Source organism: Ranitomeya imitator, chromosome 2 (assembly GCF_032444005.1).
Source record: "Ranitomeya imitator isolate aRanImi1 chromosome 2, aRanImi1.pri, whole genome shotgun sequence".
Taxonomy (NCBI): domain Eukaryota; kingdom Metazoa; phylum Chordata; class Amphibia; order Anura; family Dendrobatidae; genus Ranitomeya; species Ranitomeya imitator.
Window position 1 is genome coordinate 65,382,955 of NC_091283.1, and position 72,089 is coordinate 65,455,043.

Consider the following 72,089-nt stretch of genomic DNA (forward strand, 5'->3'; position numbering starts at 1 on the left):
CTCCCTCCCAACTCATCTCAGCTGAAGACTTTGCTTCATTTTTCAAGCAGAAGATTGAGAACATCAGAGACAGTTTTAGTCGACAACCCCCAGAGCCCTTCCTCCCAACTACCCAGCCCTCCACCTCCAAAACCAACTTCTCCTCCACCATTACAGAAGGTCAACTCTCCACTCTACTCTCAAGATCGCATCGCACCACCTGTGCACTTGACTCAATCCATTCCCACTTCATCCCAAACCTCGCGACAGTATTCTTCCCAACCCTAACCCATCTCTTCGACCTATCACTAACAACTGGTGTTTTCCCCTCAAGCTTTAAACATGCCTCAATCACACCTATCCTCAAAAAGCCCTCTCTTGACCCGTCCTCTGTATCTAGCTATCGCCCTTTATCACTTCTCCCATATGCCTCAAAACTACTGGAACAACAAGTCCATCTTGAACTGTCCTCCCTCGATCTTCCCGCTCCCTCTTTGACCTCTTACAATCAGGCTTCTGGTCACACCACTCCACTGAAACTGCCCTAACTAAGGTAACCAATGACCTATTAACTGCCAAGAGCAAGCGACACTACTCTATCCTCCTCCTCCTGGACCTGTCCTCTGCAATAGACACAGTGGACCATTCTCTGTTGCTGCAGACCTTCTCATTGCTTGGCATCACAGACTTGGCCCTATCCTGGATCTCGTCATACCTAACAGACCGGACATTCAGGTTCTCCCACTCACCCACCACCTCCTCACCTCGTCCCCTATCTGTCAGAGTATGGCAAGGTTCAGTTCTAGGGCCCTGCTCTTCTCCATTTACACTTTTGGCCTGGGACAGCTCGTAGAATCTCACGGTTTTCAGTATCATCTCTATGCTGACGACACACAGATCTACACCTCTGGACCAGATTTCCCCACCCTACTTACCAGAATCCCTCAATGTCTATCCACTATTTCATCCTTCTTCTCTGCTAGATTTCTAAAACTTAACATGGACAAAGCAGAATTCTTCATCTTTCCCCCATCTCTCTCGACCCCCCCAACGAACCTATCCATTACAGTAAATGGCTGCCCACTCTCCCCAGTCTTACAAGCTCGCTGTCTCGGGGTAATCCTTGACACTGATCTCTCCTTCAAACCACATATCCAAACCCTTTCCACTTCCTGCCGCCTTCAACTCAAAAATATTTCACGGATCCGTACATTCCTATACCAAGAATCTGCAAAAACCCTAGTTCATGCCCTCATCATCTCCCGCCTCGACTACTGTAACCTCCTGCTATGTGGCCTACCCTCTAACACTCTCGCACACCTCCAATCTATTCTAAGCTCAGCTGCCCTACTAATCCACCTGTCCCCCGCTATTTCCCGGTCTCTTCCTTCTGTCAATCCATTCACTGGCTCCCGATTACCCAGAGACTCCAGTACAAAAGCCTAACCATAACATACAAAGCCATCCACAACCTGTCTCCTCCATACATATGTGACCTCGTCTCCTGGTACTTTCCAGCACGCAACCTCCGATCCACACAAGACCTCCTTCTCTACTCCCCTCTTATCTCCTCTTCCCACAATCGCATGCAAGATTTCTCTCGCGCATCACCCCTACTCTCGAACTCTCTACCACAACATATCAGGCTCTCACCTACCATTGAAACCTTCAAAAAAAACTGAAGACCCACCTCTTCCGACAAGCCTACAACCTGCAGTAACCTCCGATCGACCAAACCACTGCACGATCAGCTCTATCCTCACCTACTGTATCCTCACCCATCCCTTGTAGATTGTGAGCCCTCGCGGGCAGGGTACTCTCTCCTCCTGTACCAGTTATGACTTGTATTGTTCAAGATTATTGTACTTGTTTTTATTATGTACAGTTAGGGCCAGAAATATTTGGACAGTGACACAAGTTTTGTTATTTTAGCTGTTTACAAAAACATGTTCAGAAATACAATTATATATATAATATGGGCTGAAAGTGCACACTCCCAGCTGCAATATGATAGTTTCCACATCCAAATCGGAGAAAGGGTTTAGGAATCATAGCTCTGTAATGCATGGCGTCCTCTTTTTCAAGGGACCAAAAGTAATTGGACAATGGACTCTAAGGGCTGCAATTAACTCTGAAGGCGTCTCCCTCGTTAACCTGTAATCAATGAAGTAGTTAAAAGGTCAGGGGTGGATTCCAGGTGTGTGGTTTTGCATTTGGAAGCTGTTGCTGTGAGCAGACAACATGCGGTCAAAGGAACTCTCAATTGAGGTGAAGCAGAACATCCTGAGGCTGAAAAAAAAGAAAAAATCCATCAGAGAGATAGCAGACATGCTTGGAGTAGCAAAATCAACAGTTGGGTACATTCTGAGAAAAAAAGGAATTGACTGGTGAGCTTGGGAACTCAAAAAGGCCTGGGCGTCCACGGATGACAACAGTGGTGGATGATCGCCGCATACTTAATTTGGTGAAGAAGAACCCGTTCACAACATCAACTGAAGTCCAGAACACTCTCAGTGAAGTAGGTGTATCTGTCTCTAAGTCAACAGTAAAGAGAAGACTCCATGACAGTAAATACAAAGGGTTCACATCTAGATGCAAACCATTCATCAATACCAAAAATGGACAGGCCAGAGTTAAATTTGCAGAAAAACACCTCAAGAAGCCAGCTCAGTTCTGGAAAAGTATTCTATGGACAGATGAGACAAAGATCAACCTGTACCAGAATGATGGGAAGAAAAAAGTTTGGAGAAGAAAGGGAATGGCACATGATCCAAGGCACACCACATCCTCTGTAAAACATGGTGGAGGCAACGTGATGGCATGGGCATGCATGGCTTTCAATGGCACTGGGTCACTTGTGTTTATTGATGACATAAGAGCAGACAAGAGTAGCCAGATGAATTCTGAAGTGTACCGGGATATACTTTCAGCCCAGATTCAGCCAAATGCTGCAAAGTTGACTGGACGGCGCTTCATAGTACAGATGGACAATGACCCCAAGCATACAGCCAAAGCTACCCAGGAGTTCATGAGTGCCAAAAAGTGGAACATTCTGCAATGGCCAAGTCAATCTCCAGATCTAAACCCAATTGAGCATGCATTTCACTTGCTCAAATCCAGACTTAAGACGGAAAGACCCACAAACAAGCAAGACCTGAAGGCTGCGGCTGTAAAGGCCTGGCAAAGCATTAAGAAGGAGGAAACCCAGCGTTTGGTGATGTCCATGGGTTCCAGGCTTAAGGCAGTGATTGCCTCCAAAGGATTTGCAACAAAATATTGAAAATAAAAATATTTTGTTTGGGTTATGTTTATTTGTCCAATTACTTTTGACCTCCTAAAATGTGGAGTGTTTGTAAAGAAATGTGTACAATTCCTACATTTTCTATCAGATATTTTTGTTCAACCCTTCAAATTAAACGTTACAATCTGCACTTGAATTCTGTTGTAGAGGTTTCATTTCAAATCCAATGTGGTGGCATGCAGAGCCCAACTCGCGAAAATTGTGTCACTGTCCAAATATTTCTGGCCCTAACTGTATACCCCTCCTCACATGTAAAGTGCCATGGAATAAATGGCGCTATAATAATAATAAATAATAATAATAATAAAAAAGCCAGGTGGAGAATTGGTCAGTGAAGGAAGTGGCTGAACCCAGTGGTCGGTATATGACAGCCATTAGGAGATTAGAGGAAGAGTAGATACAGACAGAGTGAACCTCGAAAGGAGCAGTTTTTTGAAAGAAGGAAACCCACTCCCCCGCCATGTCTGTTGAAAGAGCGAGGATTATGGGTAAATTGGAGGCCACAGTAACTCAGTGCAGCAGGGGAGACCGTGTCAGAGGGCATCAGCCAGGTCTCAGTGAGGGCCAGGAACAGGAAGGAAAGGTTGCAGGAAGTAAAGAGATCATGGATCATGTGGAGCTTGTTGCAGATGGAGTGGGCATTCCAAAGTGCCCCAGAGAGAGGAAGCAGGGGGGTGGGGGTCAGTGGCACAGATTTTAAGTGTGAGGGATTGCGGTAGTTTCTCTTAGTGTAAGAAGGATAGTGGTGAGGATTAGTGGGATGTATGAGGCGGGGGGGGGGGCCAGGGGATATGTCGCCAGTAGGGTTGAGCGAAACGGGTCGTTCATTTTCAAAAGTCGCCGACTTTTGGCAAAGTCGGGTTTCATGAAACCCGATCCGACCCCTGTGCGGGGTCGGCCATGCAGTACGCGACTTTCGCGCCAAAGTCGCGTTTCAATGACGCGAAAAGCGCCATTTCTCAGCCAATGAAGGTAAACGCAGAGTGTGGGCAGCGTGATGACATAGGTCCTGGTCCCCACCATCTTAGAGAAGGGCATTGCAGTGATTGGCTTGCTGTCCGCGGCGTCACAGGGGCTATAAAGGGGCGTTCCCGCCGACCGCCATGTTACTGCTGCTGATCTGAGCTTAGGGAGAGGTTGCTGCCGCTTCGTCAGAAGCAGGGATAGCATTAGGCAGGGTCCATTAACCACCAAACCGCTTGTGCTGTAGCGATTTCCACAGCCCAACACCACCTTCGGTGTGCAGGGACAGTGGAAGCTACATTTTTTTTTTTTCCTCAGCGCTGTAGCTCATTGGGCTGCCCTAGAAGGCTCCCTGATAGCTGCATTGCTGTGTGTACGCCGCTGTGAAAACCAACTGCTTTTTTCAAAGCACAAATCCTTTTGTTCCTTCCTTTCTGCACAGCTATCTTGTTTGTTTGTCCACACTTTTTATTTAATTTGTGCATCAGTCCACTCCTTATTGCTGCCTGCCATACCTGGCTGAGATTACTGCAGGGAGATAGTAATTGAAGGACAGTTCCTTTTTTTTTTGTGGGAGATTAAGATTGGCATTTCTGCTAGAGTGCCATCCCTGTCTGTGTCATCTCTCACTCAGTGGGCCATAGAAAGCCTATTTATTTTTTTGCTTGATTTGGGTTCTAAAATCTACCTGAAAAAATCACTACATCAATCAGTGGGAGAAAAATATTGGCCTCAGGGCTTGTGTGCCACTCCTGACTCCTGTGTGCATCATCACTCACTCAGTGGGCCATAGAAAGCCTATTAATTTTTTTGCTTGATTTGGATTCTAAATTCTACCTGAAAACATCAATAAATCAATCAGTGGGAGATTAATATTGGCCTTTGGGCTTGTGTGCCAGTCCTTAGCGTGCCATCTCTCTCTCTCAGATAGTGGGCCATAGAAAGCCTATTTATTATTTTTTTTATTGGGTTTATAAATTTTCCCTGGAAAAAAAAAAAAAAAGTGGGAGATTAATATTGGCCTCTGGGCTTGTGTGCCAGTCCTGAGTGTGCCATCTCTCTCACAAATAGTGGGCCATAGAAAGCCTATTTATTTTTTTGGTTGATTTGGGTTCTAAATTCTACCTGAAAAAATCAATAAATCAATCAGTGGGAGATTAATATTGGCCTTTGGGCTTGTGTGCCAGTCCTAAGCGTGCCATCTCTCTCTCTCAGATAGTGGGCCATAGAAAGCCTATTTATTATTTTTTTTATTGGGTTTATAAATTTTCCCTGGAAAAAAAAAAAAAAGTGGGAGATTAATATTGGCCTCTGGGCTTGTGTGCCAGTCCTGAGCGTGCCATCTCTCTCACAAATAGTGGGCCATAGAAAGCCTATTTATTTTTTTGGTTGATTTGGGTTCTAAATTCTACCTGAAAAAATCACTAAATCAATCAGTGGAAGATAAATATTGGCCTCTGGGCTTGTGTGCCACTCCTGACTCCTGTGTGCGTCATCTCTCACTCAGTGGGCCCTAGAAAGCCTATTTTTTGTTTTATTTGTTTTCTAAATTCTCACTGAAAAAATCATTTTATTTTATTTGGTTTCTAAATTATTCCTGAAAAAATCATTTTTTTTGTATTTTTTTTTCTAAAGTCTCCCTGAAAAAAAAGAAAAAAAATCAAATCAGTGGGAGATTAATATTGCTCTTTCTGCTTGTGTGCCAGTCTTGACTCCTGGGTGTGCCATCTCTCTCTCTCCAATTGTGGGCCATAGAAAGCCTATTTATTTTTTTGCTTGATTTGGGTTCCAAAATCTACCTGAAAAAATCACTAAATCAATCAGTGGGAGATAAATATTGGCCTCTGGGCTTGTGTGCCACTCCTGACTCCTGTGTGCGTCATCTCTCACTCAGTGGGCCCTAGAAAGCCTATTTTTTGTCTTATTTGTTTTCTAAATTCTCCCTGAAAAAATCATTTTATTTTATTTGGTTTCTAAATTATTCCTGAAAAAATCATTTTTTTTGTATTTTTTTTTTCTAAAGTCTCCCTGAAAAAAAAGAAAAAAAATCAAATCAGTGGGAGATTAATATTGCCCTTTCTGCTTGTGTGCCAGTCTTGACTCCTGGGTGTGCCATCTCTCTCTCTCTCTCCAATTGTGGGCCATAGAAAGCCTATTTATTTTTTTGCTTGATTTGGGTTCCAAAATCTACCTGAAAAAATCACTAAATCAATCAGTGGGAGATAAATATTGGCCTCTGGGCTTGTGTGCCACTCCTGACTCCTGTGTGCATCATCTCTCACTCAGTGGGCCCTAGAAAGCCTATTTTTTGTTTTATTTGTTTTCTAAATTCTCCCTGAAAAAATCATTTTATTTTATTTGGCTTCTAAATTATTCCTGAAAAAATCATTTTTTTTGTATTTTTTTTTTCTAAAGTCTCCCTGAAAAAAAAAAAATAATCAAATCAGTGGGAGATTAATATTGCCCTTTCTGCTTGTGTGCCAGTCTTGACTCCTGGGTGTGCCATCTCTCTCTCTCTCTCCAATTGTGGGCCATAGAAAGCCTATTTATTTTTTTGCTTGATTTGGGTTCCAAAATCTACCTGAAAAAATCACTAAATCAATCAGTGGGAGATAAATATTGGCCTCTGGGCTTGTGTGCCACTCCTGACTCCTGTGTGCGTCCTCTCTCACTCAGTGGGCCATAGAAAGCCTATTTTTTTTTTTATTTGTTTTCTAAATTCTCCCTGAAACAATCATTTCATTTTATTTGGTTTATAAATTCTTCCTTAAAAAATCATTTTTTTTTATTATTTTTTGTTTTCTAAAGTCTCCCTTTTAAAAAAAAAAAAAAATCAGTGGGAGATTAATATTTACATTTGCGCTTCAGTGACAGTCCTGCGTGTGTGGCATCTCACTCATTTGTTGCCACCAACAACAGAGTGTGTAACATTGTGCCTGATTTTCGTTGTGGTCTCACCCACCTGTAAAGGGGTAGCTAAATCATACTGAAGTTATAGCTCACCGTGTAAGTTGTGTGACAGCAACAAATACCGTTAGTTTGGTAACGTTTTTAAAACAATGAGGAAGTCTGGTGGAAGAGGTCGTGGCCGGGGGCGTTCATTGTCAGCTGGTAATGAGGGTAGTGGTAGTGGTGGAGCATCAGGTGGTCGTGGGAAAAAAAATATTGCACCTAAGTCTGGAGCTGTGGAGCCAGGTTCGTCGTCTGGCTACACAAGGCCTCGAACGCTCCCTTTTCTGGGAGTAGGAAAACCGCTTTTAAAGCCGGAGCAGCAAGAGCAAGTTTTGGCTTATCTTGCTGACTCAGCCTCTAGCTCTTTTGCCTCCTCTCGTGAAACTGGTAAAAGTAAAAGCAGCGCGTCGTTAGTGGATGTTCACGGTCAGGGACAAGTCGCTTCCTTGTCCTCTTCAGCAAAAACAACAACAGAGAAGAATGCAGCAGGCGACACAACGGGTTACTCCATGGAGCTCTTTACACATACCGTCCCTGGCTTAGAAAGTGAAGCAGTTAACAGTCCATGCCCATTACAAGTTGAATCTGACATGGAGTGCACTGATGCACAGCCACAGCCAGACTACTATGCTGGTCCTTTGACTCAGACCACAACATTGCCCTCGCAGGGTGCTGATCAAGAATCAGACCCTGATGAGACTATGTTGCCCCATCACGAACGCTATACCACCGACCGACACGGTGACACAGACGAAGTTGCACACGAGCTACAAGAAGAGGTAATAGATGACCCAGTTCTTGACCCCGATTGGCAGCCATTGGGGGAACAGGGTGCAGGCGGCAGCAGTTCTGAAGCAGAGGAGGAGGGGCCGCAGCAGGCATCAACATCGCAATAGGTTCCATCTGCCAGGCCCGTATCTTGCCCAAAACGCGTGGCAAAGTCAAAACCTGTTGGAGGACAGCGTGGCCATCCGGTTAAAGCTCAGTCTGCAATGCCTGAAAAGGTATCCGATGCTAGAAAGAGTGCAGTCTGGCATTTTTTTAAACAACATCTAATTGATCAGCGCAAAGTCATCTGTCAAAAATGTTCAACTACCTTAAGCAGAGGGCAGAATCTGAAAAGTCTCAATACAAGTTGCATGCATAGACATTTAACCACCATGCATTTGCAAGCTTGGACTAACTACCAAACGTCCCTTAAGGTTGTAGCACCCTCGGCCAATGAAGCTAGTCATCAACGCAACATCCCTTCTGGCAGTGTAGGGCCACCATTTTCTGCACCACCTGCAGTATCTGTGCAGGTTTCTTTGCCAGGCCAAAGCAGTCAGGGTCAGGGAATCACCAGTTTCGTAGTAGGAAACACTGCATCTAGGGCACCGGCGGCAACAATACCATCTCCCACCGTCTCTCAGTCTGCCATGTCCACCGGCACCCCCGCTAGTTCCACGATCTCCAGCTCTCCAGTCCAGCTCACCCTACATGAGACTATGGTTAGAAAAAGGAAGTACTTAGCCTCGCATCCGCGTACACAGGGTTTGAACGCCCACATAGCTAGACTAATCTCGTTAGAGATGATGCCCTACCGGTTAGTTGAAAGCGAAGCTTTCAAAGCCCTGATGGACTACGCTGTACCACGCTACAAGCTACCCAGTCGACACTTTTTTCCAGAAAAGCCATCCCAGCCCTCCACCAGCATGTTAAAGAGCGCATCGTCCATGCACTCAGGCAATCTGTGAGCACAAAGGTGCACCTGATAACAGATGCATGGACCAGTAGGCATGGCCAGGGACGTTACGTGTCCATCACGGCACACTGGGTAAATGTGGTGGATGCAGGGTCCACAGGGGACAGCAAGTTTGGGACAGTTCTGCCTAGCCCACGGTCTAGGAAACAGTTGGCTGTAGCCGTTCGCACCCCCTCCTCCTCCTCCTCGTCCTCCTGCAGAAGCGAGACCTCGTCCACAGACCGCAGTCGCACAACCACTCCATCCGCAGCTGCCACTGTTGCACACCAGGTCTCCCATTATGGGGCAGCTACTGGCAAACGTCAGCAGGCTGTATTGGCTATGAAGTGTTTGGGCGACAACAGACACACCGCTGAAGTTCTGTCTGAGTTCTTGCAGAAAGAAACGCAGTCGTGGCTGGGCACTGTAGATCTTGAGGCAGGCAAGGTAGTGAGTGATAACGAATGGAATTTCATGGCTGCCATCTCCCTTTCCCAACTGAAACACATTCCTTGCCTGGCTCACACCTTAAACCTGGTGGTGCAGTGCTTCCTGAAAAGTTATCCGGGGTTATCCGACCTGCTCCTCAAAGTGCGTGGACTTTGCTCACATATCCGCCGTTCGCCCGTACACTCCAGCCGTATGCAGACCTATCAGCGTTCTTTGAACCTTCCCCAGCATCGCCTAATCATAGACGTTGCAACAAGGTGGAACTCAACACTGCACATGCTTCAGAGACTGTGTGAACAGAGGCGGGCTGTTATGTTTTTGTGGGAGGATACACATACACGGGCAGGCAGTAGGATGGCAGACATGGAGTTGTCAGGTGTGCAGTGGTCGAAGATTCAAGACATGTGTCAAGTCCTTCAGTGTTTTGAGGAATGCACACGGCTGGTTAGTGCAGACAACGCCATAATAAGCATGAGCATCCCTCTAATGCGTCTGCTGATGCAAAGTTTGACGCACATAAAGGATCAGGCGTCTGCAGCTGAGGAAGAGGAAAGCCTTGATGACAGTCAGCCATTGTCTGGCCAGGGCAGTGTACAGGACGAGGTAGCGGGCGAACAGGAGGAGGAGGACGAGGAGGATGGGGATGATTATATTTTTAATGAGGAAGCTTTTCCGGGGCCAGTGGAAATTGTTGGCACGGCAAGTCCGGGTTCTGGTTTTTGGAGGGACACAAGTGACGTGGATTTGCCTGAAACTGCCCCTCAACCAAGCACAACCACAGATTTGAGAACTGGAACTTTGGGCCACATGGCGGATTATGCCTTACGTATCCTCAAAAGGGACACACGCATAACAAAAATGATGAACGATGACGATTACTGGTTGGCCTGCCTCCTTGATCCTCGCTATAAAGGCAAATTGCAAAATATAATGCCACATGAGAACTTGGAACTAATATTAGCAACCAAACAATCAACTCTTGTTGACCGTTTGCTTCCGGCATTCCCTGCACACAGCGCCCGTGATCGTTCTAACACGAGCTGCAGGGGCCAGCAGACCAGAGGTGTTAGAGGGGCAGAAATCAGAAGTGGCGTTGGCCAGAGGGGTTTTCTGACCAGGTTGTGGAGTGATTTTGCTATGACCGCAGACAGGACAGGTACTGCAGCATCAATTCAAAGTGACAGGAGACAACATTTGTCCAGTATGGTTACTAACTATTTTTCATCCCTTATCGACGTTCTCCCTCAACCGTCATTCCCATTTGATTACTGGGCATCAAAATTAGACACCTGGCAGAATATGCATTGCAGGAGCTTGCTTGCCCGGCAGCTAGTGTCCTATCAGAAAGAGTATTCAGTGCTGCAGGTTCAATACTAACAGAAAAAAGGACTCGTCTGGCTACCCAAAATGTAGATGATCTAACCTTCATTAAAATGAACCACAACTGGATTTCGAAATCTTTTGCCCCGCCTTGCCCGGCTGACACCTAGCTTTCCTATGTAAAGGTCTTGCCTGTGGACTATTCTGAACGACTTTTCCAATCTCGTAATTTGCAGCACCTGATTGTCCAGCATCCGACATGTTAACACCTCCCTAAATGGCCAAAGTCCCCACACGGGGCCGTGGTATCGCCACTTGGCGCCAGCACCTGTGAGAGTACAGTTTGTCTGAGGAGGTGGGTGTGCCCGCTTTTGGTCGACGGCACTGTCACTAGGTCCCTCATAGTACAATAAAGTGTCTGGCGGTGGTGGTGCGCACCCAACGTCAGACACACCGTTGTAATATGAGGGGCCCTGGGCCTGTACCGCCGGCCACAAGACAGTCCCCCCCCCAGCTCAAACAGTGCTCTACCACTTGCAAAATTTTCTCTCACAGCTCCACCAATGTTTAGTCTATGCGCTGACATCCTTCAATGTCTGGCACTGTCAATACCATTGTATTGACATTTTTCTTATGTTAGGCCTTCGAAGCCTGTCTGCGGTCACTCCTTCCACTAGGCCTCCACTGACCTGTCTACTGCTGCCCGTGTTCCCCTGGAACCAATTTTAAATTGCCTACAGCCCAATTTTTGTTATGTTAGGCCTTCGAAGCCTGTCTGCGGCCCGTTCTTTCCACTACTACTACACTGACCAGGCCACTGCTGCCCGTGTTCCCCTGGAACCAATTTTAAATTGCCTACAGCCAGCCCAATTTATTATGTTAGGCCTTCGAAGCCTGTCTGCGGTCCCTCCTTCCACTAGGCCTCCACTGACCTGTCTACTGCTGCCCGTGTTCCCCTGGAACCAATTTTAAATTGCCTACAGCCCAATTTTTGTTATGTTAGGCCTTCGAAGCCTGTCTGCGGCCCGTTCTTTCCACTACTACTACACTGACCTGGCTACTGCCGCCCGTGTTCCCCTGGAACCAATTTAAAATTGCCGACAGCAAGCCCAATTTATTATGTTAGGCCTTCGAAGCCTGTCTGCGGTCCCTCCTTCCACTAGGCCTCCACTGACCTGTCTACTGCTGCCCGTGTTCCCCTGGAACCAATTTTAAATTGCCTACAGCCCAATTTTTGTTATGTTAGGCCTTCGAAACCTGTCTGCGGCCCGTTCTTTCCACTACTACTACACTGACCTGGCTACTGCCGCCCGTGTTCCCCTGGAACCAATTTAAAATTGCCGACAGCAAGCCCAATTTATTATGTTAGGCCTTCGAAGCCTGTCTGCGGTCCCTCCTTCCACTAGGCCTCCACTGACCTGTCTACTGCTGCCCGTGTTCCCCTGGAACCAATTGTAAATTGCCTACATCCCAATTTTTGTTATGTTAGGCCTTCGAAGCCTGTCTGCGGCCCGTTCTTTCCACTACTACTACACAGACCAGTCCACTGCTGCCCGTGTTCCCCTGGAACAAATTTTAAATTGCCTACAGCCAGCCCAATTTATTATGTTAGGCCTTCGAAGACTGTCTGCGGTCCCTCCTTCCACTAGGCCTCCACTGACCTGTCTACTGCTGCCCGTGTACCCCTTGAACCAACATCAGAAAATATAAAAATAAGTATTTTGCTTATAAAAAAGAAAATACTGGAGAGATATCAAATGCAGACATTTTAACATTAAAAACAAACATATACAACAAAAATCTGGTACAGTACTAAAAATGGCCACCAGCTACAATAACTTTCTCCTGCAAGTAGTTAACTGAAAGTTTTTTTCAATTTAAAACACAGATATGGCATCCACCGAGTGTTGTCCTGTCGCGTCTTCTTTATATTATTGCCAAGAAGATGCAAAACAATGAAAATAATAAAATCATTATTTACCAAAAAAATAGAGTAAGTCAAAACCACATTGCAAATAAACATTCATTACAAATAAAGAAGCAGGGCGCGTCCGAGGGTGAGTATATACCTAATAAGAATATAATCACCCTCGGACGCGCCCTGCTTCTTTCCGACAGCCTTCCTTCCTAAGAATCAGCCCTTCCGTGGTGTAGAGAGAGGGTGTGTTACACTCCAAGGTGTTCCCCAGGTTGCCTTTCCTGAGCTCCGATCTTCATGCTCTCGTTTAGTAGTTGTCGGAAAGTAGGCTGCATTAAGCCTACAAATTGGGTATGGGGTGGAGAGAGATGGTGTGTTACACTCCAAGGTGTTCCCCAGGTTTCCTTGCCATTGCTTCGGTCTTCCGACTCTCGTTTAGTAGTTGTACAAAACTACACTGCATTAGGCCTACAAAATGGGTATCGGGTGGAGAGAGATGGTGTGTTACACTCCAAGGTGTTCCCCAGGTTTCCTTGCCATTGCTTCGGTCTTCCGACTCTCGTTTAGTAGTTGTAGAAAACTACACTGCATTAGGCCTACAAAATGGGTATCGGGTGGAGAGAGATGGTGTGTTACACTCCAAGGTGTTCCCCAGGTTTCCTTGCCATTGCTTCGGTCTTCCGACTCTCGTTTAGTAGTTGTAGAAAACTACACTGCATTAGGCCTACAAAATGGGTATCGGGTGGAGAGAGATGGTGTGTTACACTCCAAGGTGTTCCCCAGGTTTCCTTGCCATTGCTTCGGTCTTCCGACTCTCGTTCAGTAGTTGTAGAAAACTACACTGCATTAGGCCTACAAAATGGGTATCGGGTGGAGAGAGATGGTGTGTTACACTCCAAGGTGTTCTCCAGGTTGCCTTTCCAGAGCTTCGATCTTAATGCTCTCGTTTAGTAGTTGTTGGAAACTACACTGCATTAGGCCTCCAAATTGGCTATGGGGTGGAGAGAGATGGTGTGTTACACTCCAAGGAGTTCCCCAGGTTTCCTTGCCATTGCTTCGGTCTTCCGACTCTCGTTTAGTAGTTGTAGAAAACTACACTGCATTAGGCCTACAAAATGGGTATGGGGTGGAGAGAGATGGTGTGTTCCACTCCAAGGTGTTCTCCAGGTTGCCTTTCCTGAGCTTCTATCTTCAGGCTCTCGTTAAATTGTGGTTAAATGGAACAACTGCATTTGGCGTACTAGTTGGTTTGGGGCCTACTAACAGTGTCTGCCGCTCCTTGCTGTTCTCCTGGTTTCCTGTCCTGAAATTCCGTTTTCAGGCGCTCGTTAAGTAGTTGTTAATGTTAGACTGCATTTGGCCTACTAGTTGGGTTGGGGCCTACTATCGGTGTCTGCCACTCCTTGCTGTTCTCCTCCACTGAACAAAGCTGTGCCGCCTGTTTACTACGGTTGCCAATTTTGAACTGCATTTCGACTACTTACTGATTTGGGCCTACTCTCTGTGTCAGCCTCTCATTCCAGTTGTCCTCCACTGCAATGCCCCCTGGTTAGTCCTGTGTTACCAATTTTGAACTGCATTTAGCCAACTTTATTCTTTGGGCCTATATCTGTGTTTCCTCCTCATCCTGCCCATTGCCCAGCCAGTGATAGATGAGTCTGCTGGTACATTGACCCATAACGCAACATTCCCCATGCACGCTACACAACAACATTGTGACCCTGCTGAAAGTCAGGTTGCTCTTCCCGCATACCATACCACCTTACACGGGGACAAAGAGGAAGGTGCAGATGAAAGTGCAGGTTCCTTCATCAGGTGGGGGGAGGAATACTAGTTGGCGACGTCACTGGCACAGGGCCTCTCATAGTACGCAAAAGTGTTGCTGCCGGTGGGAGGCGCCCCCGCCGTGCAAACACACCGCTGTACTTTGAGGGGCCCTGTGCCAGTGCCAATGCCAACGAGTGGGCCCCCCCTGCTTGCTCAGGTTCACAGCACTTGCAAAGTTGAAATACTTACCTCTCCCTGCTCCACTGCCGTGACGTGGTCCAGATTTCTTGGGCCCACTAATTACTTGAACCAGCCCTACCCACCACAACTTTAGCCAAATGACCCCCAATTTCAAATGCCTTCCAATTATTATAAGGTAAATTACGCTTGACAAGCTTCATTAAGAAGAATGGATGGTTTTGACATTAAAATGGGCACTCTAGGTGTTTTCCTGGCCCCCACTCACTGCCGACTATGCTGCCCCATTGACTTGCATTGGGTTTCGTGTTTCGGTCGATCCCGACTTTACGTCATAATCAGCCGATTTCACTCGACCCGACTTTTGAGATAGTCGGGTTTCGCGAAACCCGGCTCGACTCTAAAAAGGTCGAGGTCGCTCAACTCTAGTCGCCAGCAGTGAGAATGAGCAGAGAAAGGGAAAGCAGGTGGGTGAAGGAGAGTGATCGGCTTATATTATATTTTGGTAGGAGAGGTCTGAGGTTAAAGAGCAGGTCTGCAGATGAAGCGAGGTAGGGGGGTAAGAGAGAGAGGGAGAGATAGTTATGTGGTTTTAGGGTGCAAGTGTTTGGGGTTAGCGAAGGAGAATGAAGATTAGTAAAGCAAAAACGGTGGGGGCAAATATGAGCATGGTTAAAGAGCAGGGGAGGAAAAGAAAGGCAAGTCAAATTAGAAGACAATTATTAGTCTTACCGTCTGTCCGATTTCTGGACTATTTCTGGTATATTTCTGATGATCCACTTAAAAGTTGGCACTTTAAATTATGTCACATCTGACCGAGGTCATATCTGACTGCTCCATTCAACTTATACCATTCAAGTGTCCATGAAATGGAGCCAGGTGAGGGAGAGAGGGAGGAGGAGGAAGGGACTGGGGGACAGTTCACAGCAGGGAACAATTAACATATTGCTGATTGAATGTATTTTTACCTCGGCAGAGTGGGCACAGGTCTGCCTAAATACCTGCAGCACTTGGGCCTCTTTCCAGTGTAGCGCCAGTGTGTTCCATTATTGTTCTATAATTAACATATTGCAGTTAAAAGAACATTTGACTACCTTCAAAGCTGAAGAAAGACAGAATAAGATCATAGTAAAATCATGTTTAGTATAATTGCTGTGATGTATGGTCAACTTCTCTGTCCTTGGCGGGCCATCATGTTGTAGGCATTAGAGACGGCGGCCGGATCAGGCAAATTTCAAATTCACCCATTTGCGTGGATTTTCCAAGGGAAATTCGATTTGCAGTGAAGTTATTCTCCACAAATTAAATGTCCCTTATTATGTTCTGGAGTATTTTTAGACCTCAGAGCATATAAAACATAGGAAACATACAAAATATTTGTATTCACTTTAATGGTCACATCTCGGTCTTCTCCACTCCTCATTGTCACCCGCCATGTCCTCGTCGTATATTCAATCCCCAGGTGTCTTTACGCTGGGCCAGGACTTCCAGTTCTTTTTAGATCTGGGATGGTTCTATGCAAGTGTACATAAGGTCATAATATTGCGACCTTGTGTCTTGCCACCAAGGTAACATATTGTTATTTTCGCTCTCACACCCACCATACAATGCCCTACTCGACACAGCTATCCACCTCTCTCTGGCATAACATCTACTCAAGCCACTGGCCTTTATTTGCATACAAACACTGCATCCATACCAGCTGCTGGCTCTCAATACCAAGCTTCTCATTATCCCCTGGGTGGTTTTTCATGCTGTGCTACAGCCCTGCCCTGCAACATTTTTTCTAACAGAGTCTGACACTGCCAGTACGCAAGCACAAGGCAGATCAGCCCTTCACATTACCCTGTGGTACAAGCTCCGGCCATGTCATCTTCAGGTGACGTCACTACCAGGGACATGACTTACATGCACTTCCGCTCCGGCAGTCCTCGGCTCACACTACTTTAAGCCCGCTCTCCAAGCTAGCAGCATGCCGCAGCATAGAGTGAAGGTGCAGGAGTGCCGAATTTCATTCGCACCACAATGTGATGGAGCCCCATGGCCTCCCTATAAGTTTTAATACTCCACAGTTGTCATTGCCTTCTCCTCCATTTTTATTGCCCTCTTTTCTGCCTGCCTCACTGTATTACATGACTGCTACGCAGTCACCTCTAACTCCTTGTAAATCTCTATATTCCTAATGAATATTTTTATACTACAGGTTTCCCATGTACCTCACACCTATGGTACACCATTCTAACTCCTACAACAATTCCCTCAAGGGATAATGTGGTCTCTATTCTATATACATCCGCAGTCAGTTATACTCCATATTAAGATGCCATTACCCAATATGCCACATTCTCCATAACCATGGTAGCTTACTGTGACAGTGTTACCATGCAAATACCTATAGCCCTATACAGCTCTTCTCAACAAATATATTATGCCCTTGATCTTTATTATCATTTCATTGTTGATTTCGTGCTTTATATGTTGATAATGATAATAACCCATTATTTTAATTTTTTTTATATTTACCCTAGATTATTTATTTCATTGCACTTCTCTGGTTTTTGTACTTTTTTTAAAATTTGCTATTTGTATCTCATGTTTTGTTTCTCCGCAGCGACTATAGGAATAAGACCCTGGCAGGGTCGAAACGTTATTTTGTCGCTTGCCACCTGTAAATATTTCCTGTACATAGTGTGAGGCAGTGACCGGTGTCATAAGCGAGGGTCGCTATGTGTCCCCCAGGATGTGCTTAGAAGCATATTAGATCCGCTGGAGTGCCCTGTGAGACACAGCAGGCAACAGCAGGTTGCCTGTGAGACACAGGGAAGAATAAAAGTAAGTGTGAACTGGGTCAAGTTATTTGTCCCAGAATTTATTCAGGAAAACCTGGTATGGGCTTTTATTTTGAAACGGACTGCAGGATGGTAGTGGGGCCGGTCCGTTTCCTCCAGCCCAGATCTTATAGTGGCCCATGGCCATAGAATCTGGAGGATAGAAAAAAAAACCCCAGCAAGAGAGTTTGGGTGTGTCAGTCTGGTCTGGGAGTCAGACCTTGCAGGAGGCTTGTGCAAAGCTCCTTCCGTGTGGAGAAACACGGGCCAGGCAGAGCCTGAAAAGCCAGACACCTCAGCATACACGGGGGTGTAATACGCTCACGGCAGCGGACTATGGACTGTTGTTTTATTTTTTTCCCCGGCTGCATACTGAAGGACTTGTTTGCTTTCGTTTCCGGTTTGTGAGTATGCTGTGTAATAAACAAGACTTTGTTTGAACTTTATATGGGTCACTGCCTATTCACTGCACAGCAAGGACATCGCTACATCACAATAGTAACATAGTAACATAGTTAGTAAGGCCGAAAAAATACATTTGTCCATCCAGTTCAGCCTATATTCCATCATAATAAATCCCCAGATCTACGTCCTTCTACAGAACCTAATAATTGTATGATACAATATTGTTCTGCTCCAGGAAGACATCCAGGCCTCTCTTGAACCCCTCGACTGAGTTCGCCATCACCACCTCCTCAGGCAAGCAATTCCAGATTCTCACTGCCCTAACAGTAAAGAATCCTCTTCTATGTTGGTGGAAAAACCTTCTCTCCTCCAGATGCAAAGAATGCCCCCTTGTGCCCGTCACCTTCCTTGGTATAAACAGATCCTCAGTGAGATATTTGTATTGTCCCCTTATATACTTATACATGGTTATTAGATCGCCCCTCAGTCGTCTTTTTTCTAGACTAAATAATCCTAATTTTGCTAATCTATCTGGGTATTGTAGTTCTCCCATCCCCTTTATTAATTTTGTTGCCCTCCTTTGTACTCTCTCTAGTTCCATTATATCCTTCCTGAGCACCGGTGCCCAAAACTGGACACAGTACTCCATGTGCGGTCTAACTAGGGATTTGTACAGAGGCAGTATAATGCTCTCATCATGTGTATCCAGACCTCTTTTAATGCACCCCATGATCCTGTTTGCCTTGGCAGCTGCTGCCTGGCACTGGCTGCTCCAGGTAAGTTTATCATTAACTAGGATCCCCAAGTCCTTCTCCCTGTCAGATTTACCCAGTGGTTTCCCATTCAGTGTGTAATGGTGATATTGATTCCTTCTTCCCATGTGTATAACCTTACATTTATCATTGTTAAACCTCATCTGCCACCTTTCAGCCCAAGTTTCCAACTTATCCAGATCCATCTGTAGCAGAATACTATCTTCTCTTGTATTAACTGCTTTACATAGTTTTGTATCATCTGCTAATATCGATATTTTACTGTGTAAACCTTCTACCAGATCATTAATGAATATGTTGAAGAGAACAGGTCCCAATACCGACCCCTGCGGTACCCCACTGGTCACAGCGACCCAGTTAGAGACTATACCATTTATAACCACCCTCTGCTTTCTATCACTAAGCCAGTTACTAACCCATTTACACACATTTTCCCCGAGACCAAGCATTCTCATTTTGTGTACCAACCTGTTGAACCTTCACCATATATTTCTACTTTCTAGTTCATTGTGCGTGAAACAAATTTACTGCTATAAATTCATCTAGACTAGTGTGCGGTGATCATACACACTACTTGTGTGCACATGCCTGGAAGTGTCCCAGGCCATATCAGAGCCAGAAGTTTTGTCCCAGTGTGAAGGCGCTCGGGGATTCAGCGCGAGCAGCAGTGGTAAGAAGATGTGATGAAGACTGGATGTCGAGGTGCGAAGGGGTTAGAGAGGCGAGCGGTAAGGTGTGTAGAAGTTCTTTTTTAACTTCTATGTTTCAAGTTTGCTGAATCTGCGCGGAAGCGAATTATAAAAAATTCAGCTCGTTAGCGAATGTGGATTTTTGTAACATTCAGGTAAAATTCAATTCCACTCGAATATATTCGCTTATCTCTAGTAGCTATGGATATTGTTGGGATAATTATTGCAATTCAAGATCTGGAAAATATGTGTGACTGGTGATAATACAAAATGCATATGTTACTAAATAGAACACTTACACCTGCGGAGTCTGATGTATTTTCTTTGAAAATCCATATCAGAATGACTGTAAAGTACTTTTTGAAATCCCACCTGCCTAGCTTGATTGATAGCTCCTCAGCATCCCTCATGCTGCTGAGATCTAACACTACTCAGTACAAGCTGCATCTATCACTCAGGTTGGGGAAACTGGAGACTGATGAGTGGCATCTCATGAGAAAAATCACTTTCTACTGGGTGCTTCACTTTCAATATGGTGGCTAGGCAATTTTTTCATGCTATTGAACCTGCAGATTAGCCCTATATCGATAGTTACCAACTTTAGCAAATCCCTTAAAAAAATATGCAGTCGGATTGAGCATCATGAATAAGGTGACATATTCTCTTTACACTTTCAGTATGCAGCTGTTCTGTGATATGGGGATGCAGCATTTTTTAAATCTTTTTCATTTTCATCACTTTCTCGGGAAAGTCATTCTGGGAGCATTTAGCATTTCTATTCATGTTGCCTCGTGATGTTCTTTTATTGGGCCGAGTTGTAGTTCGTAAATCACTCCATTTAGAAGAACATATGACGCCCTGAAAACTTCTATGCATTTTTTTTATGGAGGAATGAAAAAAAAGTAAAACAGCAATTTTGGATTTTTCTGCCTGTTTTTTTTTTTTTTTTTTGTTCCACGACTTTTGAGGGTATACTTGCACACTGTCTTATTCAGGCAGATTCCATCTGGAACCAATCTGGAAAAAAATAGCAAAATTGCCACTAAAAATGAACATACTAAACAGCAGTGTAAAAAAGACAGTATGATGCAAATTTTCAGTATTTTGTTACTTCTTTTAATTACATTGGGGTTCAGAAATTATGAAATGTTTAAAATAGGTGGAATGTTCATTCTTTGGGGTATTCTGCAATAAAGTTTCATGCTAGTTATAGTTTCAATAACTGAGAAAAAAAATTATGACACAGGTGGAGCCTCCGAAAAAAAAAAAAAAAAACAGACAAAAGCACCAACGAAGCTGCGTCAGGAAAAATACTGAAGCCTTTTTCCTGAAGTGGCTTCATCTATGAAAACCTTGGTGGGTGCACTGGCATCTTAAAGACATCTAGCGCACATGCGCGTATGGTGTAAATGATGTTTTTTTTCATTCTAAGGCTAGGGTCACACAACCGTTTCTTCTTCATCTGCGAAAATTAGTCTGATTATGCTAATCACATAAAAAGACAAATTTTAAAAACATTGAAGCCGAAGTAAAAAAAAAAATAAAATATGATCTGTTTATTTTATGTTGAATTCATGTAGCTGCACTACTCAGGGTCAATTGTATGTTTCTCTGGTTTTACTGAATTCCTAAAATAGTTTCTTCTTCCTAGGGCCCTTATCAGTGATATATCTCCTAGCTATAAATCTTGTGCTGGTATCATCAGCTGTCTTTAAAAATATGCAATATGCCTAGAAAGCTTACAATGCTCCTCATAGCTGAGAACAATAAAATGAGTGTTTGCAGAATTATGTCTCTTGTTAAAGCCAGGGGTTACAATACAACGACACCTCCATGGTGTTCAGAGCACAACAGCTCAGATAATCAGTCAAAATTGGAATAAAATGTTTTTTATATTTTAGAGAAGAAAATTATATATCTAGATTTTCATTACATTTACAGTAAAAACAGGGAAAAACAAATGCCAGCAATAAGAAATAGACAAGGCAACCAAGGGCACAGTGTTAAATCATATCGACAGCGACTATGAGTAAAAACAGACTAGTAAAAACAGACTAGCAAAAACAGACTAGTAATAACAGACTAGTAAAAACAGAGTAGTAGAAACAATGCTCCCTCCTTGCAACTAGCAAGTAAGACCCCAGTGGATTAAGCAGATTTGAAGGAATATATGATGGAGGAAGGGCAATTAAGTAACAGCCCAGATCTGATGCACAGATAAGCTGCAACATATATCTTAACCCCTTTACCAACTTGAGTTTTTCCATTTTTCCATTTTCGTTTTTTGCTCCCCTTCATCCCAAGACCATCGCTTTTTAATTTGTCCTTCAATATGGCCATGTGAGGGCTTGTTTTTTGCAGGAAGAGTTGTACTTTTGAACAACACCATTAATTTTACCAAATAGTGTACTGGAAAACAGGAAAAAAAATTCCAAGTGCGGTGAAATTGCAAAAAAAAAAGTGCAATTCCACAATTGTTTTTTTTTTTTTTTTTACCTTGTTGACTAAATGCTAAAACTGTCCTGCCAATATGATTTTCCATGTCATTGCGAGTGTGTAGATAGTAAACCTGTATAGGTTTTTTTTATTTCAATGGTAAAAAAAATCCAAAGTTTGTTAAAAAAAAAAAGCATCAATTTGCGAGAAGCATAGAGTTTCCACTTTCTTGGATCTGGGGCCAGGTGAGGGCTTATTTTTTGCGTACTGAGCTTACAGTTTTATTGATACTATTTGGGGATAGATGCAATGTTTTCATCACCTGTTATTGCATTTTATTGCAATGTTGCAGTAAGCAAAAAAAACGTAATTCTTGCATTTTTTTTTCTCGTTACACAGTTTACCGATTTAAAAAATTATTTTCATATTTTGATTTTTACGTTTCTGAATATGGCAATACCAAATATGTTTATTTTTTTAATTGTTTTATTTTGAATGGAGCAAAAGTGAGGTGATTTTAACTTTTATATTTTACAATTTTTTAAAATTGTTTTATAAAGCTTTAAAAAAAAAAAAAACTTTTTACATGGTTCAATAGTCTCCTTAGGAGCCTTGTGCTACACATAGCAAGGCTACAGCAAAAATGCTCTTCCGCTATGAACATTGGCCACGGGGCGGCACTCATAGAAGTTCGGCAATGACAACCACACGGGTATATTGCAGATCCTGGGTTGTCATGGCAAACCATTGGCACCCCGCGGTCATGTGACAGGGGTGCTGATGGGTGGAGCTAATAACATATATCTGGTTTACTTGAGTTAAATGCCTTTTTCACATTTTATGGAATTTGAATCTTGTCAGATTTGTCAGAATCTAGTTAACAATAGAGATGAAGGAACCTTTCAAACTTCGGTTTGGATCGGTGAATGTACTGATGTTTGCCGAACATGTTCGACGAGCATACCTGAAACCCATTGACTTCAATGGGAGGCAAACCAAACACATACAACACCTTCAGGGGCACCAAAAAGCTGTCAAAACAGCTAAAATTAGGGACAGACAGCAGGAAAGGTGGCATAGATTGACCCATAAATTGCTCTATAAATAAATAACTAAAAAAAAATTGATGTGGGGTTCCCCTGTATTTTTGATAGCCAGTCAGCTTCAGCAAGGCTGGTTATCAACAATAGAGGGGTCACTACACCGTATTTTTTAATTATTTAAATACATCATTTAAAAAAACAGCATGGGGTCCCTCCCATTTTTGACAACCAGCCAATCTAAAGCTGACAGCTGGGGTCTGGTATTCTCAGGCTGGTAAGGGGCCATGAATATTGGCCCCATCCTAAAAATAGCAGCCCACAGCCCCCCCAATAAGTAAAGAGGAATATTGTGGTTTATTTAATTCTGTTACAGGAGAGATTGGCTTCTGTGGACTGGGCAATGACATTAGTATGGTTTAATTTAGATTCATTAAAGGAGTTTGCGTCATTCTTTCAATTAAAAGACTTTATTCTGGGTGTGTCTTTATTTACAATATAACTATAGGGTTATTCCAACATGCATTCGGATTCTCAAACAAAATGTCATCAGAAAGGAACTAGAGAAAAAAATAGAAAAGCAGTTAGATAGTGTAGTTAGGGAAGGATAGGTAACTTTTATGTAAGTATAATAAGAAACAGGTTTGATCATGAGTCATAACAATAAATAGATATGGATTGAGTTTGAAAATTGCTTTGCCTTCAGACCACCCCTTTAAGTGTAAATGCACATTAAAGGGAACCTGTCACCTGAATTTGGCGGAACCGGTTTTTGGTCATATGGGCGGAGTTTTCAGGTGTTTGATTCACCCTTTCCTTACCTGCTGGCTGCATGCTGGCCGCAATATTGGATTGAAGTTCATTCTCTGTCCTCCGTAGTACACGCCTGCGCAAGGCAATCTTGCCTTGTAAAGGCGTGCACTATGGAGGACAGAGAATGAACTTCAATACAATATTGCGGCCAGCATGCAGCCAGCAGGTAAGGAAAGGGTGAATCAAACACCTGAAAACTCCGCTCATATGACCGAAATCCGGTCCCGCCAAATTCAGGTGACAGGTTCCCTTTAATATTAGGAATTGTGGTTCTGTGTTCCCATCTGGGAATGGATTTGGTCTGGTGCTATGCTACTCTGGTCACAAGCATTGCTAGTGTACTGAACCTGAAAGGTGGAGCTTCCACATGCACAGGGAAACCATTCCAGTCTTATGGAGTGTTGTGTTCTGGAGTAGTAGGGTGTATAGGGATGCAAGACACCATATCTCCCATGGATTTCACTGCCCAGAGAACATGGGATGCTGTGTTCCCCGTTTGCCAGTCAGTGCAGGACCCTCCTGTGCCTGGTACTATGAAGTGGTGGGATTGTGTCCATTCTGCACTGTAGGTTAGCAGAGAGTGGTTGTCTGGGGATGATTGGGTGATATTCATCACCTGATCATTTCCTTCAGCATCAGACAGACTATTTAACCCTGTGCTCAGCATTGGTCTTTGTTGTTTATTGCAGTTCCTATGTATTGTGCTGCTGAGTGGTGCCTTTAGTCTTGGTTGCTCTCTTTAAGGATTGGTCTTAGGGTGTGTTTCCCTTTCTCTTTGTGCTACACTCCCGTGCTGTCTCGCAGAGGTATCTACCTGATCTGGACTAGGCTCCGGATGACAGTGGGCCTGGGAAAGGCTCTGCCAGATTCCTCCTCCCATTTCCTGGAAGGTGGGTGAAGAGTATCCCGGCCTTTTAAGGCTCCATTAGCTGGGGCAGCTTGCGCTAAGTGCATCTGTGGCTGCACCTTTGCTGACTTGGTGCCAGTCTTGCCAGGTCTCTCTACGATTGTGCATAACACTTATGTCAGGAACACCGCACTGCACTTGCTAACTGATCCAGTGCGAGTGTTCTGAGTAAACAAACTGTGCCCAAAGATACCTGTGGAGCAGGGCAGCAGAGATGAAGATGTGTGCTTCAGACAAACAGGACCTGTAGCACCTGACTTCTGGAGGCGTGGCCTAACTCTCAGAGCTAGGAGGAGAAGGAAAACTCCTAGAAGATTAACCCTAGACCTACCTTTTCCCACAAGCTAGGCAAAACATGACAACTTAACTCTTTAATGCTGTTAACCTTGGTGGTCTAGGATAGGCAACAGGATTATGCTAACATTTATAGTGCTCTAGGATCGAAAGGTTAATAATATCCAAAGTCGTATGGGATTTGTATTATATATTTGTCCTTCCCTGATCATAGAGATTAGAACAAGGTGTGAAAGAGGGGGCTGAAAAGCTGCGATATGATGGATTCATAACCACTTTGTTAGCTCACGAAGGGGAAAGCACAGGAAGCAGATCGAACATGCTAGGCAGCGCTAATTTCTGTAGAAGCTAGAATAGCAGTCATACCGATTGTAACCCACCTTATTAAAACCACATATTTACAAAATGTCTTCATACAATTTAAAAGATTTCACAACTCAGAGATTGAAATTCACAGATGATTTTTGGTGGATTGGTAAAATATCTGCACTTGACTCTGTGTTAATATAACAGAACCGGGACTGTCATCTGCCGACATTTCTTAGTGCATTTTTCATCTTCACTGATGCCTTTATTTAGGCCTGTGCTTCAGATTTAGGTTGCTGAGTCCTCAAGGATGCTTCAATCCAAGTGTCTGGATTTCGTTACGAGAAAGAACTGAGAAAACCCACAGTGCATGAACCTGAAATTTTTATGCTCTGTGACTTGTCGCATCTGATGTATTTTCCCAGACATGGCTTCGGTAAAGTCATATAAGTGCAGGATGTCTTACTGCAAATGTATTAACAGTAATACTGACTGTAATAGATGGGATAAGCTATGTCACATCACACAATTCAAGAGGATCAAAATGTGATTTGTGCAGGCACAAATGCCCGGTAAACTATACAAGCCTTCTTGAGCAAGTGAATTAGGGAAATTCTTAACCTGTTTACTATTGACCCATGGCACTTATACTGGAAGCAATTTAAAAATTACATTTCAGAACTCGGCCTCTGATGTTTTAAGTGACTGATCTAATTGTCGCTCATGTAAAACTTCGAAAATTCAAGGAGAGCAGACAGTAGAGCACATCTCTAGGAGGCGGCAGTCATATGCCACAAACTAAACTAATTAAATCTCAGTAATCTACATAAATCTCCTGGGATGTGAGCATATATCATAATTAGTGATGAGCGAATATACTCGTTACTCGAGATTTCCTGAGCACGCTCGGGTGTCCGAGTATTTTTTAGTGCTCGGAAATTTAGTTTTTATTGCCGCAGCTGAATGATTTACATCTGTTAGCAGCATAAGTACATGTGGGGGTTGCCTGGTTGCTAGGGAATCCCCACATGAATTTATGCTGGCTAACAGATGTAAATCATTCAGCTGCGGCAATAAAAACTAAATTTCCGAGCACTAATTCTCGAGTAACGAGTATATTCGCTCATCACTAATCATAATATTAACCAGGGACAAAACAGAGCTGATCAACTTCACACACTAGCAAGAACTCTTAGTTAAGCATGAGGTTTACGGAGTAGAAAGACAGATATTAGTTTATAAAATATTTATTATGATGAAATTCTAATTTTTATCAGAAAAAAAGTCATAGTTGATAAATTTGATTATTTTACTGTGACATATTACAGGTAAGGATGAACATGAGATTCTTAGGGGGCGATTTATTCTTAGGGGGTGATTCTCTCACTGGCCATGATAAAGTGGCATTTTAGAACTGATGCACAAGCTCCACTAAGAGGAGTGATGAGTGAAGTTGTGGTTGCTCAAGTTTGCCAGGTTCAACGAAGCTACAGTGAAAAGTTCAGTTCGGAAAAGAACTTGACCACAAACTGAATAGAAATCAGTGGGAACTCAAACTTCGGTGCTGTAAAATGGTCATAGTAAAGGTTAGAAGTCTGCAAAAGTAAGCCAATTGGTTGTAAGAGCAGGACAATTGCCTTGCTGAGCATCTGTCTTACATCTCATCCCCTTGCAAATCAGTGAGGAGTCTGAGCCCCAAGTCATGCAGCAGTCGCTTCTGCTTTTTGATGACTCTGCTGGCTGTGGTTCCATGGCCCATCCACCTGCCCCTGCCCCACAATTCAAAAAGATTGAGTGCACAGATGCCCAACCACTGCAAGACATCTCTCATGATGCTGATGACAAAACACAGGTGCCAATTGCTGCAGTTGCTGTGTGTATTCCAGCAAGGATGGCAGGGGTGGAGCATCATGTTGGGGATTATTATTTATTTTTAGAGCACCCTTAATTCTATGGTGCTGTACATGAGGAGTGGTTAGGTTACATACAAAACACAAATAGAAATTACAATGAGCAAACTAGTGATAGACAGGTACAGTGGGGAGAGGACCCTACCCTTGCGGCCTTACATTCTAGAGCAGGGGTGTCAAACTGCATTCCTCGAGGGCCGCAAACCATGCGTGTTTTCAAGATTTCCTTAGCTTTGCACAAGGTGCTGTAATCATTATGTGTTTAGGTGATTAAATTATCACCTGTGCAGTACAAGGAAATCCTGAAAACATGACCTGGTTGCAGCCCTCGAGTAATGCAGTTTGACACCCTGTTCTAGAGGGTAATGTGGAAAAGAACAATAGGCTCAGAGGTTTCAGCAGCGATTGTGTTGGTGAGGTGGCATTTTGGCGCATGTCCTACCCACCACCAAGGAATGCTGGATGCTTCTCTGTCCATGTTGCCCACTCTTCCTTCATCGCCTCCTCATCCAATCAATGTAACACCTGCACGACCAACTTCAGCACATCCAAGGGGAAGCAGAAGTCTATTTTGAAAATCATATGTTTGGGTGAAGCATCCCACACCACACAGGAGCTGTGAATAGGGATCAAAATACAGACATATGTGTGGTTGGTGCCGATAAACCTCAAGCCGGGCCTGGTGGTGTGCAATTATGGGAGAAATCTCATACCAGCTCTGGGCCTAGCCAATTTGATGCACATCCCTTGCTTGGTGCATGTGCTGAATTTGATCGTGAAGAACTTGCTTAAAAAATACACAGATATGTCAGAGCTGCTGCTAAAAGTGCGGGCAGTCTGTACGCACTTTTGGCATTCTCACTCTCATGCTGCTTGCCTGTCTGCGCTGCAGCTTTACTTCAGCCTTTCCGCTCACTGCCTCATATGCGATATACCCACAAGAGGAAAGTATACCTTCCATATGCTGGAAAGACTGTGTGAGCAGCAGCACATGATAGTGGAGTTTGAGCTGCAGCACACAGTCGCTCTGCGGAACGACACCACTTCAAGACCAATGAGTGGGCCTCCATGCAGGATGTTTGTGTTGGGAGGAGCTGCTTTGAGTACTCCATGAGTATGCCCAGCGCTGATGATGCCATCATCAGCGTTATTATTCCACTTCTATGCCTACTAGAAAAACGAAGCTTCAGGCGATGATAGATGATGTGGTGGCAAAGGAGGAAGAGGAGGAGGAGGAACAGGAAATATTCACACCATTGTCAGGTCACACATAGAATCATAGTGCGGCGCCCCAGTATCCTGGTCGTCACAGTAGTGTTGCATTCATCCCGGGGAGGATGAGGAACTACCATGTTCATAGCAGAGTGTCACTCAAACCAGCTCACGGGCATCACTGGGACATGGCTGGGAGGATACAGAGGATACAGAAGACCCGAACAATATACCTTTCACCGAAGAAAGCTTATAATTGCCTCTGGATAGCATGGCACACAAAACATGCTGCTGTGCCTGCACATCAACCACCGAGTTGCCCGATTTTTTACAAGATATTGATTACCGGGAGGCCACCCTGCTGGATCCCCGCTACAAGCACAACGTGCCATCCTTACTTTCGGCACTAGAGCGACATCATAAAATGCGGGAATACAAGTGCACGCTGGTAGATGCACTACTGATGGCTTCCTCAACAGACTGTGAGTGCTCAGTGGAAGTGCAAGGCAGAGGAGCATGAAGTTGCCAATGTACCTGGGGCACTGACAGCACCTCAGAAGGGATGGTTTGCATGTCAGAAATGTGGAAAACCTAACTCAGCACATGACAAACTCTAGCACCACCATATGATATGGTGCCTATTTTTGTACAGTACAAAACATGTTTTTTGTTACAGTACAAACAGAGGCTATGTGGCCCTGTACTACCAGAGGCTTTTTGGTATAGTAGAAACAAAGGTTTTTTGGCACAGTACACACAGAGGCTTTTTGCTAAAATTAGAAACAGAGGCTTTTTGACACAGTACTCATAGAGACTTTTTAGTAAAGTATAAACGGAGGCTTTTTGGCTCACAAATTGGAAAAACATGGCTGCTTACTAGAATTTTTTTTTAGACGCTCACAAAAAGCCGGCTGCAGAGTAGAACATATTTTTTAGAATCACTGCTCGTGTAGACACAGCAGCACAATAAAATAATTTTGTAGGCCACAAATAGGAAAGACACAGCTGCATAGTAAAAAGAAATTTAATTACATTACTCACAAAATGACAAATGCAGAGTATAAAACATATTTAACAATACTGCTTGTATACACACAGCACTACAATAAAACATTTTTTTCGGCCCACAAATGGGAAAGAGATACCTGCAAAGTAGAGTTTTTAAAAGAAATACTACTCCTAAAAACACAGCTGCAGAATAGAAAAATGTATCAGAAAAAACTACTCATATAGACAGCACAGTATAGTAAAATGATTTGTCTGGCCTACAAATAGCAAAGAGATGGGTGCAGAGATTTATTTATTTGCCACACTACTAGAAAAGACAGTGGTACAAAAAAATTATTTGTTGGCCTTCAAATGGCAAAGAGATGTCTGCTGATATTTATCTATTTGCCACACTAATAGAAAAGACACAATGGTACAGAAAAAATATTTGTTTGGACTACAAATGGCAAAGAGATATTGTTAGGGTTGGCGGAACGCACCGAATATATTAAGTAGGATTGGTGCGTTCGCCACCCGGGATCCACCGTGCAGGAAAGAACCTGCTGCTAAGTGAATGGCGGCACTATATGGCGGTACAATGTGATTACACACATGGGTTAACTACACCCTGTGTGAAGGAAGAGATCCCTGTTAAGTCACAGGGTCGCGGTACCGCACAGAGAGCGCAAGCAAGGAACCACAGAACTCTATCCCAGGACACAGGATTAGAGTTAGTGTAGCCCTCTTACGATCGACACCACAATTGGGGTATCAGAGGTAACTATTATGCACAGAAGCGCATGCTGTGCCACACTAGCGGACGCCACTAACCACCCAGACTTGGGTAAGGTAAGCGCTCTAATAGCGCACGGCACTACACTGGCGGTCACAGCAGTTAGACGCTGCTTCGTGTGTTAAAGCTGTGAGTTCAGCCGGGCGCTAGATTACAGCCATACACCTTACGCGAACAGTCATACACAAGGGATGGGTTTTTTAAGGAACGACTTGCACTCATCAACACACACACGATAACAATTGTATACTAGCGCATGGCTGTGCGGTCATGCGAAGCTTATATAGCTGCAGCACGTTCAGGACCCTTCAAAGAAGGACCAATGGATTTGCAGCAGTACCTGAGCATGTGACCCTAGATCTCCATTGAGAGATCTTGCCCTGGGCATGCTCAGTGTGTGCAAAGCAGGACTTAGTCCCAGAAAAGCCTGCTCGCTGCAGATCAGTGCTGGGTACAACAGAAGAGCCAGGAGAGGCAGTAGTAACCCTTTGCACATTACCAGTCTCAGCGAGACGCTGGGAGCGACGTCTCCGCTGAGCAGGCTCCACTGCGGCCGATGCAGAATGGGAGACCGCAGCAGACACGGATCGAGATTCCCCCTGTGCAGCAGAGGAAACTCGACTCCTAACATTACCCCCCCCTCCTAGGGCCCCCCTCCTTGAGCCTCACTACGCTCAAAAGCTGCAATGAGCAGCGGAGCCCGAATGTGCTCCACAGGCTCCCAGGTTCTATCCTCTGGGCTGTGACCCTTCCAGTCCACCAGAAAAAATTTCTTGCCACATACCACCTTGCACCCCATGATAGCATTCACCTCAAACTCATCCGTGGATGAACCCGATGTCCCGGCAGATGACTCAGAAAACCGGGACAAATGAACGGGCTTTAAGAGGGAAACGTGAAAAGTATCGGTGATACCAAGGCGTGGAGGAATAGCCAAACGGTAGACCACAGGGTTGACCTGTTCCAGAACCTTGAACGGGCCAATGTAGCGAGGCGCAAACTTAGTGGACTCAACTCGCAGGCCTGATGTTACGGGTGGAGAGCCACACTAAGTCACCAGGAGCAAAAGTCGGAGCGGGGCGCCGGTGTGTATCAGCCGAAACCCTCATTCTCTCCTTGGAAGCCCGGATGGCATCCTGAGTGCGGTCCCAGATGTCACATGCCTCCACCGCCCAGTCTGCTACCCTAGAATCGGTGGATGACACGAGCATGGGCACAGGGACACGCGGATGCTGGCCGTAATTAAGGAGAAAAGGGGTCTGACCAGTGGAATTGGCTACGGCATTGTTCAATGCAAATTCCGCCCAAGGTAGCAAAGATGCCCAGTCATCCTGCCTAGCAGAGACAAAATGTCGCAAGTATGTCACCAGAGTCTGGTTGGTTCTCTCTACCAACCCATTCGTCTCGGGATGATATGCAGAGGAGAGACTCAGCTCTATGCTGAGTAAACATCAGAGCTCTCTCCAAAACCGAGATGCAAACTGGGGACCCCGGTCACTGACAATTTTATCAGGCATTCCAAGTAAGCGGAAAATATGGTTTATGAACAACACAGCCAAGGCCCGTGCAGAAGTTAACCGTGCAAGTGGCACCAAATGCACCATCTTAGAAAAATGATCGGTGACTACCCAGATAATGGTGCAGCTACGAGACTTGGGTAAGCCCACCACAAAGTCCATCCCGACCATCTCACAGGGCCTGTCTGCCACCGGCATGGGGTGAAGTAACGTCACGGGCCATATGCGGCCTCCAGTACGTCATCGCCAAAAGCTCAGATGTCCTCTTGGTCCCAAAATGTCCACCCACTCTGGACAAGTGAGACAAGAGACACAAATTCGCTGGTACGAAAGTCTTGCCCGGGGGCACGGACTCTTGCAAAACCGGAGCCACAGTTCTCAGGCTCTCTGAAGGGGCAATAAGCCGAGGCTCCTCCTCCTCCTCAGATGACACTACGGAGTGGGAGAGAGCATCGGCACGAATGTTCTTCTCCCCGGAGAGAAAATGGAGACTAAAATGGAACCGGGAGAAGAACAGGAACCATCTAGCCAGGCGAGAATTCAGCCGCTGGGCCGTCTGTATATATACCAAGTTCTTGTGGTCAGTGAACACTTGGAAGGGAAAGCAAGCTCCCTCCAAGAGATGTCTCCACTCAGAAAAAGCCAACTTCATGGCTAGCAACTCTCTGTCCCCGATGGAATAATTCCTCTCCGCTGGTGTGAAGGTCTTGGAGAAGAAGAAGCAAGGATGCTTCCGACCTTGAGCATCCTTTTGCTTATTTTTCCCCCCCTACAACCTTCCCCCTCCCTACCCTCTCCTTTTTACTTTAATTGTGTATACTTTTGGTAACTTATGATTTTTCTGTCTGATGGGTCTCTGTTAGTTTACTACGCCAAAGAAAGCAAGACATATTATGATCCATTTGGATCTCTCTGGGAACTAGCCACGGCTATGTCCCCTCTAGCCATCTAGGTAACTATGCAGTGGGTGTCCTTTTGACTTGAGTGGGTGACACCGCTGGATCTAGAATGAGCTCCTGTTCTTTTTCTTTTGTCATGTGCATCCAATTTTATATACACTTCACCTATTTGTCATATGGTATATTGTGACAGCCTTTATTTTAGCAAGATGTTCACTACACCTATTGATGTGATAGTGTGAGTCTCTAACCCTCCTCCCCCCTGTTTTGGGTTCATAAGTTATTGCCGCCTATCTGCTTACTTATCATATATGTGTACCTCATATGTGCAGATCTAAGTCTCTTTAAGAACTTGATATGTGCAGATCTAGGTTTCCTTAAGAACTCTGCTACACCTCGGAACGCCCCCCTTTAAACTTGCGCTACCCGGCGGCTCGTTGTTATGGACGAGTGAGTCGGCTTGCATCTCAATGCTGAAACGCACTCACCTAGGCAACATGTAAGCGCCGAACAGGATGTGACGCGTACAAGATGGCGCCGCAACTTCCGGTGTTCGCGTCCACCATGTGTTATTGTTTACAGTCCGGTAACCATACAGACACACATGGTGAGTGTTATGTTCGCACGACTTTTCTGTGACAGTGCTCCATTCATATCTGTGGGGGTCTGTATTGGTATTAATCATACCCCTCACTAATGTTCCAGCATGACTGATATTTTTTGAGCGTAACCACTGTATGACGCTTCTGGCCGCGCTATGTATCTCTGGATATGGGAGTGTGCATCTTTGTTATACCCATGAAGATGTCGGCGTACTTCATATATCTCTCTTAGCGCTTGTCTTGCATAAGTACTTTTGGCAGCACTATATGTTTGTATATAGGGGGGTGCGCATCTCGCACACTTCTCATTAATGCATAGGCATTTTTAATATCTCTTGGGCGCAATTATCAACTTCGATCATGCTTTGTATCTATGCATTGATGGCACATTATTTACTAGGTGGCCTGATCCGCTCCGAGTTTTCCCAAACTCCTAAACACCGCTGATTAGGGGGAGGGGCTTTAGATATATAGAGAGGCTCTGCTGAGATGGGCTGTATTCTACCAGAGACTGTGGACACAGACGGTCACCTCCCGCCTGGGATGCCTAGCCACTGCAGGCCCCATATTCTGTACGGACTTAAACTTATAATTTCTGTGCCCGTTGGCACTTCCTTCTATGTGACTCCCGTGATGATTCTCCATGACCGGAGTTGAAACGCGTAGGGAGGAGGAAACTATATTTCAAGAGGATTTGGGACTCTGCCTTCATATACATTGGGTGTGTTGGTCCCCTATAGTGAGGTCCATTTGGGGCCTGTCCTTGTCAGGACAGGAGTTACACAGGGGCTACAGGGTAGATATGTGAATTTCAGCCCTGCCTCCTTTCACAAACCTGGATCTCTACTGTGTCGTGCGGAAGCATACAGTGTCCGGCAGCTTGGGTGAGATCAAACCATTACATTTTATATTGAGCACTGGTTCACCTGAGCACTTTATATTTTCTTTTTGTTTGTGTCTTGTTGGGTGTGCATATTTTAGTATTTATCATTAAAGGTTATGTTTTATTAGTGGATATCCTCCACAGCTGATTCTGTCTTGAGCCAGAGAGTATATGTATGGTGTGATTATCACACACTATTGCTTCTCTTGTTGTTGATTTTTCTTGCTATGGCTGGGTTTCTGGCAGCAGGCCCGGATACAGAACTATGGCTTACTGAGGCCAAAGACATCTTTTCAGAGAAGGCTTTCTCTCAAAAGAAATACATACCTACTTATGCTTCTGTTTTTAAAGATCTGAACAGAGTGTATAAGGAACAAATAGTCTCTTGGTGGGAACTTCAGAGCCTCGAGAACTATATTAAAAACGGTATAGTTCCAAGAGGACTACGTATTTCCCTTACCCCAGCAGCACGGTGCAGAAACCCCCAGTTGATGAGACTCTGGGAGAAAGAAGCAACCTGCAGTTCTCTGAGATTTATGCAGATTTTAGTCAACGAGGAAAAGATCAATTTGGGGGAGATTTTGGAGAACATTAAACTCAAAGAACAGATAGAGATTACCAAAAAATGTAAATCTGAGAACAATTTTACTGTGAAAGAGACTGAGTTACAAAACTCCATTGAGAAGTTTCAGTATAATCTCAAGGAAAGAAAGCATAAACAATATCTCAGGGACCTGCAGGACTTCAAAGACAACAAAATATATCAAGTGGTGGTGGATAGACCTGACAGAGGAGATAGAGAGACAGACCTGTCGTCTACTGAGACAGACCTGTCAGACACAGAAAGTAGAAGGCCCACCCTTAAATGCCGGCATTATCGAAAAGGAGATAGATTTCAGTCCTCTATTCCTAGGACCGGTTTTTTAGATCGACCATACCAACTCCGCAGTCACAGGTTTTGAATTTATCGGATAGACAGCTTACGGAGGTCGAAATGTCGGTCTTATCGAAGGGTCTATCGTTTATACCTAGTTCTGATTTTGTTCCCTTTGATATGGTTAAGGATTTGAATTTGTTTATTAGAAAACTTAAGTGGCATAAATTTTTTAAACAGAAAGACAAAAGAACCTGTCATGAATTGGGCATTTCTCCTGATATGCTACCTGACATACAACTTCTGGCAGGTTTGGATACCATACCAGCCACAAATGAAGGAACTGGTCCCTTCACTCAACTCAAAAATCCTAGTAAAAAGATGGCACCGGTTGGTGGAGATCTTTCCGCTATTGATATCTTCTTGAATTTGAGTACTTGTGACATCAAGAAATTAGCACATTGCCAATCCCGCCATAACCTTAGTAGAGTACAGATGGAGGCTTTCCGGGGTTTGGAAAATGATAAATCCCTTATTTTCAAGCCATCTGACAAGGGTGGCAATGTGGTGGTTATGGGGATTGACAACTACAGGGATATGTGTTTGTCTTTACTTAATGACCAGACCACCTATGCCCGTGTAACAACAAATTCAACTACTAAATGTCTGTCAGAACTCAGGGTCATTTTACTTAAAGCTAAAAATGAGAAGCTGATTAATGAAGATGAGTTCTCCTTTTTGTTGCCCCTCCACCCGGTTATGCCCATGTTCTATGCCCTTCCAAAGATCCACAAGGGCCTGGATCCGTTAAAGGGCAGACCCATTGTTTCTGTGATAGGAGGTGTTGGACAAAACGTGGGCATCTACATGGATAATGTCTTAAGACCTTTTGTGACCTCACTTCCATCGTATGTTAGGGATACCATGGATCTGCTTCGTAGACTTGAAGTTATTTCCCTTGAACCTGTCACCCTCCTGGCCAGTATTGATGTTGAGGCCCTGTAGTCCTCAATACCACATCATTGTGGGATTCGGGGGGTGCAATACTTTTTGAATACAAGGGGGTGCCAGTTCAGGGCCCACAATGAATTTAGCATTTCCCTCCTTGAATTTGTACTCAACAACAATTTTTTCTGCTTTGATGGCAGGATCCTCCACCAGCTCAGAGGCACCGCCATGGGCAGCCCATGTGCGCCCACCTACGCAAACTTGTTCCTGGGCTGGTGAGAGGACAGTATTGCATTTTCTGAGACTCATGAGAATTTTCTGGCCCTTGTGGATCTTTGGGTCAGGTATATAGATGATATTTTTATACTGTGGAGGGGCACCAGGGAGGCCTTTGGTAACTTTGTGGCATCCCTTAATGATAATGAAGTTGGCCTCAGCTTCACTTTTGAAATACAGGAGGAGAGACTACCGTTTCTGGACATCCTCATCTCAAAGTCCAGGGGAGGAGAGTGCCTTGAAACAACCGTGTACAGGAAGCCGACTGCAACCAACTCCTTATTGAGGTGGGATAGCCATCATCCCTTTTCCCTGAAAAGGGGAATCCCCAAGGGCCAGTACCTTAGGCTGCGCCGCAATTGCTCTAACCAAAGGGATTTTAAAACGAAAGCGGATGATCTTCGGCAGAGGTTTCTGGCCAGGGGTTATCCGGATTGGATCCTCAGGGAAGCATTTCGCCATGCGAATGCACGCGAGAGGGGGACTTTGCTAATACACTTGAATAGAGAGGAAGAGACCCCCAGAGAGACTAGGGTGATCTGCACCTATAACAATGGGGCAGGACCTGTTAGGGACATTTTGAAAAAACATTGGGGAATTCTGGGGATGGACGAGGATTTAAGAGACATTATTGGCAAGGAACCAAATATAACCTATCGGAGAGGCAGGACTCTAGGTGATAGACTCATGCATAGTCACTTTACCACACCTAGAAAGGAGACATGGCTTCCTCAAAGACCGGTAGGATGTTTCAAGTGTGGAACTTGTATGGCATGTGACTTCATCCTTACTGGAAAGGAATTCCATGATGAGAATACACAGCAGTCTTACACCATCAGGGACTTTATTAATTGTAGAACGACAGGAATCATATATAGGGTGAGCTGTGCCTGTGGCATCACCTATATTGGTAAAACCATCAGGGAATTCAGACGACGAGTGGGGGAACACTTGGGGGATGTACGAAATAAGAGGGACACCCCGATCGCTAAACATGTTCATGATATGCATGGGGGTGACCCTAAGGTCCTGCGATTTATGGGGATTGACAAGGTGCATCCCCCACCCAGGGGGGGTGTGTTATGACCTGGTGGTTAGGAGCACCAGGAATGACCTGATAGTTAAACCTCAAACAGGACAAGCTCTGGGATGTGGGAGCTCTGCTGACCGCAATCCCTAATCCTATCACACACACTAGAAATAGCCGTGGAGCGCTCCTGACGCTCCCTAGGCGCCTCGTCACAGCCTAAGAACTAGCTAGCCCTAGAGAAAGAAAGTAAAGCCTACCTTGCCTCAGAGAAATTCCCCAAAGGAAAAGGCAGCCCCCACATATATTAACTGTGAGTTAAGATGAAAGTCACAAACACAGAAATGAAACAGGTTTTAGCACAGGGAGGCCAGACTAACTAAATAGACAGAGGATAGGAAAGGTATCTTTGCGGTCAGCACAAAAACTACAAAAGACCACGCAGAGTGTGCAAAAAGACCCCCGCACCGACTCACGGTGCGGAGGCGCCACCCTGCATCCCAGAGCTTCCAGCTAGCAAGACAAAATAATGAAAGCAAGCTGGACCAGAAAACCATGAACAGAAAATAACAAACGGGGACTTAGCTTCTTGCAGGAAGAGACAGGTCTCAGAAAGATCCAAGAGCGAACTGAAGCAATGCAGAAACATTGACAGCTGGCATGGAGTAACGATCTAAGTGGAGTTAAATAGAGCAGCAAACCAAAGGATAAACCCCGTCACCTGTGTAAGGAACCTCAGAAGCAGCAGCTCCACTCACAGCCACCAGAGGGAGCCCACGGACAGAACTCACCAAAGTACCATTCATGACCACAGGAGGGAGCTCGACAACAGAATTCACAACAGTACCCCCCCTTGAGGAGGGGTCACCGAACCCTCACCAGAGCCCCCAGGCCGATCAGGATGAGCCAAATGAAAGGCACGAACTAGATCGGCAGCATGAACATCAGAGGCAAAAACCCAGGAATTATCCTCCTGACCATAACCCTTCCACTTGACCAGGTACTGGAGTTTCCGTCTTGAAACACGAGAATCCAAAATCTTCTCCACCACATACTCCAACTCCCCCTCGACCAACACCGGGGCAGGAGGATCAACGGAGGGAACCATAGGCGCCACGTATCTCCACAACAACGACCTATGGAACACATTATGGATGGCAAAAGAAGCTGGAAGGTCCAAACGAAATGACACAGGATTAAGAATTTCGGAAATCTTATATGGCCCAATGAAACGAGGCTTAAACTTAGGAGAGGAAACCTTCATAGGAACATGACGAGATGACAACCAAACCAAATCCCCAACCCGAAGTCGGGGACCAACACAGCGCCGGCGGTTAGCGAAACGTTGAGCCTTCTACTGGGACAATGTCAAATTGCCCACCACATGAGTCCAAATCTGCTGCAACCTGTCCACCACAGTATCCACACCAGGACAGTCCGAAGGCTCAACTTGCCCTGAAGTGAAACGAGGATGGAAACCAGAATTGCAGAAAAAAAGAGAAACCAAAGTAGCCGAGCTGGCCCGATTATTAAGGGCGAACTCAGCCAAAGGCAAGAAGGACACCCAATCATCCTGATCAGCAGAAACAAAGCATTTCAGATATGTTTTCAAAGTCTGATTAGTTCGTTCGGTTTGGCCATTAGTCTGAGGATGGAAAGCCGAAGAAAAAGACAAATCAATGCCCATCTTGGCACAAAAGGACCGCCAAAACCTTGAAACAAACTGGGAACCTCTGTCCGAGTCGATGTTCTCCGGAATGCCATGCAAACGAACCACATGCTGGAAAAACAATGGCACCAAATCAGAGGAGGAAGGTAATTTAGACAAGGGTACCAAATGGACCATCTTAGAGAAGCGATCACAAACCACCCAAATGACCGACATCCTTTGAGAAACAGGGAGATCAGAAATAAAATCCATGGAAATATGCATCCAGGGCCTCTTCGGGACCGGCAAGGGCAAAAGCAACCCACTGGCACGAGAACAGCAGGGCTTAGCCCGAGCACAAGTCCCACAGGACTGCACAAAAGAACGCACATCCCGTGACAAAGAAGGCCACCAAAAGGATTTAGCCACCAAATCTCTGGTACCAAAGATTCCAGGATGACCAGCCAACACCGAACAATGAACCTCAGAGATAACTCTACTAGTCCATCTATCAGGGACAAACAGTTTCTCCGTTGGACAACGGTCAGGTCTATCAGCCTGAAACTTCTGCAGCATGCGCCGCAAATCAGGGGAGATGGCAGACAAAATTACCCCCTCTTTAAGAATACCCGCAGGCTCCGGAACACCCGGAGAGTCAGGCACAAAACTCCTTGACAGGGCATCAGCCTTCACATTCTTAGATCCCGGAAGGTATGAAACCACAAAATCAAAACGGGAGAAAAAGAGCGACCATCGAGCCTGTCTAGGATTCAACCGTTTGGCAGACTCGAGATAAGTCAAATTCTTGTGATCCGTCAAGACCACCACGCGATGTTTAGCTCCTTCAAGCCAATGTCGCCACTCCTCGAATGCCCACTTCATGGCCAACAACTCTCGATTGCCAACATCATAATTGCGCTCAGCAGGCGAGAATTTTCTAGAAAAGAAGGCACAAGTTTTCATCACCGAGCCATCAGAACTTCTTTGCGACAAAACAGCCCCTGCTCCAATCTCAGAAGCATCAACCTCGACCTGAAATGGGAGCGAAACATCTGGCTGGCACAGCACAGGGGCAGAAGAAAAACGACGCTTCAACTCCTGAAAAGCCTCTACAGCCGCAGAGGACCAATTGACCACATCAGCACCTTTCTTGGTCAAATCAGTCAACTGTTTAGCAACACTAGAAAAATTAGCGATGAAGCGACGGTAAAAATTTGCAAAGCCCAGGAACTTCTGTAGGCTCTTCACCGATGTCGGCTGAGTCCAATCATAAATGGCCTGGACCTTAACAGGGTCCATCTCGATAGTAGAAGGGGAAAAAATGAAACCCAAAAACGAAACCTTCTGAACTCCAAAGAGACACTTAGACCCCTTCACAAACAAGGAATTCGCACGAAGGACCTGGAACACCATTCTGACCTGCTTCACATGAGACTCCCAATCATCCGAAAAGACCAAAATGTCATCCAAATATACAATCATGAATCTATCCAGGTACTCTCGGAAGATGTCATGCATAAAGGACTGAAACACAGATGGAGCATTAGAAAGCCCGACTGGCATAACCAGGTACTCAAAATGGCCCTCGGGCGTATTAAATGCTGTTTTCCATTCATCGCCCTGTTTAATTCGCACAAGATTATACGCCCCTCGAAGATCTATCTTGGTGAACCAACTAGCCCCCTTAATCCGAGCAAACAGATCAGACATCAGCGGCAAAGGATACTGAAATTTGACTGATCTTATTAAGAAGGCGGTAATCAATACAAGGTCTTAAAGAGCCATCCTTCTTGGCCACAAAAAAGAACCCTGCTCCCAATGGTGACGACTAGAGTTGAGCGACCTTGACCTTTTTAGAGTCGAGCCGTGTTTCGCGAAACCCGACTATCTCAAAAGTCGAGTGGAATCGGCCGATTATCGCGAAAAGTCGGGGATCGACCGAAACACGAAACCCAATGCAAGTCAATGGGGGAGCATAGTCGGCAGTGAGTGGAGGCTAGGAAAACACCTACACTGCCCATTTTAACGGCAAAAACATCCATTCTTGTTACAGAAGCTTGTCAATCGTAATTTAGCTTATAATAATTGGAAGGCATTTGAAATTGGGGATAATTTGGCTAAAGTTGTGGCCGGTAGGGTTGGTTCAAGTAATTAGTGTGCCCAGTAAATCTGGACCACGTCACGGCAGTGGAGCAGGGAGAGGTAAGTATTTCAACTTTGCAAGTGCTGTGATCCTGAGCAAGCAGGGGGGGCCCACTCGTTGGCATTGGCACTGGCACAGGGCCCCTCAAAGTACAGCGGTGTGTTTGCACGGCGGGGGTGCCTCCCACCGGCAGCAACACTTTTGCATACTATGAGGGGCCCTGTGCCAGTGACGTCGCCAGCAACGAGTATTCCTCCCCCCACCTGATGAAGGAACCTGCACCTTCATCTGCACCTTCCTCTTTGTCCCCGTGTAAGGTGGTATGGTATGCGGGAAGGGGGACCTGACTTTCAGCAGGGTCACAATCTTGCAGTGTAGTGTGCACGGGGAATGTTGCATTATGGGTCAATGTACCAGCAGACTCATCTATCACTGGCTGGGCAATGGGCAGGATGAGGGGGAAACAGATATGGCCCCAAAGAATAAAGTGGGCTAAATGCAGTTCAAAATTGGTAACAGGACTAACCAGGGGGCATTGTTTTGTTCAGTGGAGGACAACTGGAATGAGAGGCTGACACAGAGAGTAGGCCCAAATCAGTAAGTATTCTAAATGCAGTTCAAAATTGGCAACAGTAGTAAACCGGCGGCACAGCTTTGTTCACTGTAGGAGAACAGCAAGGAGCGGTAGACACAGATAGAAGGCCCCAACCCAACTAGTAGGCCTACTGCAGTGTTGTTTTCAACAACGACTAAACGAGAGCCAGAAGATCGAAGCAATGGAGAGGAAACCTGGGGAACACCTTGGAGTGGAACATACCGTCTCTACACCCCATACCCAATTTGTAGGCCTAATGCAGTGTAGTTTTCAACAACTACTAAACGAGAGTCGGAAGATCAAAGCAATGAAGAGGAAACCTGGGGAACACCTTGGAGTGGAACACACCGTCTCTACACCCCATACCCAATTTGTAGGCCTAATGCAGTGTAGTTTTCAACAACTACTAAACGAGAGTCGGAAGATCGAAGCAATGGAGAGGAAACCTGGGGAACACCTTGAAGTGGAAGACACCGTCTCTACACCCCAGACCTAACTTGTAGGCCGAATGCAGTGTTGTTTTCAACAACTACTAAACGAGAGTCGGAAGACCCAAGCAATGGAGAGGAAACCTGGGGAACAACTTGGAGTGGAACATACCGTCTCTACACCCCATATACCCAATTTGTAGGCCTAATGCAGTGTAGTTTTCAACAACTACTAAACGAGAGTCGGAAGACCGAAGCAATGGAGAGGAAACCTGGGGAACACCTTGGAGTGGAACACACCGTCTCTACACCCCAGACCCAACTTGTAGGCCGAATGCAGTGTTGTTTTCAACAACTACTAAACGAGAGTCGGAAGACCCAAGCAATGGAGAGGAAACCTGGGGAACACCTTGGAGTGGAACATACCGTCTCTACACCCCATATACCCAATTTGTAGGCCTAATGCAGTGTAGTTTTCAACAACTACTAAACGAGAGTCGGAAGACCGAAGCAATGGAGAGGAAACCTGGGGAACACCTTGGAGTGGAACACACCGTCTCTACACCCCATACCCAATTTGTAGGCCTAATGCAGTGTAATTTTCAACAACTACTAAACGAGAGTCGGAAGACCTAAGCAATGGAGAGGAAACCTGGGGAACACCTTGAAGTGGAACACACCGTCTCTCTACACCCCATATGCCCAATTTGTAGGCCTAATGCAGTGTAGTTTTCAACAACTACTAAACGAGAGTCGGAAGATCGAAGCAATGGAGAGGAAACCTGGGGAACACCTTGGAGTGGAACACACCGTCTCTACACCCCAGACCCAACTTGTAGGCCGAATGCAGTGTTGTTTTCAACAACTACTAAACGAGAGTCGGAAGACCCAAGCAATGGAGAGGAAACCTGGGGAACACCTTGGAGTGGAACATACCGTCTCTACACCCCATATACCCAATTTGTAGGCCTAATGCAGTGTAGTTTTCAACAACTACTAAACGAGAGTCGGAAGACCCAAGCAATGGAGAGGAAACCTGGGGAACACATTGGAGTGGAACACACCGTCTCTACACCCCATACCCAATCTGTAGGCCTAATGCAGTGTAGTTTTCAACAACTGCTAAACGAGAGTCGGAAGACCGAAGCAATGGAGAGGAAACCTGGGGAACACCTTGGAGTGGAACATACCGTCTCTACACCCCATATACCCAATTTGTAGGCCGAATGCAGTGTTGTTTTCAACAACTACTAAACGAGAGTCGGAAGATCGAAGCAATGGAGAGGAAACCTGGGGAACACCTTGGAGTGGAACACACCGTCTCTCTACACCCCATACCCAATTTGTAGGCCTAATGCAGTGTAGTTTTCAACAACTACTAAACGAGAGTCGGAAGATCGAAGCAATGAAGAGGAAACCTGGGGCACACCTTGGAGCGGCAGACACCGTTAGTAGGCCCTACCAAAGTAGTAGCCCCAATGCAGTTTTCAAATTCCTAGAGGCTGAAAACAAGACTATTGACGCTCTGCTTTTTTGCAAAGGAGGACAGCTGTATTGAGTGGCGCAGACAGACACAGGTAGTAGGCCTTAAACCAAAAATGTGGCTCACTGCAGTTTAAAAAAGGTTACAGGGGTACACAGGCAGCATTGCTCTGGTCAGTGGAGGACAATTTCAATAGTGGACCGCAGACAGACTTTGTACGCCTACTATTAAAAAAAGGATGCTCTATGCAATTAAAAATAGGTTCCAGGGGTCCACGGGCAGCAGTGGTGTGGTCAGTGGACGAGTATTGGAAGGAGGGACCGCAGAGAGGCCTAGTAGGCCTATCATAACAAAATTAGGTTGTAGGCACTTTAAAATTGGTTCCAGGGATACACGTGCAGCAGTGGTGGGGTCAGCGAAGGACAATTTGAATTAGGGACTGCAGACAGACTTTGTAGGCTGTCCCCTGTGGACCATGCATCCAACACGTTAACCCAGTGCGCCTTAATGGACACGTAACTTTTTGTGGACAAGCCTACTGGTCCATGCGTCTCTTGTCAGGTGCACCTTTCTACTGTTTGATTGCCTGAGTGCTATGACAATGCAGACTTTTTCATGCCAGTGGAGGGCTGGGATGGCTTTTCTCGCAAAAGAAATGTCAACTGGGTAGCTTGAACCGTGGTACAGTGTAGTTCATCTGGGCTTTCTAAATATAAAACAAAGAAAAAAAGGAGACTCCATGCACTTTCAGCTGCATTCCAGGGGTACACGGCCAGCATTGGTCTGCTCAGTGGAGAACTATTGGAAGGAGGGACCGCAGACAGGCTTCGAAGGCCTAACATAATAAAATATGGCTGTAGGCACTTTAGAATTGGTTCCAGGGGTACACGGGCATCAGTAGACAGGTCAGTGGAGGCCTAGTGGAAGGAGGGATCGCAGACAGGCTTCGAAGGCCTAACATAATAAAATTAGGCTGTAGGCACATTAACATTGGTTCCAGGGGAACACGGGCAGCAGTAGACAGGTCAGTGGAGGCCTAGTGGAAGGAGGGACCGCAGACAGGCTTCAAAGGCCTAACATAATAAATTAGGGCTGTAGGCACTTTAACATTGGTTCCAGGGGAACACGGGCAGCAGTACACAGGTCAGTGGAGGCCTAGTGGAAGGAGGGACCGCAGACAGGCTTCGAAGGCCTAACATAATAAGTTAGGGCTGTAGGCACTTTAACATTGGTTCCAGGGGAACACGGGCAGCAGTAGACAGGTCAGTGGAGGCCTAGTGGAAGGAGGGACCGCAGACAGGCTTCGAAGGCCTAACATAATAATATTAGGCTGTAGGCACTTTAAATTTGGTTCCAGGGGAACACGGGCAGCAGTAGACAGGTCAGTGGAGGCCTAGTGGAAGGAGCGACCGCAGACAGGCTTCGAAGGCCTAACATAATAAAATTAGGCTGTAGGCACTTTAACATTGGTTCCAGGGGAACACGGGCAGCAGTAGACAGGTCAGTGGAGGCCTAGTGGAAGGAGGGACCGCAGACAGGCTTCGAAGGCCTAACATAATAAATTAGGGCTGTAGGCACTTTAACATTGGTTCCAGGGGAACACGGGCAGCAGTAGACAGGTCAGTGGAGGCCTAGTGGAAGGAGGGACCGCAGACAGGCTTCGAAGGCCTAACATAATAAATTAGGGCTGTAGGCACTTTAACATTGGTTCCAGGGGAACACGGGCAGCAGTAGACAGGTCAGTGGAGGCCTAGTGGAAGGAGGGACCGCAGACAGGCTTCGAAGGCCTAACATAATAAAATTAGGCTGTAGGCACTTTAAATTTGGTTCCAGGGGAACACGGGCAGCAGTAAACAGGTCAGTTGTGGCCTAGTGGAAGGAGGGACCGCAGACAGGCTTCGAAGGCCTAACATAATAAATTAGGGCTGTAGGCACTTTAACATTGGTTCCAGGGGAACACGGGCAGCAGTAGACAGGTCAGTGGAGGCCTAGTGGAAGGAGGGACCGCAGACAGGCTTCGAAGGCCTAAAATAATAAATTAGGGCTGTAGGCACTTTAACATTGGTTCCAGGGGAACACGGGCAGCAGTAGACAGGTCAGTGGAGGCCTAGTGGAAGGAGAGACCGCAGACAGGCTTCGAAGGCCTAACATAATAAAATTAGGCTGTAGGCACTTTAAATTTGGTTCCAGGGGAACACGGGCAGCAGTAGACAGGTCAGTGGAGACCTAGTGGAAGGAGGGACCGCAGACAGGCTTCGAAGGCCTAACATAATAAATTAGGGCTGTAGGCACTTTAACATTGGTTCCAGGGGAACACGGGCAGCAGTAGACAGGTCAGTGGAGGCCTAGTGGAAGGAGGGACCGCAGACAGGCTTCGAAGGCCTAATATAATAAATTAGGGCTGTAGGCACTTTAACATTGGTTCCAGGGGAACACGGGCAGCAGTAGACAGGTCAGTGGAGACCTAGTGGAAGGAGGGACCACAGACAGGCTTCGAAGGCCTAACATAATAAAATTAGGCTGTAGGCACTTTAAATTTGGTTCCAGGGGAACACGGGCAGCAGTAGACAGGTCAGTGGAGGCCTAGTGGAAGGAGGGACCGCAGACAGGCTTCGAAGGCCTAACATAATAAATTAGGGCTGTAGGCACTTTAACATTGGTTCCAGGGGAACACGGGCAGCAGTAGACAGGTCAGTGGAGGCCTAGTGGAAGGAGGGACCGCAGACAGGCTTCGAAGGCCTAACATAATAAATTAGGGCTGTAGGCACTTTAACATTGGTTCCAGGGGAACACGGGCATCAGTAGACAGGTCAGTGGAGGCCTAGTGGAAGGAGGGACCATAGACAGGCTTCGAAGGCCTAACATAATAAAATTAGGCTGTAGGCATTTTAAATTTGGTTCCAGGGGAACACGGGCAGCAGTAGACAGGTCAGTGGAGACCTAGTGGAAGGAGGGACCGCAGACAGGCTTCGAAGGCCTAACATAATAAATTAGGGCTGTAGGCACTTTAACATTGGTTCCAGGGGAACACGGGCAGCAGTAGACAGGTCAGTGGAGGCCTAGTGGAAGGAGGGACCGCAGACAGGCTTCGAAGGCCTAACATAATAAATTAGGGCTGTAGGCACTTTAACATTGGTTCCAGGGGAACACGGGCAGCAGTAGACAGGTCAGTGGAGGCCTAGTGGAAGGAGGGACCGCAGACAGGCTTTGAAGGCCTAACATAATAAAATTAGGCTGTAGGCACTTTAAATTTGGTTCCAGGGGAACACGGGCAGCAGTAGACAGGTCAGTGGAGGCCTAGTGGAAGGAGGGACCGCAGACAGGCTTCGAAGGCCTAACATAATAAAATTAGGGCTGTAGGCACTTTAACATTGGTTCCAGGGGAACACGGGCAGCAGTAGACAGGTCAGTGGAGGCCTAGTGGAAGGAGGGACCGCAGACAGGCTTCGAAGGCCTAACATAATAAATTAGGGCTGTGGGCACTTTAACATTGGTTCCAGGGGAACACGGGCAGCAGTAGACAGGTCAGTGGAGGCCTAGTGGAAGGAGGGACCGCAGACAGGCTTCGAAGGCCTAACATAATAAAATTATGCTGTAGGCACTTTAAATTTGGTTCCAGGGGAACACGGGCAGCAGTAGACAGGTCAGTGGAGGCCTAGTGGAAGGAGGGACCGCAGACAGGCTTTGAAGGCCTAACATAATAAATTAGGGCTGTAGGCACTTTAACATTGTTTCCAGGGGAACACGGGCAGCAGTAGACAGGTCAGTGGAGGCCTAGTGGAAGGAGGGACCGCAGACAGGCTTCGAAGGCCTAACATAATAAATTAGGGCTGTAGGCACTTTAACATTGGTTCCAGGGGAACACGAGCAGCAGTAGACAGGTCAGTGGAGGCCTAGTGGAAGGAGGGACCGCAGACAGGCTTCGAAGGCCTAACATAATAAATTAGGGCTGTAGGCACTTTAACATTGGTTCCAGGGGAACACGGGCAGCAGTAGACAGGTCAGTGGAGGCCTAGTGGAAGGAGGGACCGCAGACAGGCTTCGAAGGCCTAACATAATAAATTAGGGCTGTAGGCACTTTAACATTGGTTCCAGGGGAACACGGGCAGCAGTAGACAGGTCAGTGGAGGCCTAGTGGAAGGAGGGACCGCAGACAGGCTTCAAAGGCCTAACATAATAAAATTAGGCTGTAGGCACTTTAAATTTTGTTCCAGGGGAACACGGGCAGCAGTAGACAGGTCAGTGGAGGCCCAGTGGAAGGAGGGACCGCAGACAGGCTTCGAAGGCCTAACATAATAAAATTAGGGCTGTAGGCACTTTAACATTGGTTCCAGGGGAACACGGGCAGCAGTACACAGGTCAGTGGAGGCCTAGTGGAAGGAGGGACCGCAGACAGGCTTCGAAGGCCTAACATAATAAATTAGGGCTGTGGGCACTTTAACATTGGTTCCAGGGGAACACGGGCAGCAGTAGACAGGTCAGTGGAGGCCTAGTGGAAGGAGGGACCGCAGACAGGCTTCGAAGGCCTAACATAAGAAAATTAGGCTGTAGGCACTTTAAATTTGGTTCCAGGGGAACACGGGCAGCAGTAGACAGGTCAGTGGAGGCCTAGTGTAAGGAGGGACCGCAGACAGGCTTCGAAGGCCTAACATAATAAATTAGGGCTGTAGGCACTTTAACATTGGTTCCAGGGGAACACGGGCAGCAGTAGACAGGTCAATGAAGGCCTAGTGGAAGGAGGGACCGCAGACAGGCTTCGAAGGCCTAACATAATAAATTAGGGCTGTAGGCACTTTAACATTGGTTCCAGGGGAACACGAGCAGCAGTAGACAGGTCAGTGGAGGCCTAGTGGAAGGAGGGACCGCAGACAAGCTTCGAAGGCCTAACATAATAAATTAGGGCTGTAGGCACTTTAACATTGGTTCCAGGGGAACACGGGCAGCAGTAGACAGGTCAGTGGAGGCCTAGTGGAAGGAGGGACCGCAGACAGGCTTCGAAGGCCTACCATAATAAAATTGGGCTGTAGGCACTTTGAATTCTCTTGCAGGGGTACACAGGCAGTGGGCACCATTGGTGTTGTCAGCGGCGGCCGATTGTAATGAGTGACTGCCAGTTAGTAGTCCCAAAAAATAAATACATGTTAATGTCTCGCATTACAACAAAAAGAAAAACCAAAAGGGTGCAATCATTAGGTACAGGGGTGGGCTCCTCTGCGTAGTTTCAGACCTAGTAATTTGGCACAAAGTATTTACTTGGGTAAATATAGGACACTGCCCCTGACTATGTTAAGTACCATCATACATGTCAACACAATGGTATTGTCAGTGGCAGGAATTTACGGATGTCAGCGCATAGACTAAACATAGGTGGAACTGTGAGAGATAATTGTGCAAGTGGTGGAGCAATGTTTGAGCTGGGGGTGGGGGAACTCTCTTGTGGCCGGCGGTACAGGCCCAGGACCCCTCATGTTACAACAGTGTGTCTGACGTTGGGTGCGCACCACCACCGCCAGAGACACTTTATTGTACTATGAGGGACCCAGTGGCAGTGCCGTAGACCAAAAGCGGGCACACCCACCTCTTCAGACAAACAGCACTCTCACGGGTGCTTGCGCCAAGTGGCGATACCACGGCCCCGTGTGGGGAGTTTGGCCATTTAGGGAGGTGTAAACATGTCGTATGCTGGACAATCAGCTGCAGCAAATTACGAGATTGGTAAAGTCATTCAGAGTAGTCCACAGGCAATACCTTTTCATAGGAAAGCTAGGTGTCGGCCGGGCAAGGTGGGGCAAAAGAATTCGAAATCCAGTTGTGGTTCATTTTAATGAAGGTTAGATCATCAACATTTTGGGTGGCCAGACGAGTCATTTTTTCGGTTAATATTGAACCTGCAGCACTGAATACTCTTTCTGATAGGACACTAGCTGCCGGGCAAGCAAGCTCATGCAATGCATATTCTGCCAATTCTGGCCAGGTGTCTAATTTGGATGCCCAGTAATCAAATGGGAATGACGGTTGAGGTAGAACATCGATAAGGGATGAAAAATAGTTAGTAACCATACTGGACAAATGTTGTCTCCTGTCACTTTGAATTGATGCAGCAGTACCTGTCCTGTCTGCGGTCATAGCAAAATCACTCCACAACCTGGTCAGAAAACCCCTCTGTCCAACGCCACTTCGGATTTCTGCACCTCTAACACTTCTGGTCTGCTGCCTCCTGGAGCTCGTGTGAGAACGATCACGGGCGCTGTGTGCTGGGAATGCCTAAAGCAAACGGTCAACAAGAGTTGATTGTTTGGTTGCTAATATTAGTTCCAAGTTGTCATGTGGCATAATATTTTGCAATTTGCCTTTATAGCGAGGATCAAGGAGGCAGGCCAACCAGTAATCGCCATCATTCATCATTTTCGTCATGCGTGTGTCCCTTTTGAGGATACGTAAGGCATAATCCGCCATGTGTGCCAAAGTTCCAGTTGTCAAATCTGCGGATGTGCTTGGTTGAGGGGCAGTTTCAGGCACATATACGTCACTTGTGTCCCTCAGAAACCCAGAACCCGGCCTTGCCACGCCACCAATTTCCAGTGGCCCCGGAGAAGCTTCCTCATTAAAAAAATACTCATCCCCATCATCCTCCTCGTCCTCCTCCTCCTGTTCGCCCGCTACCTCGTCCTGTACACTGCCCTGACCAGACAATGGCTGACTGTCGTCAAGGCTTTCCTCTTCCTCGGCTGCAGATGCTTGCTCCTTTATGTGCGTCAAACTTTGCATCAGCAGACGCATTAGGGGGATGCTCATGTTTATTATGGCGTTGTCTGCACTAACCAGCCGTGTGCATTCCTCAAAACACTGAAGGACTTGACACATGTCTTGTATCTTCGACCACTGCTCACCTGACAACTAAATGTCTGCCATCCTACTGCCTGCCCGTGTATGTGTATCCTCCCACAAAAACATAACAGCCCGCCTCTGTTCGCACAGTCTCTGAAGCATGTGCAGTGTTGAGTTCCACCTTGTTGCAACGTCTATGATTAGGCGATGCTGGGGAAGGTTCAAAGACCGCTGATAGGTCTGCATACGGCTGGAGTGTACGGGCGAACGGCGGATATGTGAGCAAAGTCCGCGCACTTTGAGGAGCAGGCCGGATAGCCCCGGATAACTTTTCAGGAAGCACTGCACCACCAGGTTTAAGGTGTGAGCCAGGCAAGGAATGTGTTTCAGTTGGGAAAGGGAGATGGCAGCCATGAAATTCCTTCCGTTATCACTCACTACCTTGCCTGCCTCAAGATCTACTGTGCCCAGCCACGACTGCGTTTCTGTCTGCAAGAACTCGGACAGAACTTCCGCGGTGTGTCTGTTGTCGCCCAAACACTTCATAGCCAATACAGCCTGCTGATGCTTGCCAGTAGCTGCCCCATAATGTGACAACTGGTGTGCAACAGTGCCAGCTGCGGATGGAGTGGTTTGGCGACTGCGGTCTGTGGACGAGCTCTCGCTTCTGCAGAAGGACGAAGAGGAGGAGGAGGATGAGGGGGTGCGAACACCTACAGCCAACTGTTTCCTAGACCGTGGGCTAGGCAGAACTGTCCCGAAATTGCTGTCCCCTGTGGACCCTGCATCCACCACATTCACCCAGTGTGCCGTGATGGACACGTAACGTCCCTGGCCATGCCTACTGGTCCATGCATCTGTTGTCAGGTGCACCTTTGTACTCACAGATTGCCTGAGTGCATGGACGATGCGCTCTTTAACATGCTGGTGGAGGGCTGGGATGGCTTTTCTCGAAACGAAGTGTCGACTGGGTAGCTCGTAGCGTGGTACAGCGTAGTCCATCAGGGCTTTGAAAGCTTCACTTTCAACTAACAGGTAGGGCATCATCTCTAACGAGATTAGTCTAGCTATGTGGGCGTTCAAACCCTGTGTACGCGGATGCGAGGATAAGTACTTCCTTTTTCTAACCAGAGTCTCATGTAGGGTGAGCTGGACTGGAGAGCTGGAGATCGTGGAACTAGTGGGTGTGCCGGTGGACATGGCAGACTGAGAGACGGTTGGAGACGGTATTGTTTCCGCCTGTGCCCTAGATGCAGTGTTTCCTACTACGAAACTGGTGATTCCCTGACCCTGACTGCTTTGGCCTGGCAAAGAAACCTGCACAGATACTGCAGGTGGTGCGGAAAATGGTGGCCTTACAGTGACGGCAGGGATGTAGCATTGGTGACTAGCTTCATTGGCCGAGGGTGCTACAACCTTAAGGGACGTTTGGTAGTTAGTCCAGGCTTGCAAATGCATGGTGGTTAAATGTCTATGCATGCAACTTGTATTGAGACTTTTCAGATTCTGACCTCTGCTTAAGGTAGTTGAACATTTTTGACAGATGACTTTGTGCGGATCAATTGGATGTTGTTTAAAAAAATGCAAGACTGCACTCTTTCGAGCCTCGGATCCCTTTTCAGGCATTGCAGACAGAGCTTTAACCGGATGGACATGCTGTCCTCGAACAGTTTTTGGCTTTGCCACGCGTTTTGTCCCATCTACGGGTCCGGCAGATGGAACCTGTTGCGATGTTGATGCCTGCTGCGGCCCCTCCTCCTCCGCTTCAGAACTACTGCCGCCTGCACCCTGTTCCCCCAATGGCTGCCAATCGGGGTCAACAACTGGGTCATCTATAACCTCCTCTTCTAGCTCGTGCGCAACTTCGTCTGTGTCACCGTGTAAGTTGGTGGTAGAGCGTTCGTGATGGGGCAACATAGTCTCATCAGGGTCTGATTCTGGATCAGTACCCTGCGAGGGCAATGTTGTGGTCTGAGTCAAAGGACCAGCATAGTAGTCTGGCTGTGGCTGTGCATCAGTGCACTCCATGTCAGATTCAACTTGTAATGGGCATGGCCTGTTAACTGCTTCACTTTCTAAGCCAGGGACGGTATGTGTAAAGAGCTCCATGGAGTAACCCGTTGTGTCGCCTGCTGCATCCTTCTCTGTTGTTGTTTTTGCTGAAGAGGACAAGGAAGCGACTTGTCCCTGACCGTGAACATCCACTAACGACACGCTGCTTTTACATTTACCAGTTTCAAAAGAGGAGGCAAAAGAGCTAGAGGCTGAGTCTGCAAGGTAAGCCAAAACTTGCTCTTGCTGCTCCGGCTTTAAAAGCGGTTTTCCTACTCCCAGAAAAGGGAGCGTTCGAGGCCTTCTGTAGCCAGACGACGAACCTGGCTCCACAGCTCCAGACTTAGGTGCAATATTTTTTTCCCACGACCACCTGATGCTTCACTACCACTACCATCATTACCAGCAGACAATGAATGCCCATGGCCATGACCTCTTCCACCAGACTTCTTCATTGTTTTAAAAACGTAACCAAAGTAACGGTATTTGTTGCTGTCAAACAACTTACACGGTGAGCTATAACTTCACTATGATTTAGATATCCCTTTACAGGTGGGTGAGACCGCAAGGAAAAACAGGCACAATGTTACACACTCTGTTTTCGGTGGCACCAAATGAGAGATATGCCACACACGCAGGACTGTCACTCAAGCAGAAATGTCAATATTGATCTCCCACTTTTTTTTTTTTTTTTTTCAGGGAAAATTTAGAAACCAAATAAAAAAAAAAGGCTTTCTATGGCCCACTATTTGAGAGAGAGAGATGGCACACCCTAGAGTCAGGAGTGGCACACAAGCAGAAAGGGCAATATTAATCTCTCACTGATTTTTTTTTTATTTTTTCAGGGAGAATTTAGAAACCCAATAAAAAAAAATAGGCTTTCTATGGCCCACTATTTGAGAAAGAGAGATGGCACACCAAGAAGTCAGGAGTGGCACAAAAGCAGAAAGGGCAATATTAATCTCCCACTGATTTTTTTTATTTTTTCAGGGAGACTATAGAAACAAAATTAAAAAAAATGATTTTTTCAGGAAGAATTTAGAAACAAAAGAAAAAAATGATTTTTTCAGGGAGAATTTAGAAACCAAATAAAAAAAAAATAGGCTTTCTATGGCCCACTATTTGAGAGAGAGAGAGAGAGATGGCACACTCTGGAGTTAGGAGTGGCACACAAGCAGAAAGGGCAATATTAATCTCCCACTGATTTTTTTTTATTTTTTCAGGGAGAATTTAGAAACCCAATAAAAAAAAAATAGGCTTTCTATGGCCCACTATTTGAGAGAGAGAGATGGCACACTCTGGAGTCAGGAGTGGCACACAAGCAGAAAGGGCAATATTAATCTCCCACTGATTTTTTTTTTATTTTTTCAGGGAGAATTTAGAAACCCAATAAAAAAAATAATTAGGCTTTCTATGGCCCACTATTTGAGAGAGAGAGATGGCACACCCAGGAGTCAGGAGTGGCACACAAGCAGAAAGGGCAATATTAATCTCCCACTGATTTTTATTAATTTTTTCAGGGAGAATTTAGAAACCCAATAAAAAAAAAATAGGCTTTCTATGGCCCACTATTTGAGAGAGAGAGATGGCACACTCTGGAGTCAGGAGTGGCACACAAGCAGAAAGGGCAATATTAATCTCCCACTGATTTTTTTTTATTTTTTCAGGGAGAATTTAGAAACCCAATAAAAAAAAATAGGCTTTCTATGGCCCACTATTTGAGAGAGAGAGATGGCACACCCAGGAGTCAGGAGTGGCACACAAGCAGAAAGGGCAATATTAATCTCCCACTGATTTTTTATTATTTTTACAGGGAGACTATAGAAACAAAATTTAAAAAAATGATTTTTTCAGGAAGAATTTAGAAACAAAATTTAAAAAAATGATTTTTTCAGGGAGAATTTAGAAACCAAATAAAAAAAAAAGAATAGGCTTTCTATGGCCCACTATTTGAGAGAGAGAGAGAGAGATGGCACACCCTGGAGTCAGGAGTGGCACACAAGCAGAAAGGGCAATATTAATCTCCCACTGATTTTTTTTTTATTTTTTCATGGAGAATTTAGAAACCCAATAAAAAAAAAAAATAGGCTTTCTATGGCCCACTATTTGAGAGGGAGAGATGGCACACCCTGGAGTCAGGAGTGGCACACAAGCAGAAAGGGCAATATTAATCTCCCACTGATTTTTTTTTTATTTTTTCAGGGAGAATTTAGAAACCCAATAAAAAAAAATAGGCTTTCTATGGCCCACTATTTGAGAGAGAGAGATGGCACACTCTGGAGTCAGGAGTGGCACACAAGCAGAAAGGGCAATATTAATCTCCCACTGATTTTTTTTTATTTTTTCAGGGAGAATTTAGAAACCCAATAACAAAAAAAAATAGGCTTTCTATGGCCCACTATTTGAGAGAGAGAGAGAGAGAGATGGCACACCCAGGAGTCAGGAGTGGCACACAAGCAGAAAGGGCAATATTAATCTCCCACTGATTTTTTTTTTATTTTTTCAGGGAGACTTTAGAAACAAAATTAAAAAAAATAATTTTTTCAGGAAGAATTTAGAAACCAAAAAAAAAAAAATGATTTTTTCAGGGAGAATTTAGAAACCAAATAAAAAAAAAATAGGCTTTCTATGGCCCACTATTTGAGAGAGAGAGATGGCACACCCTGGAGTCAGGAGTGGCACACAAGCAGAAAGGGCAATATTAATCTCCCACTGATTTTTTTTTTTTTTTTTCAGGGAGAATTTAGAAACCCAATAAAAAAAAAAAATTAGGCTTTCTATGGCCCACTATTTGAGAGAGAGATGGCACACTCAGGACTGGCACACAAGCCCAAAGGCCAATATTAATCTCCCACTGTTTTTTTTTTCAGGGAGAATTTATAAACCCCACAAAAAAAAAACAGAAAAATAAAAAGGCTTTCTATGGCCCACTATGTGAGAGAGATGGCACACACAGGGATGGCACTCTAGCAGAAATGCCAATCTTAATCTCCCACAAATTATTTTTTTAGGGAGAAAAAAAAAAAGGGACTGTCCTACAATTACTATCTCCCTGCAGTAATCTCAGCCAGGTATGGCAGGCAGCAATAAGGAGTGGACTGATGCACAAATTAAATAAAAAGTGTGGACAAACAAACAAGATAGCTGTGCAGAAAGGAAGGAACAACAGGATTTGTGCTTTGAAAAAAGCAGTTGGTTTGCACAGCGGCGTACACACAGCAATGCAGCTATCAGGGAGCCTTCTAGGGCAGCCCAATGAGCTACAGCGCTGAGGAAAAAAAATGTAGCTTCCACTGTCCCTGCAAACAAAAGGTGGTGTTGGACAGTCGAAATCGCTACAGCACAAGCAGTTTGGTGGTTAATGGACCCTGCCTAACGCTATCCCTGCTTTTGACGAAGCGGCAGCAACCTCTCCCTAGGCTCAGATCAGCAGCAGTAAGATGGCGGTCGGCGGGAATGCCTCTTTATAGCCCCTGTGACGCCGCAGACAGCAAGCCAATCACTGCAATGCCCTTCTCTAAGATGGTGGGGACCAGGACCTATGTCATCACGCTGCCCACACTATGCGTCCACCTTCATTGGCTGAGAAATGGCGCTTTTCGCGTCATTGAAACGCGACTTTGGTCACGTACCGCATGGCCGACCCCACACAGGGGTTGGGTCGGGTTTCATGAAACCCGACTTTGCCAAAAGTCGTCGACTTTTGAAAATGAACGATCCGTTTCGCTCAACCCTAGTGATGACGACGGGCGAATATGACCCTTCTCCAAGGATTCCTTTATATAGCTCCGCATAGCAGCGTGCTCTGGCACAGATAAATTAAACAGTCGGCCCTTAGGAAACTTACTACCGGGAATCAAATTAATAGCACAATCGCAATCCCTATGAGGAGGTAGGGCACCGGATTTGGGCTCCTCAAATACATCCCGATAATCTGATAAAAACTCAGGGACTTCAGAAGGAGTGGAAGGCGAAATTAACAACAATGGAACATCACCATGTACCCCTTGACAACCCCAGCCGGACACAGACATAGATTTCCAATCCAATACTGGATTATGGACCTGTAGCCATGGCAACCCCAAAACGACCACATCATGCAGATTATGCAACACCAAAAAGCGAATATCCTCCTGATGTGCAGGAGCCATGCACATGGTCAAATGAGTCCAGTACTGAGGCTTATTCTTGGCCAAAGGCATAGCATCAATTCCTCTCAATGGAATAGGATACAGCAAGGGCTCCAAGAGAAAACCACAGCGCCTGGCAAACTCTAAGTCCATCAAATTCAGGGCAGCGCCTGAATCCACAAATGCCATAACAGAATAGGATGACAGAGAGCAAATCAGAGTAACGGACAAAAGAAATTTAGACTGTACTGTACCAATGGTGGCAGACCTAGCGAACCGCTTAGTGCGCTTAGGACAATCGGAGATAGCATGAGTGAATTCACCACAGTAAAAACACAGTCTATTCCGACGTCTGTGTTCTTGCCGTTCAGCTCTGGTCAAAGTCCTATCACACTGCATAGGCTCAGGCCTATTCTCAGAGAACACCGCCAAATGGTGCACAGCTTTGCGCTCACGCAAGCGCCGATCGATCTGAATGGCCAAGGACATAGACTCATTCAGACCAGCAGGCGTGGGAAATCCCACCATGACATCCTTAAGGGCTTCAGAAAGACCCTTTCTGAAAATTGCCGCCAGGGCACATTCATTCCACTGAGTAAGCACAGACCACTTTCTAAACTTCTGACAATACACCTCCGCTTCATCCTGACCCTGACACAAAGCCAGCAAGATTTTCTCTGCCTGATCCACGGAATTTGGCTCATCATAAAGCAATCCAAGCGCCAGAAAAAACGCATCAACATCACGCAATGCAGGATCTCCTGGCGCAAGGGAAAATGCCCAGTCTTGAGTGTCACCACGCAACAAAGAAATAATGATTTTTACTTGTTGAGCGGGGTCACCAGAGGAGCGGGGTTTCAAAGCTAGAAACAGTTTACAATTATTTTTGAAATTCAGAAACTTAGCTCTATTCCCAGAAAATAAATCAGGAATAGGAATTCTAGGCTCTAACATAGGATTCTGAACCACAAAATCTTGAATGTTTTGTACCCTTGCAGTGAGATGATCCACACAAGAGGACAGACCTTGAATGTCCATCTCTACACCTGTGTCCTGAACCACCCAAAGGTCTAGGGGAAAAGAAAGACAAAACACAGTGCAAAGAAAAAAAAATGGTCTCAGAGCTTCTCTTATCCCTCTATTGAGATGCATTAATACTTTGGGCCAGCTGTACTGTTATGACCTGGTGGTTAGGAGCACCAGGAATGACCTGATAGTTAAACCTCAAACAGGACAAGCTCTGGGATGTGGGAGCTCTGCTGACCGCAATCCCTAATCCTATCACACACACTAGAAATAGCCGTGGAGCGCTCCTGACGCTCCCTAGGCGCCTCGTCACAGCCTAAGAACTAGCTAGCCCTAGAGAAAGAAAGTAAAGCCTACCTTGCCTCAGAGACATTCCCCAAAGGAAAAGGCAGCCCCCCACATATATTAACTGTGAGTTAAGATGAAAGTCACAAACACAGAAATGAAACAGGTTTTAGCACAGGGAGGCCAGACTAACTAAATAGACAGAGGATAGGAAAGGTATCTTTGCGGTCAGCACAAAAACTACAAAAGACCACGCAGAGTGTGCAAAAAGACCCCCGCACCGACTCACGGTGCGGAGGCGCCACCCTGCATCCCAGAGCTTCCAGCTAGCAAGACAAAATAATGAAAGCAAGCTGGACTAGAAAACCATGAACAGAAAATAACAAACGGGGACTTAGCTTCTTGCAGGAAGAGACAGGTCTCAGAAAGATCCAAGAGCGAACTGAAGCAATGCAGAAACATTGACAGCTGGCATGGAGTAACGATCTAAGTGGAGTTAAATAGAGCAGCAAACCAAAGGATAAACCCCGTCACCTGTGTAAGGAACCTCAGAAGCAGCAGCTCCACTCACAGCCACCAGAGGGAGCCCACGGACAGAACTCACCGAAGTACCATTCATGACTAGGGTTGAGCGAAACGGATCGTTCATTTTCAAAAGTCGCCGACTTTTGGTAAAGTCGAGTTTCATGAAACCCGATCCGACCCCTGTGCGTGGTCGGCCATGCGGTACGTGACTTTCGCGCCAACGTCGCATTTCAATGACGCAAAAAGCGCCATTTCTTAGCCAATGAAGGTGAACGCTGAGTGTGGGCAGCGTGATGACATAGGTCCTGGTCCCCACCATCTTAGAGAAGGGCATTGCAGTGATTGGCTTGCTGTCTGCGGCGTCACAGGGGCTATGAAGAGGCGTTCCCGCCGACCGCCATCTTACTGCTACTGATCTGAGCCTAGGGAGAGGTTGCTGCCGCTTCGTCAGAAGCAGGGATAGCGTTAGGCAGGGTCCATTAACCACCAAACCGCTTGTTCTGTAGCGATTTCCACTGTCCAACACCACCTTCGGTGTGCAGGGACAGTGGAAGCTACATTTTTTTTTTCCTCAGCGCTGTAGCTCATTGGGCTGCCCTAGAAGGCTCCCTGATAGCTGCATTGCTGTGTGTACGCCGCTGTGCAAACCAACTGCTTTTTTCAAAGCACAAATCCTCTTGTTCCTTCCTTTCTGCACAGCTATCTTTTTTGTTTGTCCACACTTTTTATTTAATTTGTGCATCAGTCCACTCCTTATTGCTGCCTGCCATACCTGGCTGAGATTACTGCAGGGAGATAGTAATTGTAGGACAGTCCCTGTTTTTTTTTTTTTTTTTGGTTTCTAAATTGTCCCTGAAAAAATCATTTTATTTTATTTGGTTTCTAAATTCTTCCTGAAAAAATCATTTTATTTTATTTTGTTTCTAACGTCTCCCTAAAAAAAAAAAAACAGTGGGAGATTAATATTGCCCTTTCTGCTTCTGTGCCAGTCTTGACTCCTGGGTGTGCCATCTCTCTCTCTCTTTCACATTGTGGGCCATAGAAAGCCTATATTTTTTTTTTGCTTGATTTGGGTTCAAAAATCTACCTGTACAAATCAATAAATCAATCAGTGGGAGATAAATATTGGCCTCTGGGCTTGTGTGCCACTCCTGACTCCTGTGTGTGCCATCTCTCACTCAGTGGGCCATAGAAAGCCTATTTATTTTTTTGCTTGATTTGGGTTCTAAAATCTACCTGTAAAAATCACTACATCAATCAGTGGGAGAAAAATATTGGCCTCAGGGCTTGTGTGCCACTCCTGACTCCTGTGTGTGCCATCTCTCACTCAGTGGGCCATAGAAAGCCTATTTATTTTTTTGCTTGATTTGGGTTCTAAAATCTACCTGAAAAAATCACTACATCAATCAGTGGGAGAAAAATATTGGCCTCAGGGCTTGTGTGCCACTCCTGACTCCTTTGTGTGCCATCTCTCACTCAGTGGGCCATAGAAAGCCTATTTATTTTTTTGCTTGATTTGGGTTCTAAAATCTACCTGAAAAAATTGCTACATCAATTAGTGGGAGAAAAATATTGGCCTCAGGGCTTGTGTGCCACTCCTGACTCCTGTGTGTGCCATCTCTCACTCAGTGGGCCATAGAAAGCCTTTTTTTTTTTTTTTATTTGGTTTATAAATTGTCCCTGAAAAAATCATTTTATATTATTTGGTTTCTAAATTCTTCCTGAAAAAATCATTTTATTTTATTTTGTTTCTAACGTCTCCCTGAAAAAAAGAAAAACAGTGGGAGATTAATATTGCCCTTTCTGCTTCTGTGCCAGTCTTGACTCCTGGGTGTGCCATCTCTCTCTCTCTCTCAAATTTTGGGCCATAGAAAGCCTATATTTTTTTTTTTTTTCTTGATTTGGGTTCAAAAATCTACCTGTAAAAATCAATAAATCAATCAGTGGGAGATAAATATTGGCCTCTGGGCTTGTGTGCCACTCCTGACTCCTGTGTCTGCCATCTGTCACTCAGTGGGCCATAGAAAGCCTTTTTTTTTTTTATTTGGTTTCTAAATTGTCCCTGAAAAAATCATTTTATTTTATTTGGTTTCTAAAGTCTTCCTGAAAAAAATCATTTTATTTTATTTTGTTTCTAACGTCTCCCTGAAAAAAAAAAAACAGTGGGAGATTAATATTGCCCTTTCAGCTTCTGTGCCAGTCTTGACTCCTGGGTGTGCCATCTCTCTCTCTCTCAAATTGTGGGCCATAGAAAGCCTATATTTTTTTTTTTTTGCTTGATTTGGGTTCAAAAATCTACCTGTACAAATCAATAAATCAATCAGTGGGAGATAAATATTGGCCTCTGGGCTTGTGTGCCACTCCTGACTCCTGTGTCTGCCATCTGTCACTCAGTGGGCCATAGAAAGCCTTTTTTTTTTTATTTGGTTTCTAAATTGTCCCTGAAAAAATCATTTTATTTTATTTGGTTTCTAAATTCTTCCTGAAAAAAATCATTTTATTTTATTTTGTTTCTAAAGTCTCCCTGAAAAAAAAAAAAAAAATACGTGGGAGATTAATATTGACATTAGTGCTTGAGTGACAGTCCTGCGTGTGTGGCATCTCTGTGATTTGGTGCCACAGAAAACAGAGTGTGTCACATTGTGCCTGATTTTCCTTGAGGTCTCACCAATCTGTAAAGGGATATTGAAATCATACTGAAGTTATAGCTCACCGTGTAAGTTGTTTGACAGCAACAAATAAAGTTACTTAGGTTAAGTTTTTAAAACAATGAGGAAGTCTGGTGCAAGAGGCCGTGGCCGTACATTGTCAGCTGGTAATGATGGTAGTGGTAGTGGAGCATCAGGTGGTCGTGGGAAAAAAAATATTCCACCTAAGTCTGGAGCTGTGGAGCCAGGTTCGTCGTCTGGCTACACAAGGCCTCGAACGTTTTCTTTTCTGGGAGTAGGAAAACCGCTTTTAAAGCCGGAGCAGCAACAGCAAGTTTTGGCTTACCTTGCAGACTCAGCCTCTAGCTCTTTTGCCTCCTCTTCTGAAACTGGTAATTGTAAAAGCAGCGCGTCGCTTGTGGATGTTCACGGTCAGGGACAAGTCGCTTCATTGTCCTCTTCAGCAAAAACAACAACAAGAGAGAAGGATGCAGCAGGCGACACAACGGGTTACTCCATGGAGCTCTTTACACATACCGTCCCTGGCTTAGAAAGTGAAGCAGTTAACAGGCCATGCCCATTACAAGTAGATTCTGACCTGGAGTGCACTGATGCACAGCCACAGCCAGACTACAATGCTGCTCCTTTGACTCAGACCACAACATTGCCCTCTCAGGGTACTGATCCACAATCAGACCCTGATGAGACTATGTTGCCCCGTCACGAACGCTATACCACCAACCGAGACGGTGACACAGACGAAGTTGCACACGAGCTAGAAGAGGAGGTAATAGATGACCCAGTTGTTGACCCCGATTGGCAGCCATTGGGGGAACAGGGTGCAGGCGGCAGTAGTTCAGAAGCAGAGGTGGAGGAGGGGCCGCAGCAGGCATCAACATCGCAACAGGTTCCATCTGCCGGGCCCGTATCTGGCCCAAAACGCGTGTCAAAGCCAAAACCTGTTGGAGGACAGCGTGGCCATCCGGTTAAAGCTCAGTCTGCAATCCCTGAAAAGGGATCCGATGCTAGGAAGAGTGCAGTCTGGCATTTTTTTAAACAAAATCCAATTGATCAGCGCAAAGTCATCTGTCAAAAATGTTCAACTAGCTTAAGCAGAGGTCAGAATCTGAAAAGTCTCAATACAAGTTGCATGCATAGACATTTAACCACCATGCATTTTCAAGCCTGGACTAACTACCAAACGTCCCTTAAGGTTGTAGCACCCTCGCCCAATGAAGCTAGTCAGCAACGCAACATCCCTTCCGTCACTGTAAGGCCACCATTTTCCGCACCACCGGCAGTATCTGTGCAGGTATCTTTGCCAGCCAAAAGCAGTCAGGGTCAGGGAATCACCAGTTTTGTAGGAGGAAATATTGCATCTAGGGCACCGGCGGAAACAATACCGTCTCCAACCGTCTCTCAGTCTGCCATGTCCACCGGCACACCCGCTAGTTCCACGATCTCCAGCTCTCCAGTCCAGCTCACCCTACATGAGACTATGGTTAGAAAAAGGAAGTACTTATCCTCGCATCCGCGTACACAGGGTTTGAACGCCCACATAGCTAGACTAATCTTGTTAGAGATGATGCCCTACCGGTTAGTTGAAAGCGAAGCTTTCAAAGCCCTGATGGAGTACGCTGAACCACGCTACGAGCTACCCACTCGACACTTTTTTTCCAGAAAAGCCATCCCAGCCCTGCACCAGCATGTTAAACAGCGCATCGTCCATGCACTCAGGCAATCTGTGAGTACAAAGGTGCACCTGACTACAGATGCATGGACCAGTAGGCATGGCCAGGGACGTTACGTGTCCATCACGGCACACTGGGTGAATGTGGGTCCACAGGAGACAGCAATTTCAAGACAGTGCCTAGCCCACGGTCTAGGAAACAGTTGGCTGTAGGCGTTCGCACCCCCTCCTCCTCCTCCTCGTCCTCCTGCAGAAGCGACAGCTCTTCCACAGACCGCAGTCGGCCAACCACTCCATCGGCAGCTGACACTGTTGCACACCAGTTGTCCCATTATGGGCCAGCTACTGGCAAGCGTCAGCAGGCTGTATTGGCTATGAAGTGTTTGGGCGACAACAGACACACCGCGGAAGTTCTGTCCGATTTCTTGCAACAAGAAACACAGTCGTGGCTGGGCACAGTAGATCTTGAGGCAGGCAAGGTAGTGAGTGATAACGGAAGGAATTTCATGGCTGCCATCTCCCTTTCCCAACTGAAACACATTCCTTGCCTGGCTCACACCTTAAACCTGGTGGTGCAGTGCTTATTGAAAACTTATCCTGGGTTCTCCGACCTGCTCCTCAAAGTGCGTGGACTTTGCTCACATATCCGACGTTCGCCTGTACACTCCAGCCGTATGCAGACCTATCAGCGGTCTTTGAACCTTCCCCAGCATCGCCTAATCATAGACGTTGCAACAAGGTGGAACTCAACACTGCACATGCTTCAGAGACTGTGCCAACAGAGGCGGGCTGTTATGTTTTTGTGGGAGGATACACATACACGGGCAGGCAGTAGGATGGCAGACATGGAGTTGTCAGGTGTGCAGTGGTCGAAGATACAAGACATGTGTCAAGTCCTTCAGTGTTTTGAGGAATGCACACGGCTGGTTAGTGCAGACAACGCCATAATAAGCATGAGCATCCCCCTAATGTGTCTGCTGATGCAAAGTTTGACGCACATAAAGAATCAGGCGTCTGCACCAGAGGAAGAGGAAAGCTTTGATGACAGTCAGCCATTGTCTGGTCAGGGCAGTGTACAGGACGAGGTAGCGGGCGAAGAGGAGGTGGAGGACGAGGAGGAGGATGGGGATGAGTATATATTTAATGAGGAACCTTTCCCGGGGGCACTGGAAATTGGTTGCGTGGCAAGGCCGGGTTCTGGTTTTTTGAGGGACACAAGTGACGTAGATTTGCCTGAAACTGCCTCCTTGATCCACGCTATAAAGGCAAATTGCAAAATATTATGCCACATGAGAACTTGGAACTAATATTAGCAACCAAATAATCCACTCTTGTTGACCGTTTGCTTCAGGCATTCCCAGCACACAGCGCACGTGATCGTTCTCACACGAGCTCCAGGGGGCAGCAGACCAGGAGTGTTAGGGGTGCACACATCAGAAGTGGCGTTGGACAGAGGGGTTTTCTGACCAGGTTGTGGAGTGATTTTGCTATGACCGCAGACAGGACAGGTACTGCTGCATCAATTGAAAGTGACAGGAGACAACATTTGTCCAGTATGGTTACTAACTATTTTTCATCCCTTATCGATGTTCTCCCTCAACCGTCATTCCCATTTGATTACTGGGCATCAAAATTAGACACCTGGCCAGAATTGGCAGAATATGCATTGCAGGAGCTTGCTTGCCCGGCAGCTAGTGTCCTATCAGAAAGAGTATTCAGTGCTGCAGGTTCAATATTAACCGAAAAAAGGACTCGTCTGGCTTCCCAAAATGTTGATGATCTAACATTCATTAAAATGAACCACAACTGGATTTCAAATTATTTTGCTCCACCTTGCCCGGCCGACACCTAGCTTTCCTATGAAAAGCTCTTGCCTGTGGACTACTGTGAATTACTTTTGTAATGTCTAATTTGCTGCAGATGATTGTCCAGCATACGACATGTTTACACCTCCCTAAATGGCTAAACTCCCCACAAGGGGCCGTGGTATCGCGACTTGGCGCAAGCAACCGTGAGAGTGCTGTTTGTCTTAAGAGGTGGGTGTGCCCGCTTTTGGTCGACGGCAATGCCACTGGGTCCCTCATAGTACAATAAAGTGTCTCTGGCGGTGGTGGTGCGCACCCAACTTCAGAAACACTGTTGTAACATGAGGGGCCCTGGGCCTGTACCGCCGGCCACAAGAGAGTTCACCCACCCCCAGGTCAAACATTGCTCTACCACTTCCACAGTTATCTCTCATATTTCCACCAATGTTTAGTCTATGCGCTGACATCCTTCCATTCCTGCCAATGACAATACCATTGTGTTGACATGTATGATGGTACTTAACATAGTCAGGGGCAGTGTCCTCTATTTACCACAGTAAATACTTTGCGTTAAATTAGTAGGTCTGAAACTACGCAGAGGATCCCACCCCTGAACCTAATGATTGCACCCTTTAGTGTTTTCGTTTTGTTTTAATGCGAAACATTCACATTTATTTATTGTTTTGGACTACTAACTGGCAGACACTCCTTCCACTAGGCCTCCACTGACCTGTCTACTGCTGCCTGTGTACCCCTGGAACCAATTTTAAATTGCCTACAGCCAGTCCATTTTATTATGTTAGGCCTTCGAAGCCTGTCTGCTGTCCCTCCTTCCACTAGGCCTCCACTGACCTGTCTACTGCTGCCCGTGTACCCCTGGAAACAATTTTAAATTGTCTACAGCCAGCCCATTTTATTATGTTAGGCCTTCGAAGCCTGTCTGCGGTCCCTCCTTCCACTAGGCCTCCACTGACCTGTCTACTGCTGCCCGTGTTCCCCTGGAAACGAATTTAAAGTGCCTACAGCCTAATTTTATTATGTTAGGCCTTCGAAGCCTGTCTGCGGTCCCTCCTTCCACTAGGCCTCCACTGACCTGTCTACTGATGCCCGTGTACCCCTGGAACCAATTCTAAAGTGCCTACAGCCATATTTTATTATGTTAGGCCTTCGGAGCCTGTCTGCTGTCCCTCCTTCCACTAGGCCTCCACTGACCTGTCTACTGCTGCCCGTGTACCCCTGGAACCAATTTTTAATTGCCTACAGCCAGCCCATTTTATTATGTTAGGCCTTCGACGCCTGTCTGCTGTCCCTCCTTCCACTAGGCCTCCACTGACCTGTCTACTGCTGCCCGTGTTCCCCTGGAAACAAATTTAAAGTGCCTACAGCCTAATTTTATTATGTTAGGCCTTCGAAGCCTGTCTGCGGTCCCTCCTTCCACTAGGCCTCCACTGACCTGTCTACTGATGCCCGTGTACCCCTGGAACCAATTCTAAAGTGCCTGCAGCCATATTTTATTATGTTAGGCCTTCGAAGCCTGTCTGCGGTCCCTCCTTCCACTAGGCTTCCAATGACCTGTCTACTGCTGCCCGTGTTCCCCTGGAAACAAATTTAAAGGGACTCTGTCACCTGAATTTGGCGGGACTGGTTTTGGGTCATATGGGCGGAGTTTTCGGGTGTTTGATTCACCCTTTCCTTACCCGCTGGCTGCATGCTGGCTGCAATATTGGATTGAAGTTCATTCTCTGTCCTCCATAGTACATGCCTGCGCAAAGCAATCTTGCCTTGTGCAGGCGTGTACTATGGAGGAGAGAGAATGAACTTCAATCCAATATTGCAGCCAGCATGCAGCCAGCGGGTAAGGAAAGGGTGAATCAAACACCCGAAAACTCCGCCCATATGACCCAAAACCTGTCCCGCCAAATTCAGGTGACAGGTTCCCTTTAAAGTGCATACAGCCTAATTTTATTATGTTAGGCCTTCGAAGCCTGTCTGCGGTCCCTCCTTCCACTAGGCCTCCACTGACCTGTCTACTGCTGCCCGTGTTCCCCTGGAAACAAATTTAAAGTGCCTACAGCCTAATTTTATTATGTTAGGCCTTCGAAGCCTGTCTGCAGTCCTTCCTTCAACTAGGCCTCCACTGACCTGTCTACTGATGCCCGTGTACCCCTGGAACCAATTCTAAAGTGCCTGCAGCCATATTTTATTATTTTAGGCCTTCGAAGCCTGTCTGCGGTCCCTCCTTCCACTAGGCCTCCACTGACCTGTCTACTGCTGCCCGTGTTCCCCTGGAAACAAATTTAAAGTGCCTACAGCCTAATTTTATTATGTTAGGCCTTCGAAGCCTGTCTGCGGTCCCTCCTTCAACTAGGCCTCCACTGACCTGTCTACTGATGCCCGTGTACCCCTGGAACCAATTCTAAAGTGCCTGCAGCCATATTTTATTATTTTAGGCCTTCGAAGCCTGTCTGCGGTCCCTCCTTCCACTAGTCCTCCACTGACCTGTCTACTGCTGCCCGTGTTCCCCTGGAAACAAATTTAAAGTGCCTACAGCCTAATTTTATTATGTTAGGCCTTCGAAGCCTGTCTACGGTCCCTCCTTCCACTAGGCCTCCACTGACCTGTCTACTGCTGCCCATGCTCCCCTGGAAACAAATTTAAAGTGCCTACAGCCTAATTTTATTATGTTAGGCCTTCGAAGCCTGTCTGCGGTCCCTCCTTCCACTAGGCCTCCACTGACCTGTCTACTGATGCCCGTGTACTCCTGGAACCAATGCTAAAGTGCCTGCAGCCATATTTTATTATGTTAGGCCTTCGAAGCCTGTCTGCGGTCCCTCCTTCCACTAGGCCTCCACTGACCTGTCTACTGATGCCCGTGTACCCCTGGAACCAATTCTAAAGTGCCTACAGCCATATTTTATTATGTTAGGCCTTCGAAGCCTGTCTGCGGTCCCTCCTTCCAATAGTTCTCCACTGACCAGACCAATGCTGGCCGTGTACCCCTGGAATGCAGCTGATAGTGCGTGGAGTCTCCTTTTTTTCTTTTTTTTTATATTTAGAAAGCCTAGATGAACCACACTGTACCACGGTTCAAGCTACCCAGTTGACATTTCTTTTGCGAGAAAAGCCATCCCAGCCCTCCACCTGCATGAAAAAGTCTGCATTGTCATAGCACTCAGGCAATCAAACAGTATAAAGGTGCACCTAACAAGAGACGCATGGACCAGTTGGCATGTCCACAAAAAGTTACGTGTCCATTACGGCGCACTGGGTTAATGTGTTGGATGCATGGTCCACAGGGGACAGCCTACAAAGTCCGTCTGCAGTCCCTAATTCAAATTGTCCTCCACTGACCACACCACTGCTGCACGTGTACCCCTGGAACCAATTTTAAAGTGCCTACAACCTAATTTTGTTATGTTAGGCCTACCACGCCTGTCTGCGGTCCCTCCTTCCAATACTCGTCCACTGACCACACCACTGCTGCCCGTGGACCCCTGGAACCTATTTTTAATCGCATAGAGCATCCTTTTTTTAATAGTAGGCGTACAAAGTCTGTCTGCGGTCCACTATTAAAATTGTCCTCCACTGACCAGAGCAATGCTGCCTGTGTACCCCTGTAACCTTTTTTAAACTGCAGTGAGCCACATTTTTGGTTTAAGGCCTACTACCTGTGTCTGTCTGCGCCACTCAATACAGCTGTCCTCCTTTGAAAAAAGCAGAGCGTCAATAGTCTTGTTTTCAGCCTCTAGGAATTTGAAAACTGCATTGGGGCTACTACTTTGGTAGGGCCTACTAACGGTGTCTGCAGCTCCAAGGTGTGCCCCAGGTTTCCTCTCCATTGCTTGGGTTTTCCGACTCTCGTTTAGTAGTTGTAGAAAACTACACTGCATTAGGCCTACAAATTGGGTATATGGGGTGTAGAGACGGTGTGTTCCACTCCAAGGTGTTCCCCAGGTTTCCTCTCCATTGCTTGGGTTTTCCGACTCTCGTTTAGTAGTTGTTGGAAGCTACACTGCATTAGGCCTACAAATTGGGTATATGGGGTGTAGAGACGGTGTGTTCCACTCCAAGGTGTTCCCCAGGTTTCCTCTCCATTGCTTGGGTTTTCCGACTCTCGTTTAGTAGTTGTTGAAAACTACACTGCATTAGGCCTACAAATTGGGTATGGGGTGTAGAGACGGTGTGTTACACTCCAAGGTGTTCCCCAGGTTTCCTCTCCATTGCTTGGGTCTTCCGACTCTCGTTTAGTAGTTGTAGAAAACTACACTGCATTAGGCCTACAAATTGGGTATGGGGTGTAGAGAGATGGTGTGTTACACTCCAAGGTGTTCCCCAGGTTTCGTCCACATTGCTTCGGTCTTCCGACTCTCGTTTAGTAGTTGTAGAAAACTACACTGCATTAGGCCTACAAATTGGGTATATGGGGTGTAGAGACGGTGTGTTCAACTCCAAGGTGTTCCCCAGGTTTCCTCTCCATTGCTTCAATCTTAATGCTCTTGTTTAGTAGTTGTTGGAAACTACACTGCATTAGGCCTACACATTTGGGTATGGGGTGTAGAGACGGTGTGTTCCACTCCAAGGTGTTCCCCAGGTTTCCTCTCCATTGCTTCAATCTTAATGCTCTCGTTTAGTAGTTGTTGGAAACTACACTGCATTAGGCCTACAAATTGGGTATGGGGTGTAGAGAGATGGTGTGTTACACTCCAAGGTGTTCCCCAGGTTTCGTCCACATTGCTTCGGTCTTCCGACTCTCGTTTAGTAGTTGTAGAAAACTACACTGCATTAGGCCTACAAATTGGGTATGGGGTGTAGAGACAGTGTTTTCCACTCCAAGGTGTTCCCCAGGTTTCCTCTCCATTGCTTCAGTCTTCCGACTCTCGTTTAGTAGTTGTTGAAAACAACACTGTATTACGCCTACTAGTTGGGTTGGGGCCTTCTATCTGTGTCTGCCGCTCCTTGCTGTTCTCCTCCAGTGAACAAAGCTGTGCCGCCGGTTTACTACTGTTGCCAATTTTGAACTGCATTTAGAATACTTACTGATTTGGGCCTACTCTCTGTGTCAGACTCTCATTCCAGTTGTCCTCCACTGAACAAAGCAATGCCCCCTGGTTAGTCCTGTTACCAATTTTGAACTGCATTTAGCCCACTTTGTTCTTTGGGCCCATATCTGTTTCCCCCTCATCCTGCCCATTGCCCAGCCAGTGATAGATGAGTCTGCTGGTACATTGACCCATAAGGCAACATTCCCAGTGCACGCTACACTGCAAGATTGTGACCCTGCTGAAAGTCAGGTCCCCCTTCCCGCATACCATACCACATTACACGGGGACAAAGAGGAAGGTGCAGATGAAGGTGCAGGTTCCTTCATCAGGTGGGGGGAGGAATACTCGTTGGTGACGTCACAGGCACAGGGCCTCTCATAGTACGCAAAAGTGTTGCTGCCGGTGGGAGGCGCCCCCGCCGTGCAAACACACCGCTGTACTTTGAGGGGCCCTGTGCCAGTGCCAATGCCAACGAGTGGGCCCCCCCCGCTTGCTCAGGATCACAGCACTTGCAAAGTTTAAATACTTACCTCTCCCTGCTCCACTGCCGTGACGTGTTCCAGATTTCCTGGGCCCACTAATTACTTGAACCAGCCCTACCCCCCACAACTTTAGCCAAATGACCCCCAATTTCAAATGCCTTCCAATTATTATAAGGTAAATTACGATTGACAAGCTTCTGTAACAAGAATGGATGTTTTTGCCATTAAAATGGGCAGCGTAGGTGTTTTCCTGGCCTCCACTCACTGCCGACTATGCTCCCCCATTGACTTGCATTGGGTTTCGTGTTTCGGTCGATACCCGACTTTTCGCGATAATCGGCCGATTCCACTCGACTCGACTTCTAAGATAGTCGGGTTTCGCGAAACACCCCTCGACTCTAAAAAGGTCAAGGTCACTCAACCCTATTCATGACCACAGGAGGGAGCTCGACAACAGAATTCACAACAGGGGTGACCTGGACAAAATGCTTCTACAGAGAGAAGCGAGATGGATCTTCCTCCTGGATACATGCCAACCCTGGGGCTTGAATGAACAACTCAATTATAGTTGTTTCCTTTAGGTTTCCCCCAATAAACCCTCGTTCCCCCCCTTTTTCCCTCTTCTGTTTATTTTTTCCCGCCCTACAACCTTCCCCCTCCCTACCCTCTCCTTTTTACTTTGATTGTGTATACTTTTGGTAACTTATGATTTTTCTGTCTGATGGGTCTCTGTTAGTTTACTACACCAAAGAAAGCAAGATATATTATGATCCATTTGGATCTCTCTGGGAACTAGCCACGGCTATGTCCCCTCTAGCCATCTAGGTAACTATGCAGTGGGTGTCCTTTTGACTTGAGTGGGTGACACCGCTGGATCTAGAATGAGCTCCTGTTCTTTTTTTTTTTGTCATGTGCATCCAATTTTATATACACTTCACCTATTTGTCATATGGTATATTGTGACAGCCTTTATTTTAGCAAGATGGTCACTACACCTATTGATGTGATCGTGTGAGTCTCTAACCCTCCTCCCCCCCTGTTTTGGGTTCATAAGTTATTGCCGCCTATCTGCTTACTTATCATATATGTGTACCTCATATGTGCAGATCTAGGTCTCTTTAAGAACTTGATATGTGCAGATCTAGGTTTCCTTAAGAACTCTGCTACACCTCGGAACGCCCCCCTTTAAACTTGCGCTACCCGGCGCCTCGTTGTTATGGACGAGGGAGTCGGCTTGCGTCTCAATGCTGAAACGCACTCACCTAGGTAACATTTAAGCGCCGAACAGGATGTGACGCGTACAAGATGGCGCCGCAACTTCCGGTGTTCGCGTCCACCATGTGTTATTGTTTACAGTCCGTTAACCATGCAGACATACATGGTGAGTGTTATGTTCGCACGACTTTTCTGTAACAGTGCTCCATTCATATCTGTGGGGGTCTGTATTGGTATTAATCATACCCCTCACTAATGTTCCAGCATGACTGATATTTTTTGAGCGTAACCACTGTATGACGCTTCTGGCCGCGCTATGTATCTCTGGATTTGGGAGTGCTCATCTTTGTTATACCCATGAAGATGTCGGCGTACTTCATATATCTCTCTTAGCACTTGTCTTGCATAAGTACTTTTGGCAGCACTATATGTTTGTATATAGGGGGGATGCGCATCTCGCACACTTCTCATTAATGCATAGGCATTTTTAATATCTCTCGGGCGCAATTATCAACTTCGATCACGCTTTGTATCTATGCATTGATGGCACATTATTTACTAGGTGGCCTGATCCGCTCCGAGTTTTCCCAAACTCCTAAACACCGCTGATTAGGGGGAGGGGCTTTAGATATATAGAGAGGCTCTGCTGAGATGGGCTGTATTCTACCAGAGACTGTGGACACAGACGGTCAACTCCAGCTTGGGATGCCTAGCCACTGCAGGCCCCATATTCTGTACGGACTTACACTTATAATTTCTGTGCCCGTTGGCACTTCCTTCTATGTGACTCCCCTGATGATTCTCCATGACCGGAGTTGAAATGCGTAGGGAGGAGGAAACTATATTTCAAGAGGATTTGGGACTCTGCCTTCATATACATTGGGTGTGTTGGTCCCCTATAGTGAGGTCCATTTGGGGCCTGTCCTTGTCAGGACAGGAGTTACACAGGGGCTACAGGGTAGATATGTGAATTTCTGCCCTGCCTCCTTTCACAAACCTGGATCTCTACTGTGTCGTGCGGAAGCATACAGTGTCCTGCAGCTTGGGTGAGATCAAACCATTACATTTTATATT